Source organism: Diplotaxodon limnothrissa, linkage group LG17, assembly GCF_057381915.1.
Source record: "Diplotaxodon limnothrissa isolate DT_005_m linkage group LG17, D_limnothrissa_male_GT1.1, whole genome shotgun sequence".
In the NCBI taxonomy this organism is placed as follows: domain Eukaryota; kingdom Metazoa; phylum Chordata; class Actinopteri; order Cichliformes; family Cichlidae; genus Diplotaxodon; species Diplotaxodon limnothrissa.
Genome location: NC_140612.1, coordinates 2,813,757 through 2,885,845, shown reverse-complemented (window position 1 = coordinate 2,885,845; position 72,089 = coordinate 2,813,757).

Genomic DNA, 72,089 nt, shown 5'->3' with positions numbered 1-72,089 from the left:
ACCCTTTCACTGAGACCATTTGTGGTGAGGTTTTGGTGAACAGTACATGGATCTACTGAAGGTCCAGATGTATCTCTCAGGTCCTGTGTCAGGTCGTTGCTGGATTTTTTTTTTTTTTAAATTTTTTTTTTAAATTTTTTTTCCTGTTTCTTAAGTACATGGCTTTCAGAAACTGTTCATAGTTTGTTTTTTGTTTGTTTTAGCTCTGTCACTACTTTTGTCCTCCTCTTGTACAGTTGTCTCTAATTTATCAAGGACACGCTGCACACCACAGTGAGGTATGCCAGGTTTTTGCCTAATACATTTTGAGAATCACCTTGTTGGTGTCTGCCAAGTTGTGTTATCTTTGGCTAAAGACAGTGGAATAAATGTGTTTTTGCAACAGGCTGCTAGTAATAGAGTGCCTAAAGATACAATTTAAAATCTGGTATTTGCCAAGTTCTCTGTTATGTGTAGACACAACACTTGCAGATCCCTTATCATGCTTTAATGATACATAGGTCAGTATTTAGTGGTTAAACAAAAAACATTCCTTTCAAAAAGGTGTCTTGAGACTTTTGTACAACATCATCATGAGCCTTTATATTCTAAAACCCACCTGCTGAACTCTAATTGCCCAGTTGTCTATATAACAACAGCTAAGCTCAGGCTTCATTCTACTGTGTCCCATCGGTGTTTTCCCTCTCCCTCTATGTTACGGCTGCCTCTTTACCTCAGCTAAAGACACAATCCTTGCATTATGCATGTGGTCTTTATTAAGCAAGTCAGGACCGAGTTTATTTGGCCGAGGTGTAATTAATGTGCTGATATTCTTGCTCCACAGTGATATTGTGATTCCAGATTTGAGTTCCACCGCTCCTTTTCTTTGGAACGTGAAGACGCACAGCCTCAGTGCACACATCCACCGCCAACTGACTTTCAAATCCCTTTTGATGTGATATTCACATCCTTAAGAGCAATCCTCTGAACAGTATCTTTAGAATCTCTTCTCTACAGCCAAGCCTTAATCCAATCTGCTGTTCATAACAAAACCCTGTTGCTTTGGGCCTCCAATTAGGCAGCTTAGCTGGCTTGTGGCGAGCAAATTACGGTCTGAATGGATTTTATTTCTGACTGTGCTATGACGGAGGCACCTCACGGAGCCAGTTTAGCTGCATTATTGTGATAAATAATTAAGGTTGTTTACCAGTGGGTTTGTTTACTTTAACACCACACCAATGTACTGTTATGTGAGTGTGCGAGCAGTTGGCTTAGCTTAATGACTTTTATATTTTTCTATCAGCGACACCGGAGGTGCAATTCACCTGAGGTCAGCGTGACAAAAGTGGACTGAATGCTAACAACTAGCAAGGTCAGGCCTGATGTGACCTGCCACAGGTGTGTGGAGACAAACTGTTATTTCCGAGGTCAGAAAAGCAGGAACAGCATTCCATATTCCCCCGAAGTTAGCGAGAGACTTGTTTCCTTTAATTGGACCTGGAATCACTTCACCAGATGGCAGTTGTACAATGCTTCTCATTTGAGGTGCAGCTCTCCACTTGCCCCATCTGCCAATGTTGTTGATCGAGCTGAAAGTAAGAGTATCACTGTCCCCACAGCACGGTGGATATACAGGCTGCTCTTAGAGACGACAGCAGTGAGGGTCGTTTTTTATTGCTCTAATTAGAGGTGAAATGCTTTAATCATTCTTGGCAGTGTGAGGTTTGGTTATCAAATAGTTCACTGATATCATCTTTATTAGGTCAAACCTCAAATGGAGCGGGTGAAACAGAACAGAGGAAGTAAACTTTATAACTCAAAACAGCATTATGATCACCAACTACACATCCAAAACTATTATACGAAGCAAAACCTGCACAGTTACGACAGCAAATAAGTAATTACTGTGGAACCGGATACTCAATATGACATGAAAAGATTCAGAGGGGCTGCAGAGCCAAAAAAGCATTTTTACAAGTTCATGTAGTGAGTTCAGCTTGGTTTTCACATTTTATTTAAGCTGTAGCTTAAAAGCGTTGGCTCCAGTGTCTTTGTGTGCTCCATTCTGGGACAAAAATACCCATCAACACTGCACTCTTTAGTTCCTGCTGGCATTGTAACAATGATTTATTTTTGTAATTTTCCTTCATAAAGTGTGTGCGTAATGAAAATACAGATTGATTTAGCAGGGGGAAAAGGTGCCCTGCGGAGTTTTCATGCAAACAAAGTCATACTTACATTCAGCGTTTGCTCACCATGCACATACCTTCGAGGTCTAAGAAATATACAGTTTTCACCTCAATTTTAAAGCCAGTTTTGCAGGTCATTTGGAGCCGTTGTTTACACAATGCTTGCTGGTGTGCAATCTTCTCTTTGCTCTCGCTTCTTTTTCATTATTCTTTGTGCCTGTTGTTAAATAGCAGTTTCTGCCATTCATTAGCAGTCAAGAAGAGCATTACAACTTTCTGGTCTCTGGGAGAGTGAGCTGCAAGAGCACTCCATTCATCCCCAGATATAACATTTTTATTAAAAGATAAAATATATATATATAGATAGATATAGATATATCTATCGATCTATCTTCGGTCCACAACAACATTCAAACCTCCAAACTATATATCACAGCAGTTCTCAAAACCATCTTGTAAACCTTCCCTTTCACTCCTGTCACCCTCATACTCATCTCCACCTCGCCTGCGCTCTCATTTTCACCCCTTTTGTGCTCTGTCCAGTGCTTTGTATTTGTAATATAGTATTTAAACTCGTTCTTCTTCCCCACCTCTACTATCTACTAACAGATACACATCTTCCTCTCATTTACACGCAAGTATTTTGTTTTGCTTGACTGACTTTCATTCCTCTTCTCTCCAGAGCATACCTTCCCCTTTCCAGGCTCTCTGTCATGGGCTGTGTTTGAATTTGACTTTATTTATTTAAAAGGGACAGTGCAGTTTAACATAGTGCAAGTACAAAACATGAAACTGATGTAACACACATACGTTTATAGCTATTGCTAATTTTCAACAATTGTCCCTTGTTGGGCTTACAATCAAAATAGGTACATTTCACAATAAAACATACATTTTCATAAAACCAAATTACATCATGAATACAATTACAATTAATAGATAATAATTTCAAATAAAATTAAAATCATTAGTTAAAATGACTACATCTCTGATTTCCCTTTAACCAAACTTTAACCTTCAATGTAAAGGATCTGGTGTCTGTAATCAATCTGATTTCGGTTGGAAGTGTGTTCCACAGATGGCAGGCCTGTATGGAAAAAGCTGACTAACCGAATGTAGATCTGCGATATGATATCTTGCAGTTGCCGTTCACCTTGCTCCTAGTAATACGATTACTATCTTGTCTCTGGATGTATCTATTGAGACACTCTGGGGCCATCCTATTTATACATTTAAAAACTAATTTAAGAAAACACAAAATGATTAAAACTCTTAAAACTAAGTAGATTATATTTCTTTAAAATGTGACAGTGATGCCACCGAACAGATTTTTTTATCCAATATTTTTAAAGATTGGTTATATAAGGACACCACAGGCTGAATTGTAGATGGTGCTGCTTGGGTCCAAACTGTCAATATGAAAAATGAGAGAATATCATGGAATGCATAAATAACTGAGCCGCTGAAGTTAACTCACTCAGAGTTACCCAACCCTTTGCATTCCGCTGTATACACGGGGTCCGGCTATGCAATTAGACTTAACTTACATAGACCAGTATCATTATATACAGATATATACAGTAAACGGTCAGTATTGGAGAAAGGAAAGATTTGTATCTATGTCTCCAGTCAATCATTGGAGGTTCAAAGGTGGAAAGCACTGGCTATATCTAAGTTCACCTTGTAGCACGCAAAGACAACTCTATCTCCCTTGGGCGTTATAGCAACTCTGCCCTTTACGTCATTGATGTTTTCCAACTCAGCAGAGGGTTTTCTGCTGATACCTCCTTGTGTCACCATAGCCATGGGCTTTGACGTCATACTGATTGTGTGTGACCTCTGGGACACACGCTTATGGAAGCACTCTCCCTCAATGTGCTTTTGTTGCGAAATAGCCTGAAGGTGGCTATGATACAGTAGCTTTTTATCAAGGCCCTTTCTTTCCCGTGCCGTGACACAAACACAAGCCAGCTTTCAGGCCCAAATTTGATTTAGAGGGGCTGTTAACACAGCTGCAAGATGGCCTCGTGCCAAAGCGAGGAATAAATTTACTGTAATTATAGTGATATGAACATAAATCAAATGCTGACTATAGAAGCAACAGATCCCTCATCATCTCACTGTCTCTGCTACTTTTGTTCTTTCTTAAATATCAATCTAAGAACAAGTACATTGCAAGCATGCATGTGTTCAGATATGCAGAAATAATGACCTTTATGGATTATTTATTCGATTTTTTGACTCAGCGGACTTGGCAGAGTTTACCAAAGAAAATTTGGTGCTTGAACAACAACAGACTAGTAGAAATGGATACAAGAGGCCTTTAATCTTGGGGATAAACATGGATAGTTTCATTCTATGCTGTCAAAATATTGCCCTACCAGGTCAGTATGATAAAATAAACTACTGTGTACATTGTATTTAGAAAGTCAAAGTCAAATTTATTGATATAGCACATTTAAAACAACAACTGTTGATCAAGGTGCTGTACATTTAAGATAATCAAAAGAGATAAAAACATAGGAAGACATGATAAAAATTAAGAAAAACAAGCATAAAATGAGAAGATTTGAGGAAGAATTAAGACAAATACATTCTGATTTAAAAGTCAAGGAATAAAAGTGGGTTTTCAGGCGGGTTTTGAAAGTGTCCAATGTTGGGGAGGTCCTGTTGTGAAGGGGCAGTTCATTCCACAATTTAGGGGCAGTTTCCAGAAAAGGCCCGAAACTTTGCTCCTCTGTGCTTTAATCTGGACCTTGGGACAGCCAGGAGCATTTGATCTGCAGACCTCAGCGATCTTGCAGCAGTGTACCAATTTAAACGATCAGAAAGGTATGAGGGTGCTAACCCATGCAACACCTTTAAACCCAATAATAAAATCTTAAAATCAATTTGAAAACTAACTGGCAGTCAGTGTAAGGATGCTAGTACAGGCGATATGTGGTCTTGCTTGCGTGTGCCAGTTAGTAACCGTGCTGCAGCATTTTGGACCAGCTGCAGTCAGCTAACTGATGACACACTGACACCTGAGTAAAATTATAGAGATAAGAATAAAGTTGAAATTTTGAGATTGGAATTCAAATTCTACTTCAAGAAAAAAGGAAAAAAGTCACAATGGGGAGCTTACAGTTATTGTTTCAAGGCAAACTTTCACAGCTCCTATGCCTTCTACAAAATGTCTTGTGTAGATGAGTTAGTGAAACAACTTGACCAGCCAGGCTATCTTGTCTTCTGACACAACCATCGGTATCATTGTCAATTGTCAGCCATGTTATTTTGTACTAATCCGGACAACTCTTCCAAGTTTGTGTGTTTTTTTTCTTCTGACCAGCTGCAGCTTTCTGCACCATCTTTTAAACATTCTTATACTTATCACCACACTGTGTGAGAAATCATTTCCTTATAAATAACAGATTCTGATAGCTGCCATGGCTGCTATATAGAGGAGAAAGCAGCCATGGTAGTTTGTCTTGAAACAACAATTATACTCTTCACATTTCAACTTTTTTCTTGAAATAGACTTTGACTTTATTCTCAAATATTTTTGTTTTTAACGTGGCCCTAATACTCTGTTGTAGATGTCAGGTAGGGCTACACTGCTTTTATTCTGTGGCTAAAGCATTAATTGTATTGGAAACACGATGACCAGTGCTTTTTGCTGGTTATTGTTCTATAGGGCAAGTGGCGTGTTTTACTGCTGGCAGATTGTGACAGAACGATCCAGCCAGACTGGACCCAGCAGAATTTGTTTTTTGAAAATTTCCAGGAGTTTCTTAACCAGCCCCTCATTTGCCCTGGACGGTGGTTGTTTCCTTTTCGCCTGGAGGAAAAGGAGGAATTCAGGCAAAGGATCTGCAGTTCGGTTCATGCCTGGCCCCAGACCATAATCCATCTATCTCTACCTGAAGAATTCCTTAGAGTTCAGAAGCTTCAATTAGTGATCACATAAAACATCAGATTCACATCAGTGACCAGTGACGCTGGTCCAACCAGACTGGCCGGCCTGGTTGGACCAGTGTCATTGTACTGTTGATGATCATATGCATCCCCTTTTCTGCTCAGCCCAGCTCTGCTCCACAGTTCGCGCTCAGTCCGTACTGCTACCCCCCAGGCCCCAGCAGCAATGCAATAGGGGAAAGTGTGATTAGTATGATGAAAATCATACCCTTGGAGGCCACCTCCTGCATTGCGAACAACACAGGGTCAAACCAGCCATCCCATCCTTGGAACTTACGAATTATAGACTTTAGAGTCTCATTCAGGAGCTCACCAGCCTGTCAGTCTGAAGGTGATAGATGCTGGTCTGAATAGATTTAATGCCCAGTAATTTGCACAGCTCTTTTAGGGTGCGACACATGAATGATATGCCTTGGTCGGTCAGCATCTCTTTCAGGAGGGCGACTTGAGAGATGACCTGAAACAGCACCTGCGCCACAGTTTTTGCACAGGTGCTGTTTTTGCAAAGGCTGGGCGTAGGGTGTCATCACGAAACTGCTCTAGTGGGAAAAATCCCATGGAGTGAATTACCAGAGGCAACCGGAGTGACGCAATAGGATATTTGTAAATGTCCCCATGCACACACCTATTCTCAACCCACCCTTCCTCCAACAATACCCCTGGCTCAACCAGGGTTTGTTGGACCAGGGTCTGGGTGCAGCTTGAGTCCACGATAGCCTGGTGTAAACCCCCTTTGCACTGGAATGTGTCCCTCCTGGCTCGGGGGAGTTTGTTGGCACAGAACGCCTGGCTGACTTTCATGAGTGGGCACTCCAGGCAGAAGTGTCCCAAAACATTCCTGCCCTGGCATCAGCACAGCCCCTGGTGAGCTGGGTACAGCGCCCCGAAACGCCGGGACCTGGGTAGAGAGAGCCGAGAGGGGTTGTTGGATCATGGCTGACCATCCTTGGTGAAAGGAAGCGGCTGGCCTGTCCCCTCCCCTTGCCGCAACCAACTCCAGACGGTGACACTTGACCCATTCCTCTGTTCCCCCTGGGAGCCACTCCCGCTGTGCCCCGGAGCCACTGGGCGAAAGCAGAGGGCCGATCCTTTGACATGTTGTGCCAGTAAGTTGGGCGCCACTGTAACATGACAAACACACACATACACAGCTCTCAGTTGCACTTTTAGGTGATGTGTATTTATATACTGTCCAGAGGTGATTGCTCGGTTCCTCTCCAGATCTCCCTCCCACTCAGCCCAGCTCTGCTCCACAGTCCTCTCTCGCCCCATACTGCAACCCACCAGACCCAGTAGCTACTGCATCGGGGAAACAGTGATTAGTCTCCCCTGGTACTGTCCCCTAAATCCACCCCTCCCCATTAGACATTCTTTGACATACAACATCAACTGTGTTAAATCAAGAGATAGGTCATTGGTTTCCCCAATTTGTTAGAGCTGCAATAACAAACTCAGACTGTCAATTCCAAGTGCTGTGTTTCCTGCGCACAATGCTTTTGTGCATTATATTTAATTTGTTGCTGCTGGTCAAAAGTGTCCCCACTGTACCCATTCAATTCTGCTCAATTATAGTACTGTGTTCTCTTCCAAAAGACTGACAGCACTGACAGCTTGTTGGTTGATCCCTCCAGTACGTCTCTGACTTAATTATAACCTCTTTTGATCCACAAACTCTGGCAGAATCTGGCTCTCTGTGGAAGGAGAATCATCCATCTCCTCTGCCCACTCAGTTTGACACTCATAGCTATGCAGATTTCTGTTCTTGTCTTTCATACTTTTTTAAACCCATAAGGAGTACATGGGGTCTTGGGCAAGGTGGCTGTAGTAAGTTACTAAAGATACTGCTGCATAGATATAAAGAAAATGTACAAAATCACATGAAAAAGGTTTCATCAAAGTCTGATTAAAAAATAATCCGAAATGTACTCATATTTAGTTTAACCTAGTAGTGTGTCAACTCGGGAAGTCAGCATTTTCTCATAATACCCAGAATCATCTTTATTTGGCTAAGTTTGTGCACACAAACAAGGAATATGACTCGGTTTACTTTTGGTGCTTCATTCTCATAATTGTGTAGTGTTCATGCAACTGCTAGTTCTGCTGACTCCAAAGAAACTAAATGAATCCATGAAACAAAACAACATCGAAAACAAACAAACAACTTAATGTAAAACTTAGTGTGTCAGAGAAAACAATACGCTTGCTTGAGCTGTCCAAAAGGACTTAGCTAAAGTGCTTGTGGCACAATCCCCAATATCTGTTCATACAGTTTAACAAACATTCCATTCAGCTTCTGGCTGCAATTGTTTCCAAGTTTGATTGAAAGTTAACAAGTGTACAATCTTACTTAGCAACTACAGTCAGACTATGGAAAACAATGACTGTATTGGTGCATTCTATTTGTGTTGTAGGGCAATCAGTTTTGACAAATTAGTGAAACTCACAAACCTGCTGCTGTCTACATACACAGTAACATACAAAAATTCACATTAAACAAAAAATTACATTACATTCAAGTTCAGCCCAAACATCATAGATTTGAAACAAAAAATCAGAAATTCCTCCACAAATAGTTACATAATTGCTGCAGGAAAACAATTTAACTGCAAAATGTCGCAGACTCCAAGTTCTTAATATAGAAATATAACCAGAGTACAACCACTGGGCAACCAGTGGAGAAGAGTCCCCTAATGCAAAGAAATGCATGACAAATGAGTTGCAGTAGACTTGTGTATAAGTGAAGCTCAGATTGATGTCCAACTGTAATTTTTCACTGAAAGTACACAGGAACTAGGCCTGATCAAATGACTGGTTGTTCTACAAATATCGCCATGACCATCGATTATCATTTCAATGTGTATAACTTCCATAATGCACTGAAGACACAATTTTAACACTGACCATTCTATGGTGGGGTGTTTGTTTGTTTGTTTGTTTTTTAACTTGGAAAGCTATGACAATACAGCAGTGTGATTGGTCAGCTGCAGTGATGGTACTGGACAGGGTGGGCCATTTATATGGATACACCGTAATAAAATGGGAATGGTTGGTGATATTAAAGTCCTGTTTGAACACCTTTAGATTCCCCATTATACAAGCGCAAAGAGGAGATGTTAGTTCTTGATTCTGCCCAACTAAGGCTGCAAGAAGCAAGAGCTGAGTAATGTACTCCACTGATGCAGTGAAGGGGGAGAATTCACTTTCCTCTACCTCATTCATGTGTTTGTCGCAGAGAGAGTGGGGCCTCTTACCTTTTGTCCATGCCCTCCTGTCTTCCAGAGACATGTTCCCAGCACTGATGCATGAAATTGTAAAATTGCTAATGACGTTTTCCTTGCATATTGGTTTCCCTTAAAATGGTTCTTCCAGGACTTTGATTGAGGAGTACAGAGTGTGTGTATGTGCTAAGGGGGCATGCTCGAAGACACACATCCTCCATTTTTCAATTTCTACAACGCAGACTGCCAAAAGTGCTTAATGTGGGTTATAAATTTAATTGGATGGATAACTGTGCCCTTTGTTAATGCCACCTTTGCCATGTCCTTGACTTTTCCTTACACTCTTGTATTCCCTCTAACTATGATTATGCTAAGGGCTCGGACCGGCAACCTTCCGATTACAAGGCGAACTCCCAACTCTTGAGCCACGATCGCCTAAAGTATTTGCCCCCTTCCAGATTTCTTAATTTTTGCATATTTATCGCACTTACATCGCACTTCCTCCACAGGGATGTGAAAGCCTCACTGCCAGTTATCGCAAATGCTGGACTGCAGCTCTTACTGTCAAGGGTGGCACAACCAGTTACAGGTTCATGATGACTTTTTCACAAATGGCCTGGTAAATTTAGGTAGCTTCTTTGCCTTTAACCCTTTACAGCCGATCGGAGCGGGCACGCTCTGTTTTGCGTAACTATTTTTAAATCCCAGTAGCACTGCAACCACGTAAGCTAGCGCAAAAATTTTTTTTGCATATGAAACCGGAAGAGTTGTACTCACATCTTATGCCATCAGCTTGTCCTCGGTCACGGTTTCCTTCCACATAAAGCTTTGCAAAAACTGCATAAAAAGCGCTTGCAGGAACAAAAACATAATATTCCAGAAACACGCTGTGCCGGTCCGATCAGCTGTTCATAACACTTCCTACGTTGGAATAGACGTCAGCGCGAACTTTTGCATTTCCGCCATTACCTGCCCGAAACCGGAAGTGACGTCATTTTCGCGGAAATGTAGTCTTTTTTACTATCAGGTCCTCAGGGCCTATACTCGTCTTTTTAAAAGTTATCTTTGACTTTATGACTTTCTGTGTCGTTTCTGGGATGCTTAGGACTCATACTGCACTGCTGGAAATAGTTTATTTTGATGCATATGCTGCTTTTTTGCAAATTTGCAGTATAATATTTATTTTCGTTTTTCCTGCAGTGTATAAAAATTGGTGTATTTCAAAAATAAAACTATGAAGACACTCAAAATAAATTTCCTGTGGTGGGAAACTATTTTGTGCAACTTTTTTGTATTTACAGTTTTGAGGGACAAGCCTCTTAAATTTCTCTAACTAGAAATATATGTTAAAAAACAAAAACGATTTTCAATTTTTTTTGTAGTTTATTGCACTTTTTTGCAATTTATGTAATTACTATGCACTTAATGAATACATATTATTAAAATCTGGGCTATAATGGTTGTATTGATGTATAGCAACTTCAAATGCTCCCAAAAATGGCTCCACAGCAGGTAAAAATATAATATAAGCTCTGGCGGACTTGGTTCTATGGTAGGTCTTAAAGGGTTAAATGAAATCATTTAAAAACACACAGCGGCATGACGGCATGTTGGTTAGCAATGCTGCCTCAGAGCAAGAATGTGAACTTAATGGCAGTCCACTTAATTTCTTTATTTTAACTCTACCTCACTTTTGAGGTTCAGTTGAATTTTAGGGTTAGGGTGCATAAATTCAAGACCAAAATAATTTGACCCATGTCACCAATTTTCAGATTCCAGCTTCAGTCGCACACACTGTAGTCTAGAAGGCTTCATTCAGTATGGTGTTTGTCTAAAAAGAGCCCTGTATATCAGTGTATATAAATGACGGAGCTTACACAGTGTGTTCATTGTAGGCTAAACTGTGTTTTGCAAAGTGTGAGTGAACAAAGACACTGAAGATCAGCGCACTTCACACAGAATAAGGCTGAAGACTATAAAAGTTTCATTCACTGACATAAATAACTGCTGCTGTTTCAGTGCCAGCACGTGACTGTGTGTGTACTTTTCAGTGTGTGAGTCTGATTTCTCTTTTTCTAAATTTAGAGTGTTTGCCTTTTTTTGTAGATTCATGAAATGGTGTTGAGAAGTTGAAACAGGCATTTTAAGCTGTAGCATCCACCACAGATGCTTCGGCTTTTTAGATAAGTCTTAATCAAACAGGCCACTGAACGTGTGTGTATATTTCTGGCATGGAGAATGGCTCTGTTGTTTTGCTGTGTTTTCAGGGTCAGCCTTGGCCTCGCCTCAGGCCACGTCAGCCAGTTCTATCAGGCTCAAAGAGGAGCCTCTCTTCACACGAATAATAATTAGGAAACTCAGTGCCAGTTGACAAAGAACTGGACCATCTGGGTTCGATCCTTCTAGCCTTACACAGGCCCTGCTGTCCAGTGTGTGTCTGTCTGATGTGCTGCAGACTTCAACTGTGTGGCAAAATAAAGCTTTTTATAGACAGCAGAACTGCCACAGTGCATTAGAATCTGTGAAGGGCTGTAGATGTGCTGCACTTTTAAGAGGGCTGTTTGTCTCTGAGTGAGAAAAGGTTTCAGTCCATGTGCACAGAAAGAAGTGAAACTTTCAGTATTATATATAAATATTCTTTTTAGCTTTACGCTATCAGAAACATGCGTCTAGTTCCCGGACTACTTGGTCTGGATCGTGGTGCTAGGACTTCTCTCTGTAGCAACAAAATCCACAATCTCATTTAAGATTCTGAGGTCAGGCGAGATGGAATGTATAATCCCTGCAACATATTCAGAGCCTGCTCAGGGATCTCCTCTTAGTTAGACATGTATGGAAACCTCCACAGGGTTCCATCCAAGGGGCATGCTCATCAGCTGCATGTATATCTGGGATGGATCAACCAACAAACTGTCCTGTTGAGAAGGAGAAGTGGTTCTGCACTCACCATAAGTGCACTTTAAAACCTGTAAAGCATTTCATTTGAGACGGACCTATGGGGAAAAAGGCACATCGGTGGCTTTTAGTTATGTTTCAGTTTGCGCTCATATGGCCCGTTACAGACAACTAGAAGCTGTGAATATCAAGTCAGACGGACAGATAGGAAACCTGTTTTTGACATTCCACAGGGGCTTCATTTAGTTTCTTTGTGTTTCAAGTATTTAAATGATGCTACAGAACCAAGTCACTGATTCACTCACACACACACACACACACACACACACACACACACACACACACACTCTGCTGGGATTAACAACAGCTGCACAAGTCTTTAAAGTAGGGTGGGAGGCAGAGCTTTTAGCTTTCAGATCCCTCTTTCTGCATTGTCCTTTCTGTTTACTTGAAGTTTTGCATAATTATTTTGGTCAAATGCCATTATTTGCAAATAATTATTTATAATTATATCATTGGAGGTTACTTTGATTAGTGTTAATTTCACAACCAGTAAACCTGAAAATTCCAGCACATTTTATTTCCTAATTGCACAGAAAATATACAAAGATTTACTTTGTAGTAGATTGTGTATGCTCCCCCGTATATAAAAAAGCACTTAAAAATTACACAGTGGAAGACAAGAAAAAGTTTATATGCATTATGGATGTGCTGTATCATTGATAAACACCTTTATAACTTAGATTAGAAAGTTTAGAAGTATGCATATGTGTGTGTGCGTGCGTGTGTGTGTGTGTGTGTGTGTGTGTGTGTGTGTATGTTTGTGTGTGTGTGTGTGTGTGTCTGAGCGCAAGCTATGAGATGTGATGAGCAGGAATGCAAAATTGGTAACAAACCAACAACGAAGAAGAGAAAAGAAAAAGAGGAAGACGAGGAGAGGAAAAAAGGAAAACTAGTCAGTAATACCAACATGGTGCTAGAGATGGGTAAGAGGTGATGAATTTGCATAAGCATTGTTAGAAAAATAAAGTAACATGAACCAAAACATCAGCTGAGTTGATGATAATGAAAGGACAGCCATGGCAGCAGCAGCAGTAGCAAAATAATTGTTAAATATGCTAATTGTGCATTCTGTAACAGTGGCTTGATTTGAAAGGAAAGAAAAATAAAAGCCACTGAGCAGCAGCGTCACCATCACAGGGCAGAGAGGCAGCTGAAGGGGGTCAGGGGGGAACTACAACTTCCTGTATTCGTTAAGTTTTTGCAGTGGAAACATGACTTTTGGCTGATGTTTAAAAAATCCACTTCTTTTTTAAATGGACAGCATGAATTGGATGGAAGTTGAATTTAAATTGTTCCAACCTTTGAGAAGTTAATGCAACCTGATTTGATGAGCTGATTTAGATGAAAATCTACTTGTGTCACATTTTCTGACAAGTTCAGCTGCACACTAATTATATAGGTAATCCCTCTTGCAGAGACTCAGGTATTCACTCTTCACTTGCCATATAAATGTGATCCATGCCTAAAGTGTAAGACAAGAGTGTATGTCTTTTCCATAAATCAGTTAGCTTTCAAATCCTTCGGCAGAGAATATCTGAATCAGAAGGAGGTGTTAAGTTACTTATTAGAAAATGTGAGATATTCACAAAGGAGCTAATCTTCTTCAGTTGAATAAATTCTCTCTGCTTTCTCTCACCTTGTCAAGCTGCCTGCTTGCACAGGAGCCAGTAAATTAAGTCTAAGCCTGTCTTCTGTATTCCTGCCATGTGTCATCTCATTTAGCTCCTGTAAAGAATATTCCCTGTTGATGATCCCGACCCTGCTCAATACCAGAAATCGGTAAAAAAAATATAAAACTCCTTCTCAGCTATATTTACATTTATATGTGGACTTGGATTTTCTCAGCTATGACAGATATTTATTCATCTTCAGGCACACAATGTCTACATTCCATATACTGGATTTTAACTTTATTGAAGTTCAAAAGTTATTATTTTTACAGAGTTCTGACACTTACATATACATGACTATGTACTTTTTGGCCAGTCCTGCTCCTTTGTGGTTCTTGGGCCAAATCACTCGAAATGTAAAGCATGTAGGTAGTCCTAACACTGCACAGCAGTGTTACATTAAATTTTGCGTGTGCAAAATGCTTAATCACAAATGCATTTTTCACAAAAACACTACCCCCTTTTTAGGAATCTCCCACCTGTTCTTGGAAAAAACACCTTTTGTTGTGATTAGGCACTGTGCACAGACACCACACGGGCAGCCTCCATCTTTTATCGTTGGTATTTGTTTTGAAAAGTAATTCTCTGCGGGATCGGACCTTCTGGGTTTGGTTACTAATCCCAACTGTGCACTGTCAAGTTTTATCCTGAATATTATTCACAAAAACTTCAAAATCAGGAATAGTAGAAAACAATATTTATTTTGTAGTTTGCACTTTGTGGTAAGCCACATTTAATTTGATTTAATTCTAATATTTTATTAGTAGAGTACAAACTGGGTTTGTGGAGGAATGTATGGGTGTCAGAATGTTTAACTGTTCATGCAACCTGTAGAAAAGCTTACTTGCCAAAACTTGGAACTCCAGCCTCCAAACTTGGTTACTTCTGGCTCCAAGAAACTAACCTGGCAGAGGTTACTACTCAGGTTTAAAAAAGTTATTATTAAAGGGCAATGTTGGGTACTTCCATTTTTTATATACAGTAACAGCTTATGATCACTCATGCTAATGATAATTATACATTTGTTGTGTTAGGGAGGGTCATGCTTACAAGACATAAACACCAGTTTAACTCCAAATTTCAGTAAAACATATTTGCTTTTCAACATGTGTAATGTATTAGAAAAACAACCTTTTTGTATTCCTTCGTCTGGCTGTCTTAAGTGCACGGGGGTTGAGAAACAGCACTTTGAGTCAGCCATTACACAGCCAGACATGAGCGTGAATGATGAATCACTGATTTCCCACACTTTAACTGGACTACAGAAGTTTTATTTTCCTGAGAATAAACACTTGATTAGAATCAAATTGCTAGAATTAGATTTTCTGTTCACATCTCTAAACTGTGTACAACAGCGGTCCAGAAAGCTCAACATATTCCACTCATCCATCAGTCATCCTTGTTCCTGGCTGTCCACGGTAAACTCTGGACAGGTTGTTAGTCCATCACAGGGTTAAACATTCAGACACAACACTCTGACACAGTAATGAACAATTTAGAATCACTGTTTACTAAACTTCAGTGAATCGTATTTGTATGACTCCTGTACAGTGCTGTGAAAAAGTATTTTGCCCCTTCCTGATTTCTTAGTTTTTTGCAGTTTTATATTTCTCACACTTCAATTTTTCAGAGTATTAAACAAGTTTTAATATCAGAGAAAGATAACCTGGGTAAATACAAATTGTAATTTTTAAAACTATCCCAAAAGTTTGTGCTGTAAAACTGTTACAAATTATGCAATAAGATGAACTGCAAAAATAGCACCGTCTGCACATTTTAGCCGCAAAAATGACATTAACAATAAAACTAAAGAAGCAGGCTATAAAACATGTATTCTACTTTAAAACGGAAACAAACACCTTTTTCACAATCAATCAAAATCCAAAATTTCAAGCTGCCATAGTACAGTTACCCCAAATATACCAATCTGAGCTCAGGTGGATTTCTTAGGTGGTTTAAAGAGCAAAGTCTAAATGTGTCCAAGCAATAGCTTTAAGTCTGATATTTGGTATGATGAAAGGGTCTAGATGCACCCTTCTCTCTAATGTGTCATCTTTACTTTTTTATGTCAGTATGTTCACCAGGGAAGACACAAAGGACAACTGTCTGCCTTTCCTGGACTGCGCTGTGCACATCGAAGAGAACGGCAAAATCAACATCGAAGTTTACCGGAAGCCCACACACACGGACCAGTACCTCCTCTTTGACTCCCATCACCCTTTGGAACACAAACTTGGAGTAATCAGGACCCTACACCACCGGGCAGAACGTGTTCCCTCTAAGCCTGAAGGGAAAAAGAAGGAACACACACATGTAAAGGAAGCACTCAAAACGTGCGGCTATCCTAAATGGGCGTTCTTAAAGTCAGCAAAGAGGCACAGAAAAGAAGACCAGACACCAGCGAGGGAGGATAAGAAGGACAGACGCAACAACATTGTCATCCCCTATGTAGCCGGTGTATCAGAAAAACTCAGGAGAGTTTTCTCCAAGCATGACATCCCGGTGTATTTCAGACCCAGCAACACGCTCAGACAGAAACTGGTTCACCCGAAAGACAAAACGCCAAAACACAGACTTAACAATGTGGTGTATGCTGTACAGTGCAGCGAGGAATGCCCAGACCTCTACATTGGAGAGACCAAACAGCCACTTCACAAGCGCATGGCACAACACAGAAGAGCCACCTCCACAGGACAAGACTCAGCAGTCCATCTGCATCTTAAGGTCAAAGGTCACTCTTTCGAGGATGCCAATGTTCACATTTTGGACAGAGAGGACAGATGGTTTGAAAGAGGAGTGAAAGAAGCCATCTATGTCCACTGTGAGCGACCATCTTTGAACAGAGGCGGGGGTTTACGACACCAACTCTCTGCCATCTATAATCCAGTTTTGAGATCCCTTCCCAGACGCCTTAACGCCCACTCACATCCTGGGCCATCTGACCTCAGGAAATCACATGATAAGGTGGGTCCAGGTTTCACAATGAACACACCCGAAACTCTGGCTGATTGGGACCCACGCCCAGTTTCACACCTTGGCTCAGGCGATTAGAGGATCATCAGGGGGTCCTTTTGTCCCTCTGTGGGGGGATACTCCCACTAGGTTTATATCTGGGACTCTCCACCATTTGACCTTAGAACTGAAGAAGCTTCTCGGATGAGAGGTGAAACGTCTTCAAGTAACTTAAAGAAGTCCAGACGCTTTTCTTTGCAAGCTCCTTTGACTACGATGACCTGGATGACTGAGAACCTTCACAGACATATGTGGTCTGACAAAATCGCCTCTGCACCATGCGCCCCCTTGTGATTTTGGCAGTTGAAGTTACTCTGTAATGACACTAAAATTACATAACTTGTGTTTCGTAAAGACCCCGGAGAGTAGAGAAAAAAGTAATATTCTCTATCCAAAGAAAGAGCATGACAGAGTTCTGAATGAGACTGTTTAAATGATAGCTACTTTTCTGAATTACACAAATTTTTTACATCCCCTTGATGTGGCTCAATGAAGGATTTTCTCCAGGCTATGACCCCAAGTCAGGTTTTTATGTACTTACTGCCTTCTGACCTGACCTCAGGAGCCATTATTACCAGTCCTCTGAGGTCCTGGTGGTGAGCAGTGGGCATGATCATGCAGCAAAACTTTAAATGCTGCTTTAACATAAAAAATAGCAGTTAGAAGTCAGAAAAAGTAGGATAGATCCCATTAGTAGACATGAAAATGAGGGTCTGATTTGTGTTTGTGTGATGTTAAAAAGAGCATAAATTATCAGTTAACCTTCAACAGATAAATAAATAAAAGAAAAAGAGAATTCTCTGAACATCTGCTGCCAAAAGCTGCAGTCTGTTGGCTTGGCAAGTGGAGATGAAACCGTCTCAACGCATCTTTTCTGGGGCTGTGACAACCTCTCTGAAGTGCCTCATGTCTGAGTGATAGTGGCTGCTGGTGCCCAGACCAGTCAGCCAGTGGATAAAACTGGATCAATGTGACAGTGATGGTGTTTTATGGTGCCAATAAGATGCTCTCTGCTATAAACATCGAGATTCAGTAATGGACTGGGGTGGTACTTGTAAACCCAGAGTGTACTTGCTTTCATGAAATTGGATTCCAGTGTCTCTCTCTCTGGTTAGTGATGAGTGGAATTCAGCTGTTTTGCTGAGTCTACAGTACAAGAACGGATTCCACAGTGACCTAAAAATATGTCTCTTTTTCCTCCATGCTTCATCTCATAGACGCATTATAAAAATGGATCACATTTATATCCTCCTTGATTATATTTATCTCCCGAGAGCTTCAAGTGTGCTTACTGCTGTTTTCTGCCTGTGCCTGAATTTTTGTGTGCTCATATTTAGACTGTACTTCAAATCTTTGATGCACATACAGTAGACGTATAAGAAACCGTGGTCTTTAACTGCTCAGCCTATTTTAGTTCCATTTAATTTTCTTCAGTTTTATTTATGTCATAACAACAGTTGCCTCAAGGTGATTTATATTGTAAGGTAAACCTCCTACTATAATACAGAGAGAACCCTCAGATTGAAAACAATCAGATGACCCCCTTGTGAGCAAGCACTTGGCAACAGTGTGAAGGGAAAAACTATCTTTTAACTAGAAGAAATCTCCAGCAGAACCAGGCACAGGGAAGGGCGGCTATGTACAAATTCACACTTTCATGGGAATATTACGCTTCTCCTCATTCTGGTATTTTTCCTTTCAAGATGCTGGATCGAGAGGCGGGAATGCTGAGGTATACAGAGGTACATGACAGAACTAATTTAAGATGACCTGGAGGAGAAATCCATCAGGAGGATGGGAAAAAACTCTTGTGGTAAAGGTGAACTTTCTAATAGACCAAACAGGAACAGTGTTAAATAAGACTAAAGGATAAGCAGGATGTCTGCTGTGAAAGCATAGCAGCTTCAGTGGTCAGATTACCTACGTGTTTGAGAGCCTGGCTTTCATTTGGAGAACTTTCTGAAACTTGACTTCTATGGAAATGTCCAGGGCTGGATCACTTAGAAGCCAGGTGACTGGCTAGTTGGTTAAAGGTTAGCTGTTGTAAAGACTAGCAAACGAAGGATCATTATGGATGCATCTGGTGTCCAGTAAGGGAGCAGGGTGGTGGCTCACATGCTGGAGTCAGGCCCTTAACCACATTGTCTCAGGAGCATCTGAGAGAACAGAGTGGCCAGCAGACTCCATCTAGGGTGGAAGTTTCACTCTCAGGAAACTATTCTTCTGCTCAAGAACGTAAGAACTTGGCCAACTGGAGGAAGCTGATGTAACTCACTATGACTTACTCTGTGAGGAAGGTGTAAGAGAGTTCAAACAACAACCTGTCTGAAATAGCTGTTACACAACCAAATCCTTTTTAGAAGCTATAAAGTTCTGAAGAGGAACACTCAAAGCTCCATGTTGACATTGACAAAAAAAAACTAAGACATTGGGCCCTGTGCCAGAAGCAATCACCCTGGAGGACTGACTCTGGGCTTTGCCCATCACATTTTCAGCAAGTAGTGTAAAATGCGTCTGTGGTTGCTGGATTGTGCTGTCAGCGCTCAAAAAAGGGTGTTAACCAGTGAAAAGGGAATCTGTTTTTCTCAGATCAGTAGGACGTAGGGAGGAAAAAAGGTTCAGGCAGGATCAGTGTCAATAGTCTGAGGTCAACAAACTGCATCCAGGTCAATTTTTAGACACCAGTTTGTACATTGTCACTTTATGGTGGAAATCTCTTTAAGAGATGACAGGTATATAAACCTCACAGCTTTCATGCCAGTGAAAGAGTTTTTCATTCATTGTTTTCCCTAAAATGTTATCATCTTCACTGTCATCAAACTGACCATGATCATCCTCCCAGGTGGTCCTTCCTCTGGGACTTCAAATGGCCAAAAATGTCAATTATCAAACCTCAGGTTTTCCTGTCCTTCAGGTGTTGTTACAGGTGGTGGCAGTTAGACCCAGTAGGATATTTTTTGATGGTGTTTGTGTGCCAGACTCCTGCTTGACTCTGGCAGCCCGTCACAATTCTTGAGGGAGGGATTTGGAGGGATCCTATAAGTGAAGAGTTGATCTCTGTAGTAAAAACACATGGTGTATCAAAAAGAATTGTATTTTTTTAAAGCAATGGACATACAGTGGGGCAAAAAAGTATTTAGTCAGCCACCGATTGTGCAAGTTCCCCCACTTAAAATGATGACAGAGGTCAGTAATTTGCACCAGAGGTACACTTCAACTGTGAGAGACAGAATGTGAAAAAAAAATCCATGAATCCACATGGTAGGATTTGTAAAGAATTTATTCGTAAATCAGGGTGGAAAATAACTATTTGGTCACCTCAAACAAGGAAAATCTCTGGCTCTCACAGACCTGTAACGTCTTCTGTAAGAAGCTTTTCTGTCCCCCACTCGTTACCTGTATGAATGGCACCTGTTTGAACTCATCATCTGTATAAAAGACACCTGTCCACAGCCTCAAACAGTCAGACTCCAAACTCCGCCATGGCCAAGACCAAAGAGCTTTCGAAGGACACCAGGAAAAGTATTGTAGACCTGCACCAGACTGGGAAGAGTGAATCTACAATAGGCAAGCAGCTTGGTGTGAAAAAATCAACTGTGGGAGCAATCATCAGAAAATGGAAGACATACAACACCACTGATAATCTCCCTCGATCTGGGGCTCCACGTAAGATCTCATCCCGTGGGGTCAAAATGATCATGAGAACGGTGAGCAAAGATCCCAGAACCACACGGGGGGACCTGGTGAATGACCTGCAGAGAGCTGGGACCAAAGTAACAAAGGTCACCATCAGTAACACACTACAACGGCAGGGAATCAAATCCCGCAGTGCCAGACGTGTTCCTGCTGAAGCCAGTGCATGTCCAGGCCCGTCTGAAGTTTGCCAGAGAGCACATGGATGATACAGCAGAGGATTGGGAGAATGTCATGTGGTCAGATGAAACCAAAGTAGAACTTTTTGGTATAAACTCAACTCGTCGTGTTTGGAGGAAGAAGAATACTGAGTTGCATCCCAAGAACACCATACCTACTGTGAAGCATGGGGGTGGAAACATCATGCTATGGGGCTGTTTTTCTGCCAAGGGGACAGGACGACTGATCCGTGTTAAGGACAGAATGAATGGGGCCATGTATCGTGAGATTTTGAGCCAAAACCTCCTTCCATCAGTGAGAACTTTGAAGATGAAACGAGGCTGGGTCTTCCAACATGACAATGATCCAAAACACACCGCCCGGGCAACAAAGGAGTGGCTCCGTAAGAAGCATTTGAAAGTCCTGGAGTGGCCTAGCCAGTCTCCAGACCTCAACCCCATAGAAAATCTGTGGTGGGAGTTGAAAGTCCGTGTTGCTCGGCGACAGCCCCAAAACATCACTGCTCTCGAGAAGATCTGCATGGAGGAATGGGCCAAAATACCAGCTACTGTGTGTGCAAACCTGGTAAAGACCTATAGTAAACGTTTGACCTCTGTTATTGCCAACAAAGGTTATGTTACAAAGTAGAGGCCAAGTACAGGTTCACTAAGGAAGTGGACATTGCCAAACATCAGCACTCTGAGAAGATGCAGCAGCAGATCTCAGAGAATGACTCGGCCTCTGTGTGGAAAGGTTTTAGGAATATCACAAACTACAAGCCTAAAACCCCCCACTCCACTGATGACTTGCTCTTAGCCAACACCCTTAACGACTTCTACTGTCGTTTTGACGAGCCATCAGGCAGCCTTCACACCTCCAACGACCCCAACAATAGAGGCACTTTGGACACTCATTCCCCCACCTCTCCCCCCTCCATAGAGCCATCACCACCTTCAAACTGTTCACCTGCAACACCCGCCCCCTCACCCCACACAAAAGAGGATTTCACACCACCTCCTCCGACCACAACTCTTCATATTCATGAAGCAGATGTGAGGAAGCAGTTTAGGAGTCTGAATGCTCGGAAAGCTCCCGGCCCAGACGGTGTGTCTCCTGCCACCCTCAGACACTGTGCAAACGAGCTGGCCCCAGTGTTTTCTGGCATCTTCAACTCCTCACTGCAGGCATGTCATGTGCCTGCCTGCTTCAAGTCCTCTACCATAATCCCTGTCCCCAAGAAACCTAGGATCACTGGACTAAATGACTACAGACCCGTGGCTCTGACATCTGTGGTCATGAAGTCATTTGAGCGCCTAGTTCTCTCCCATCTCAAGACCCTCACGGCCCCCCTCCTGGACCCCCTGCAGTTTGCATATAGAGCCAACAGGTCTGTAGATGACACCATCAACATGGCCCTACACTTCATCCTGCAGCATCTGGACTCCCCAGGAACCTACGCCAGGATCCTGTTTGTGGACTTCAGCTCTGCCTTCAACACCATCCTTCCAGACCATCTCCGAGGCAAGCTTTCCCAGATGAATGTGCCTGATCCCATCTGCCGGTGGATCACTGACTTCCTGACGGACAGGAAGCAGCATGTGAGGCTGGGGAAGAATGTCTCGGACTCCCGGACCATCAGCACCGGCTCCCCTCAGGGCTGTGTTCTTTCTCCTCTGCTCTTCTCCCTGTACACCAACTGCTGCACCTCCACCCACCAGTCTGTCAAGCTAATCAAGTTCGCAGATGACACCACCGTCATTGGGCTCATCTCTGACGGGGATGAGTCTGCCTACAGGAGGGAGGTTGAACGTCTGGTGTCTTGGTGCAGCCACAACAACCTGGTGCTGAATGCCCAGAAGACAGTGGAGATTATTGTGGACTTCAGGAAGCACACAGCCCCACTCCCCCCCATCATCCTGACTGACACCCCCATCACCTCTGTGGACTCATTCCGCTTCCTGGGTACCACCATCACCCAGGACCTGAAGTGGGAGCCCACCATCACCTCCGTCATCAAGAAAGCCCAGCAGAGGATGTACTTCCTGAGGCAGCTGAAGAAATTCAACCTGCCAACACGGACGATGATGCAATTCTACACTGCAATCATCGAGTCCATCCTCACCTCCTCCATCACCGTGTGGTACGCTGGAGCCACTATCAGGGACAAACAGAGACTGCAGCGTGTTGTGCGCTCTGCTGAGAAGGTGATTGGCTGCAGACTCCCATCTCTGCAGGACCTGTACACCTCCAGGACACTGCGGCGTGCAGCCCGGATCTCAGCTGACCCTTCTCACCCTGGACACAGTCTGTTTGACCTGCTCCCCTCAGGCAGGAGGCTCCGGTCCATTCGCACCAGAACCTCTCGCCACAAGAACAGTTTCTTCCCCTCTGCTGTTGGACACATGAACAATAACCACATGACTGTCCCCGCCACTAACACATGACCCTACGCTGTGTCACTGCATCATTTCATGTCTGGCACTGATCACCACCTGCACTCATGTATATATCTTTCTACGTAGCACTCATAATTCTTATTCTCATGTATATATCTCATGTATATCTCATGCACATATCTTTCTTTCTACATAGCACTTTAATTCTTATTGTCTGCACTGAAGCACCGCAGCAATTTCCTAATGTTGTAAACCTCAACATCTGGCAATAAACCCATTCTGATTCTGATTCTGATTGAGTTGTATTTTTGTTATTGACCAAATAGTTATTTTCCACCCTGATTTACGAATAAATTCTTTACAAATCCTACCATGTGGATTCATGGATTTTTTTTTTCACATTCTGTCTCTCACAGTTGAAGTGTACCTCTGGTGCAAATTACTGACCTCTGTCATCATTTTAAGTGGGGGAACTTGCACAATCGGTGGCTGACTAAATACTTTTTTGCCCCACTGTAGAAGCTTGTGGTGAATGTTAAAATGCATGACTGAATATTTTACGTTTTACATACAAAACTTACATGGTTCACAAGTACTTTAATATTTGTCTCCTTGCAGACTTAGAGCATATGGCCATACAAAAATCCAACTCGTCTGGCAGGCAGCTGTTATGCTACCTGCCAGCAGCCACGTGAAACATGAATTCCTTCTTTCACAATGACAGTGCATTTTTCAGTCGTTACCATACTTAAACTCCGGTCTCCTGCTCAATACGATGCATGTGCCACTCGCTACTAGTACTTACTACTGCCTGACCCACCTTCTAACACTTCTTATGGATTTTGTCAAAATAGCACGAGTGAAAATGTTTCCTTTCAGAAGTGGTTCCATTGGTCTTTTTCAATGGTCAGAAAAACAATTGATGTCATCATTCTGTTGGTTAAGTTACAGAATCCTTCTGTTAGCAACCTTCATGATTTTATAAGTTCTTAACATTCACCAGGTCACTGGCAACTATGTAACAGGGGTAGGGATAGGTAGTTTCAGGAATTGGAGGATGCTACCGCTTAAATCAAAGGTCTAATTTACTAAAAATGGCAAAATAGCATGTGAGCCCAGTCCCCAAATAGCATCATAGGTGTGGTTAGTTTTACAGGGAATTTCACTCCACTGGGCCCACATCCTCATTTTAGGTTTGACAGCATTTTAGTAGATAAAGGTGAATGGCTTTAACATGACTTGAGCTCTGTTTGGGGAAGGCCTCGAAGGGGACTGGCGGCCTGTCAGATCCCCATGCACTAATCAGAAGTGAAGAAGTGAAAGAATTGAAAAGGTGAGGGAGGGTGGGGCACGAAAACAAGAACAAACAGCTGAAGGAGTGTGTTTGGAGGCGTGGCCCCGCTCCTGAAATTCAGATACTTTATCTCCAATTACAAAAGTTCTGCTTTCTAAACAGTTAGTTACAGGATGCATTCAGTTCACTTTGATATCAACACAAAAAATAAGACGTGTTTTTGGGAGGGCGATTAGCAGTAAATTGCGTGTTGCAGTCAATCATTTTGTGCAGTTGATTTAAATATTTCTCCTCCTTCCTACATTTTGTTCAAATGAACTCCCAACATATACAACATGTTCAGTCACAAGTTCCCACCCCTTATTGCAATCTGCGATATCTTTCTAAATACTGACAATACTTCTTTATTGCCAAGACCCAGTTTGTGCTGGCGCAACTCATTAGTGTTTTCACACCTGTGGTGAATTAAACTCTGTTTAAATCAAACTCGAGTTTGTTTTCACAGCTCATTTATGCACATGTGAACACAACAATTACAATTAGATGTGGACCAAAACAGCTGCCCTGAGATGCCTTGGAGGAGGTGCAATTCCAAATGAACTCGAGTAGTAGTTTATGCTGTGAACATGATCCAACCTTGTTTCAGCTAAAGAACTTCCTGTAGCCATGTATGCTTTGTATTCTGGGATGTGGCAAGGTGCTATAGATGTGCAAGGTTCTGTACAGGCTAGCAACTAGCTGTGAAATGAATGTAAACTCTCATTGTTCTCCAGAACACAACACCTTCATTCTGTGTTTACCCAGACACATCTGGCCAATAAGGGGACGGAATATTCTTGGTTTGTAGTGATGCATTATGGTTCTCTTGGAGTTTGATAGGATTATTGTTTGTGTCAAAAGAAACCAAACCATGGATCAGAGTAAACACACTGTAGGTGAGAAAACATCCTCATTCTCTTACACACATTTTAGTCTAGAATTCTACAGAAATAAAATTTTCATTTGGGTACATTTGCATTTACATTTGCAGATCAAATACGATGTATGGGAGGTAACTAGGCTATAATGCACATTAGCTACTAACGGATTTGATAGACAGTATTTGCAGGGTGATTATCCTCACCTCAACAGTATTTCTACAGGAAGCCTTCTCTAAACTTGCGTAGTTCAGTCAAAATCATTTTATGTGTCTGAAGTATAACTTTTTTTCTCCAATCCACCAGGACCCGAAAAGGGAAATCTTAGCCTAGCAAAACTGTGAGTTTGGTGTGGTTAAAAACTTTCAAATACTTTCCTCTTTGTAAAAAAAAAAAAAAAAGAAAAGAAAAGAAAAAAGCTTTTGTTACTCTGAGAGCAGCAGTAGGCTATTCCCTCACTACCACCTGACAGCATTTGGAAATCAAATATTCTTTCTTTCTAAAAGGAAAAAAAAGAAACCCCACTAAAAATGTTTGGAACTTTAGTATTGTGTGCCGCATTATAGCTTTCCAGGCTACTTTTCATGCAGAGGTGACTAAAGATTAAAAACAAGAGCCGCTGTATTTTGCCTCACTTAGTTTTCCTTCTTCTGCCCTCTTTCTGTACTACTTCTGTACATAAACACACACATCCATTATCTCTCTCTTGCAAGGTTATGGTCCAGTCCCTGAATCGGCAGATTGTGCCGAGTACGTATCAGGAGGTATTGTTCATGTCGACAGACCTTCATCCACTGAGCTTTTGTTTTCTGTAGAGAAAACATAGTGAGTGCCTCTGGAGAAATAACACACCCTCTACAAATCCCATGTAATGTCAGTGCATTCTACACCAGAGCTGGGAAGCAAGCACCTGTCAAAACATCTTGACAAGGTAATGGAAACAGCCACCATGTTAACACTCGCAGAAATAATTCGATACCAGACTGATGGAGGAAATAAGCAGGCTGTCATGTGACCATATTAGATGTCCACAGCCCAGGCAAACAGCTGATAAGAGATTTAAACAGCTAAACTGGTTCAACTGCAAAGATACTGCTGGTTGTATTGTGCATCTGGCATGTGTTGATTGCAATGTGCTATGCCCTTTAAGCAGATGTGGATGACAGATGTTGCTGTCATGCATCAATCTATTCGAAAATTTGTTGATATTAAAATCAGAGAGTGGTGCCTCCTAGTCTCTCAAAGTTATTTTTATAGACATCTGTAGTTTGTTTGTCTGGTGAATAAAGGGAAAATGAAAAATGGCAGACATGTATTTAGAAGTTGGTTGTGTATTGGTATACAGTGTTTGTTTAACTGAGTCACATTTTGTATATCTGCCTTTAAGGCTTTGCTACAAGGGTTTGTCTAAACTACTTTATAAAAGCAGATCTGTCATGGTCCTGGGCCATGTTGGCCCAGTGTTCTTAGTTTCCTTGTATGTTTGTATTTTGTTCCTTGCTTAGGCCATGTTTTCTGAGTTGCCCTGTTGTGTTGTTCCCTAAGTGTTCTCCCTTCATGGCTTTTACCCCCTGTGTGCCCCTCTGTGCCCTCGTCCCCTTTCGTGTTTATTCCGTGTCTCCCCTGCCTGTTACGTTGGTGTTCTACTCGTGCTCTCTCTCCTCCTGTCTGAACCTCTGTACTTCCTGTTTCACCTCTCCCGTCAGTGTTCAGTTCACCCCGCCCTGTCTCGTTATGATTATCAGTGTCACCTGTGTTCCCCGTGTGTTCCCACTTCCCTCGTTAACCCTCTGTGTATTTCTGTCTGCGTCTCCCTCTGTTCAGCGTGACGTCGTCCCTCATGCTGCGTGGATTTCCCTGTGTCTCTCTCTCTCTCCGAGTGTTAGTTTACTTTTCCCAGTTTAGTTTTGTATTTCCTATGTTCTGCCTCTTCAGCAATAAAGCTGCCTTTTTGAGTTCATTCCCTCGAGTCTGTGAGTCCTGCATTTTGGGTCCTCCTCCTGCCTGCCACACAGCCGAGCCTTGACAGTACGACGTCACCAGACATGGACCCAGCAGGCTCCTCCCGGGAAAGCGATTTGGCCCGCATCTTCGGCCTGTGGGAGCGAGTTTCCCACGCCTCGGACATTAAAGCCATGTCCATTGGGATAAACGCCATCGAGGCTATTCTCAAAGGGAATCCCCATCTCCACGAGCTCTCAGGATTTTCGGGCCTACTGTCCAATCTGCAGAAAGCCAAGGAGACAGTACAAATTCGCGAGCTCGTCATACCGCAACAGCGACCGCCACAATCGGGAAACGTTTCCACGCTGCTGCCACTGGACTCCTCTCCATCCACCCTCCACTCTGACTGTCACTCACCCGCTGCTTTTCTCGCAGCAATGTGGTCGGAGGATGAGGAGCCGGCCGCGATCTCTCCGTCGTTGCCGGTTTCCTCCATCACCGCACCTCCGGCTTCCCGAAGAAAACGGCATTCACGCCGCCGACGCGCCACCCCACAGCCGGACATTCGGCCTTCTAATTCACCTGCTGTGGTGAGTGAGAACTCTGTGTCTTTTCCAGACATTATGACTGTTCATTCAGGGGCTGTGTTTTGTGTGGCGGAAGTCAATGCGAGCTGCTTAGCTCCCTCGCCGCCACCCTCAGTTCAGTTAGCTCCCTCGCCGCCACCCTCAGTTCAGTTAGCTCCCTCGCCGCCACCCTCAGTTCAGTTAGCTCCCTCGCCGCCACCCTCAGTTCAGTTAGCTCCCTCGCCGCCACCCTCAGTTCAGTTAGCTCCCTCGCCGCCACCCTCAGTTCAGTCTCCTGTGTCCCCGCTAGCTCAGCCATTAACTCCACCACAAGCTCCATTTTCACCTCTACCATCGCTTCAGTCATCAGTTCGGTCTGCCACTCAGTCGCCCTTAGCTCCATCATCCACACTACCACCTGTTTCTCTTCCACCACAACCGTCACTACACCCAGCCACTCAGGCTGCTACTCAGTCAGTCATTCAACCCATAGCCCTGCCGTTACTATACCCTGTAGCTGAGCCACTAGCCGCCCGACCCACAGCCACTTCAGCCACTCCTTCACCCGTTACACCTCCACTACAACCATCACTGCAGTCTCCAGTGTCCCCAGTGCAGTCTCCAGTGTCCCCAGTGCAGTCTCCAGTGTCCCCAGTGCAGTCTCCAGTGTCCCCAGTGCAGCATCCCTTAGCACAGTCATCCACTCAATCACCAGCTCCACTTTCCCCTCAACTACCACTACCACCTCTAGCTCAGTCTCCTGTGCACTCACCTCTGGTTCATTCTCCTGTGAAGTCATCTACTCCACTGCCTACTCCACTCTCACCACCTCCGTTACAACAGACATCAGTTCAGTCCCCTGTGCCAGTGCAGACGCCCTCAGTTCAGTCTCCCGTGCAGTTATCTACTTCACCACCATCAGTAGCTCAGCTCCCACTCTCATCCGCCTCTCCAGTAGCTCAGCTCGCACCTGAACCATTGGCCCAGTCCCCGATAGCAATACGGTCTTCTGTTCGGCTTAACATTCAGCCAGGGGTCCCAAACCTCTCTGGCTCTACATCAGCTCCTGCTGGAAGCTCGGATGAGCTCATCCAGGACTCCGCGGCTCCCACGCCGCCATCTACCTCGTCCGCTGGGGGTTCCAGTGAGCCCGGCCAGCACCTCCTCGTCTCCGCTGGAGGGTCCGAGGGGCCCGTTCAGCCTCACGCCTCGTCAGCTGGAGGGTCCGAGGGGCCCGTTCAGCCTCCTGTCTCCGCTGGAGGGTCCGAGGGGCCCGTTCAGCCTCCTGTCTCCGCTGGAGGGTCCGAGGGGCCCGTTCAGCCTCACGCCGCATCAGCTGGAGGGCCCGAGGAGCCCGTTCAGCCTCACGCCGCATCAGCTGGAGGGCCCGAGGAGCCTGTCCAGCCGCCATCTGCGACCGCCTCGTCGTCGCCTGGTCCAGCTGCATCCGAGTCTTCGTCATCGCCTGGGCCAGTCTCAGCCTGTGCTTCTGGTCCAGCTTTGGCTTCTGCTTCTGCAGCCTCGTCTGGTCCTGCCTCCGAGTCTTCGTCCTCGTCTGGTCCTGCCTCCGAGTCTTCGTCCTCGTCTGGTCCTGCCTCGTCTGGTCCTGCCTCGTCTGGTCCTGCCTCGTCTGGTCCTGTGCCCACCAGGCCATGGCCAGCACGCCTGGGACTGGAGGGCCGCCGCCGCCTTCCGCGCGGTCGGCCCCCTGAACTGCTCCGTCGTCTCCGCCGCCGCCGCCGTTGCCTTGCGCACGGCCGGCCTCCTGAACTGTTTCCACGTCGCCGCCGTTGCCTTGCGCACGGCCGGCCTCCTGAACTGTTTCCACGTCGCCGCCGTTGCCTTGCGCACGGCCGGCCTCCTGAATTGTTTCCACGTCTCCGCCGTTGCCTTCCGCATGGTCGGCCCCCTGAACTGCTCTGTGTTTGAGTTATTTTCTTGGGCTCCGGTGTTTGCTGTGCTCTTCTTTTGTTTTCTGTTCCGAGCCCTCCGTCCTGGGCCCCCGCCGCCCGCCCTGGGTTGTTTTCTGTTTGGTTTTGTTTTTCTGTGTTTGGGCTGTCTGGAGCCAGCCCTTGAGGGGGGGGTACTGTCATGGTCCTGGGCCATGTTGGCCCAGTGTTCTTAGTTTCCTTGTATGTTTGTATTTTGTTCCTTGCTTAGGCCATGTTTTCTGAGTTGCCCTGTTGTGTTGTTCCCTAAGTGTTCTCCCTTCATGGCTTTTACCCCCTGTGTGCCCCTCTGTGTATTTATGAGCCCTCGTCCCCTTTCGTGTTTATTCCGTGTCTCCCCTGCCTGTTACGTTGGTGTTCTACTCGTGCTCTCTCTCCTCCTGTCTGAACCTCTGTACTTCCTGTTTCACCTCTCCCGTCAGTGTTCAGTTCACCCCGCCCTGTCTCGTTATGATTATCAGTGTCACCTGTGTTCCCCGTGTGTTCCCACTTCCCTCGTTAACCCTCTGTGTATTTCTGTCTGCGTCTCCCTCTGTTCAGCGTGACGTCGTCCCTCATGCTGCGTGGATTTCCCTGTGTCTCTCTCTCTCTCCGAGTGTTAGTTTACTTTTCCCAGTTTAGTTTTGTATTTCCTATGTTCTGCCTCTTCAGCAATAAAGCTGCCTTTTTGAGTTCATTCCCTCGAGTCTGTGAGTCCTGCATTTTGGGTCCTCCTCCTGCCTGCCACACAGCCGAGCCTTGACAAGATCTCCTTTTCAAATTACAGCTTCTGTAAACCAGCAAATTATGATATAATATAGATTATTGGTTATTGGGTTTGAAAGGCATTTATTTATTTATTTTTTTTTGGAGATAGTCGGGGTAGCTTGTGCAGCCTGACGGTGGATTATTCTCTTTATACTAATGAATGCGGGAATAAATTGTTTATTCATTATATCATTGAAAGATTTTTGAAAATGTTTCATGCTGTAAGCACTATTGCATGTGTTCTAATTGTCCTAAGATGTCATGAAAAAAAGTACACACACACACACACACACACACACACACACACACACACACACACACACACACACACACATATATAAAAAAAAAAAAAACACCCAGCACGCCCCTGCGGGCGGTTTATCCTTCAAGCTCGGGTCCTCTACCAGAGGCCTGGGAGCTTGAGGGTCCTGCGCAGTATCTTAGCTGTTCCCAGGACTGCGCTCTTCTGGACAGAGATCTCCGATGTTGTTCCCGGGATCTGCTGGAGCCACTCGCCTAGCTTGGGAGTCACCGCACCTAGTGCTCCGATTACCACGGGGACCACCGTTACCTTCACCCTCCACATCCTCTCGAGCTCTTCTCTGAGCCCTTGGTATTTCTCCAGCTTCTCGTGTTCCTTCTTCCTGATATTGCTGTCATTCGGAACCGCTACATCGATCACTACGGCCGTCTTCTTCTGTTTGTCTACCACCACTATGTCCGGTTGGTTAGCCACCACCATTTTGTCCGTCTGTATCTGGAAGTCCCACAGGATCTTAGCTCGGTCATTCTCCACCACCCTTGGGGGCATCTCCCATTTTGACCTCGGGACTTCTAGGTTATACTCGGCACAGATGTTCCTGTACACTATGCCGGCCACTTGGTTATGGCGTTCCATGTATGCCTTGCCTGCTAGCATCTTGCACCCTGCTGTTATGTGCTGGATTGTCTCTGGGGCATCTTTACACAGCCTGCACCTGGGGTCTTGCCTGGTGTGATAGACCCCAGCCTCTATGGATCTTGTACTCAGAGCTTGTTCTTGTGCTGCCATGATTAGTGCCTCTGTGCTGTCTTTCAGTCCAGCTTTGTCCAGCCACTGGTAGGATTTCTGGATATCAGCCACCTCCTCTATCTGCCGGTGGTACATACCGTGCAGGGGCCTGTCCTTCCATGATGGTTCCTCGTCTCCCTCCTCTTTCTTGGGTTTCTGCTGCCTGAGGTATTCACTGAGCACTCGGTCAGTTGGGGCCATCTTCCCAATGTATTCTTGGATGTTCCTTGTCTCATCCTGGACTGTGGTGCTGACACTCACCAGTCCCCGGCCCCCTTCCTTCCGCTTAGCGTACAGCCTCAGGGTGCTGGACTTGGGGTGAAACCCTCCATGCATGGTCAGGAGCTTTCTTGTCTTTATGTCAGTGGCTTCTATCTCCTCCTTTGGCCAGCCTATTACCCCAGCAGGGTACCTGATCACGGGCAGGGCGTATGTGTTGATGGCCCGGATCTTGTTCTTACCATTCAGCTGACTCCTCAGGACTTGCCTGACCCTCTGCAGGTACTTGGTGGTTGCAGCCTTTCTAGCGGCCTCTTCATGGTTCCCATTTGCCTGCGGGATCCCCAGGTACTTGTAACTGTCCTCTATGTCTGCAATGTTGCCTTCTGGTAGTTCAATCCCCTCAGTTCTGACTACCTTCCCTCTCTTTGTTACCATCCGACTACACTTCTCCAGTCCGAACGACATTCCAATGTCATTGCTGTATAGCCTGGTAGTGTGGATCAGTGAATCGATGTCTCGTTCACTCTTGGCATACAGCTTGATGTCATCCATGTACAGGAGGTGGCTGACAACTGCTCCGTTCCGTAGTCGGTATCCGTAGCCAGTCTTGTTAATGATCTCACTGAGGGGGTTCAGGCCTATGCAGAACAGCAGTGGGGACAGAGCATCTCCTTGGTAGATCCCGCACTTGATGGTAACTTGTGCTATGGGCTTGGAGTTGGCCTCTAGTGTTGTACGCCACATCCCCATTGAGTTCCTGATGAAGGCTCTTAGGGTCCCATTGATCTTGTACAATTCTAGGCATTCCAGTATCCAGCTGTGGGGCATTGAGTCATAGGCCTTCTTGTAATCAATCCAGGCAGTGCACAGGTTGGTCAGTCTGGTCTTGCAGTCTCGGCTGATTGTTCTGTCTACCAGTAGCTGGTGTTTTGCACCTCTGGTATTCTTGCCAATTCCTTTCTGTGTCCCGCTCATGTATTGACCCATGTGCCTGTTCATCTTAGCCGATATGATGCCTGACAGGAGCTTCCATGTAGTACTGAGGCAGGTTATTGGTCGGTAGTTGGAGGGGACCGGTCCCTTCTTGGGATCCTTGGGGATCAGGACCGTCCGGCCTTCAGTTAGCCATTCCGGGTGTCTCTCGTTAACTAGCAGCTGGTTCATTTGTGCTGCCAGACGCTCGTGGAGTGCAGTCAGCTTCTTCAGCCAGTAGGCGTGAACCATGTCGGGCCCTGGTGCTGTCCAACTCTTCATACTGGAGACCCTTTCTTGGATATCTGCCACTGTGATGGTTACTGGACCCTGTTCAGGGAGGTCGCTGTGGTCTGCCCTCAGATCCACTAGCCACTGAGCATTGCCGTTATGGGTTGCATCCTTCTCCCATATGCTCTTCCAGTATTGCTCCGTCTCCAGCCTTGGTGGTGCTGTTCTCTTATTGTTCCCTTGCCACTGAGAGTACACCTTTGCTGGTTCTGTGGAGAACAGCTGGTTTATTCTCCTGCCTTCTATCTCTCTGGTGTACCTCCTCAAGCGGCTGGCCAAGGCTGTGAGTCTTTGCTTGGCAGTTTCCAAGGCCTCAGGTATGGACAGCTTGCTGTATTTCTTAGGCACCTTATTTGTCACACCTTTCTGCAACTCTGTTAGTTGGCTAACCTCCCTCCGTGCTACTTTGATCTTGCCCTCTAGCCTCCTTCTCCATGGAGGGTACTGCCCCTTGTGGCTGTTCAACTTGTAACCAAGCATCTCACTGATCACTGCTGCCGTATTGTAGATCAGCTTGTTAGTGTCGGTAATTGTGGTTGTAGGTATTGCCCGTAGTGCTGCATTAACATCATCTAGCAGACCTTCTGAGGGTACTTCACGTAATCTTGGTAACCGGCTACGGGGGATCCAGGTTTCAAGCTTGGCCATGATCCTATTTTTCAGGTCAGTTCCTCTCGCACTCAACGATCCTTCTCCTATCGCACTTGGGGCTATGTACCCAATCTCGGGTGGGGGTGATGATATCTCCCCCCTGACCTGGCGTCCTGACTCCTCCTTGCCGTAGCATTTGTGTTGTACCTCGTCAATCTCTAGCTGTGAGAGCAGTCCCTTCTTTCGAATGTTGGAACACTGAGCTACTAGTTGTTTCGCCGTCATTGTGGATGTTGGGTATCGAAGAATCCATAGGTCCCTCATCCTATTCATGTAGCCCCTTCCGCCGGGGTTACTTGCGTAGTAGCATTCCAACAACGCCCTGTTTTCGTCCCTTGCCCACAAGCTATATATATATATATATATATATATATATATATATATATATATATATTATTCATTACTCCCCTTTGGAAAACATTAAGGTCAACACAGCAAGAGATGGTGGACGAATGCTGAAAGTAGCTTTGGTTGTTTCATGTATGCTGTGTTTGTATGTGACTGCATCAATGAACTCATGTTGAGCCAATTTTCCAAATTGCATCTTACCAGAACAAAAACTAAGATGTTCAAATAAAATTAATGCATAAAAAATTGAATGTTGTGTAAAATATAAATAAAAGCAATAATACAATGTTTTGCAAATTTAATAAAACCACATTTCTTTTACAATAGCGCACAGAAAATATATAAAATCTTTAAAATGACAAACACATTTTTTAAATTAAATTATTCCCCCATTTTGAATTTGATGGCTGCAACACATCGCAATAATGTTGGGACAGGTTGAAATGCACTGCAGTGATGTGAATCATATCTGTTTCATACAAGCCATACAAAGCTGTGTTTTTCACACAGTAAATTTAATTATGATGTTCCACAGGGTTCTGTGGTAGGACCATTTTGATTTACATTATACATGCTTCTCTAAGGCAGCATTTTCAGAAGATGTAGCATATATTTTCATTGCAAGGAAGATGATACCCAGCTCTATCTATGAGTGAGGCCCAATAACACACAGACACAAAGAAATCCATGCAGTTTAACTAAAGATATAAAGATCTGGATGACCTCTAATTTGGTGCTTCTAAATTCAGATAAAACTGATATTTTTGTACTTGGCCCTGTAAAACCTTTGAAACATGGTGTCTAACCAGATACTTACAGTGACACTGCAAGGACTCTTTGACCAGGATATGTCCTTCAATGTAGATATGAAACATAAATGCAGCACTGACTCCGCTCACTGTGCAATATTGCTAGAACTAGAAACATATTTTAGTTTGAGCATTTCTAATTCTAGGCTGGACTATTACTGTGCATAATTATTAGGCAACTTAACAAAAAACAAATATATACCCATTTCAATTATTTATTTTTACCAGTGACACCAATATAACATCTCCACATTCACAAATATACATTTCTGACATTCAAAAACAAAACAAAAACAAATCAGCGACCAATATAGCCACCTTTCTTTGCAAGGACACTCAAAAGCCTGCCATCCATGGATTCTGTCAGTGTTTTGATCTGTTCACCATCAACATTGCGTGCAGCAGCAACCACAGCCTCCCAGACACTGTTCAGAGAGGTGTACTGTTTTCCCTCCTTGTAAATCTCACATTTGATGATGGACCACAGGTTCTCAATGGGGTTCAGATCAGGTGAACAAGGTGGCCATGTCATTAGTTTTTCTTCTTTTATACCCTTTCTTGCAGCCACGCTGTGGAGTACTTGGACGCGTGTGATGGAGCATTGTCCTGCATGAAAATCATGTTTTTCTTGAAGGATGCAGACTTCTTCCTGTACCACTGCTTGAAGAAGGTGTCTTCCAGAAACTGGCAGTAGGACTGGGAGTTGAGCTTGACTCCATCCTCAACCCGAAAAGGCCCCACAAGCTCATCTTTGATGATACCAGCCCAAACCAGTACTCCACCTCCACCTTGCTGGCGTCTGAGTCGGACTGGAGCTGTCTGCCCTTTACCAATCCAGCCACGGGCCCATCCATCTGGCCCATCAAGACTCACTCTCATTTCATCAGTCCATAAAACCTTAGAAAAACCAGTCTTGAGATATTTCTTGGCCCAGTCTTGACGTTTCAGCTTGTGTGTCTTGTTCAGTGGTGGTCGTCTTTCAGCCTTTCTTACCTTGGCCATGTCTCTGAGTATTGCACACCTTGTGCTTTTGGGCACTCCAGTGATGTTGCAGCTCTGAAATATGGCCAAACTGGTGGCAAGTGGCATCTTGGCAGCTGCACGCTTGACTTTTCTCAGTTCATGGGCAGTTATTTTGCGCCTTGGTTTTTCCACACGCTTCTTGCGACCCTGTTGACTATTTTGAATGAAACGCTTGATTGTTCGATGATCACGCTTCAGAAGCTTTGCAATTTTGAGACTGCTGCATCCCTCTGCAAGATATCTCACTATTTTTGACTTTTCTGAGCCTGTCAAGTCCTTCTTTTGACCCATTTTGCCAAAGGAAAGGACGTTGCCTAATAATTATGCACACCTGATATAGGGTGTTGATGTCATTAGACCACACCCCTTCTCATTACAGAGATGCACATCACCTAATATGCTTAATTGGTAGTAGGCTTTCGAGCCTATACAGCTTGGAGTAAGACAACATGCATGAAGAGGATGATGTGGACAAAATACTCATTTGCCTAATAATTCTGCACTCCCTGTATTATGAGAGTTATCTTAATTAGATGCAATAGCCGTCAGAAGACAAACAGTATCATACGGTTTAGGGGAAATTAAAAGATGGTTATTTGGAGCTCAGTAAATTGCAAACATTGAATTCCTGCAAGATGCTGGGCTACAGTAGTCCCGCTGAATACGTGAGATCGCTAATGGGTTTGTAGATATAAAAAAAAAATTTTCTTTACAAATGTTCAATATTTCCTTCTATCAGCAGGTTCCCTGAATTAAGTTGAACAAGCTAGAGCTCTTGAACAGTTCAGCACATGAACCTATACTTCGCTATATTAGAGACAAAACTCTAAAGATACACTTGTTAGTTGGTCTGCTTCGGTCCAATGTTACGACCCTCTGCAGCCCCTAATCTCCTCAATGTTCAATCAGTTTTTTAGACCCTTCATTTCAGTCGAGTCTCAGAAACTTAGGTGTTATATTTGACAGTTCAATGTCTCTTGAGAAACACTCTAAACAACTTGTCCGGAACTGTTTTTATCATCTAAGAAACATTTCTAAACTCAGGCTACTGGTGTCAAAGGCAGAACTTGAGATGATTATTCATGCTTTTATCTCTTCTCGTTTGGATTATTGTAACGGTCTTTTTACGTGTCTTAACAAATCAGCTCTGGATCGCCTTCAGTCTGTACAGAATGCAGCGGCAAGACTTTTAACTGGTACAAACAAGAGGTCACACATTACTCCAGTTTTGGCTTCTCTTCATTGGTTGCCTGTAAATTTTAGGGTTCATTTTAAAATTTTAGTTGTAACTTTTAGAGCTCTGCACGGTGAAGCTCCCCAGTATATCTCTGACCTGTTGAAACCTCATGCTTCATCCCGAGCACTTAGGTCTTCAGGTCAGAGGCTACTGGTGGTCCCACGTACTAGATTTAAAACACGTGGGGATCGGGCTTTTCAGGCACTGGCACCTAGGCTGTGGAACTCTCTGCCGTTGTCTTTACGCTGTCTAGACTCTACTGACTCCTTTAAAAAGCAGCTGAAGACATTTTTATACAAACGGGCTTTTAACTAATTTAATTAATTTTAACTTGTATGTCTGATCTTACTGTAAAGCACTTTGTGATTTTTATCTGTGAAATGTGCTATATAAATAAATTTTACTTACTTACTTACTAATGTGTTCAGCTGGTGCAATGGAGTCAGGTGTGGATAAAAGCATACCGGAACTTATCGGCAGACATTACCAGTGCACTTATAACTATGCGACTGAAATATAAGGAGACTTTCGGACACAGCCGCCCCCAAATTTAAGTAGTAAATTTTCTCTTCAACTGAAAGTCGAAGCATCATTGGGTTTACAGTCCTCATCATCCTCCCAGGCTGAGAGTCTGACTAATCTGGCAACTGGTCGAAGATATGTCTGTCCCTTGATTGTCACCTCAGCCGCTCTCACCCGACCGTCTGGCCCTGGACAGGCCTTGACCACCTTTCCAACAGGCCACTGCGCTCGCGGTAGTTGTGAGTCAACCACTATAACCACTTGACCTGTGGTTAAGTTGTCAGTATCCCCTTGCCATCTTTGTCTCCTCTGAAGATCAGGCAGATGGTGACACAGGAAGTTGGACCAAAAATGGTCTGCCAGAATCTGACTATGGCGTTTTTTTATTTTTTATTTTTTTTACTTTGATTTTTATTAGGTTATTTTATCATTGTGGACATACAGTAAAGAAAATAACAAACAGACATACATATAAACAAACATAGAGTCTGGAGTTTACATATCTTTCTCCATTTATCACATTGCAGAAAAAAAAAGAAAACCTATTATGTTATTTCATTTGTGTCACTTCTGAATGTTTTCCACTTCCTGCATTGTCTATCGTATTTACATCCCATCAGTCTAATATTGAATGTTATTTTTTCCATCTCTGAGATACCCTCTACAATACTGATCCAATCTCGCTGAGTGGGAGGGTCTGCGTGTAACCACTTCTTTGTAATTGCTTTTTTGGTTACGGCTAGAATTATTTTAACTAGATATAAGTCCTCCTTTTGTATCTGTTCTCTTATGTTTCCTAGATACATCACTTGGCAGGTGTTTGGAAGTGCATAACCCAGAATATTATCCATGGTCATTTTAAGGTCTTCCCAATACTTTTTAATTTTTATGCACTTCCAGAATACATGTGAATGATCTGCTTCTGTTTCTCCACACAGTCTCCAACATTTCTGTGGACTTGAGGTCTGTTTGCTTTTTGTTTTGGGTGTAATGAAAAAACGTGTCAAATTTTTCCAGCAAAATTCCCTCCACAACGGCGAATTCGTTGTGCTGTGTTGTATTTCACACATACTGAGCCATTCCTTCTCTGTTATAGTTATGGCCAGTTCAGCTTCCCATTTTTTTTTAAGGTAAAAGGTTGTGTCCTGTCTATCTTCTTCTAATGATCTATAGAAAGTGGAAATGGCTTTAAATTGTTTATGTTCATAGCAATTTTTTACTATTCCAACAACACCCAATGATTTTTCAAGCCAGTCAGACTTTATTTGCTTTACGCAATAATCCCTAACTTGCAAATATCTAAAAAAAATCTCTATTTTCCAATTTGTATTTATTTTTTAATTGTTGGAAACTCATTAGTCTTCCATTTTTTCATTAGAGTACAAACTGCTGTAATCCCTTTTAACTCCCACTGTTTGAATGTTTGGTCCAATTGTCCCAGCTTAAATTTTTTATCATGTCTAAACCATCTCAGCAAAAATAATTGTTCTTTTAACTGATGTTTTTCTATTACTGTGTGCCATATGTCTAATGTAAATTTCACAATTTGATTCATTCTACTTTTATAAGAGGTCATTAATTGTTTGTCAGAGATACAAATTTGAATTTTGTTTCCCTCAATTTCTTTCTCAATTTCCTTCCACCGTGCCTCATATTCTGGTCTACACCAACCAACAAGAGGTCTAAGTTGGGCTGCGTAAAAGTATTCCCTTAGGTTAGGCAAAGCCATCCCTCCCTTACACTTCGGGAGTTGCAGTGTTGTTAGCCTTGTTCTGGGCTTCTTTCCATCCCATATAAACCTTGAGATCATCTTGTCCCATATTTTAAATTTTCTTTGAGGTATAGGAAGTGGGAGTGATTGAAACATGTATAGCAATCTTGGGAGAACGTTCATCTTTATTATTTGAATTCTAGAGTAAAAGTTTGTAGGTGTTGTTGACCACCGTTCTAGGTCTTTTTTTATGTTACCCTCCACCTGATTGTAGTTTGTGTCCAACATAGCAGATAATGATTTTGTCAAGGTTACGCCCAAATATTTCATGGTATTCAAGTGCCAATTTAATTTATATTCATCTCTAATCTTTTGAGAAGGTGTATAATTGAATGATAAAATTTGTGTTTTGGATACATTAATTTTGTAGCCCGACAGTGTTCGAAAGTATGGAATAGTTGCATCAAAGTTGGAAAGCACTTGTCAGGATCTCGTAAGAAAACAATGACATCGTCAGCAAATAATCCAATAAGATGTTTTTGTCCGGCAAGAGTTACCCCCTCCAGATTTGGATGCTGCCGCACTGCTTGCGCTAGTGGCTCGGCATATAAAGCAAAAAGAATTGGTGACAAGACACAGCCCTGTTTTGTACCTCTATGTAGCCGAATTCTGTCCGTCAGGCTACCATTCACCTTGATTCTGGCTGTAGGTTGATTATAAACTGTCTTTATACATTGTATTGAACTGTCCTTAAACCCAAATTTTTTCAATACTTCAAATAGGAAGAGCCAACTAACACTATCAAATGCCTTTTCTTGATCTAAACTTATTAACACAGTACTGATATTGGTCTTTTCTGCATTGTCAATAATGTGAAGGACTCTCCTTATATTATCCTGTGCCTGACGTCCCTTAATGAATCCGGTTTGGTCCACTTCTATCAAATCTGGTACAAAGTTTTGAAGTCTTTTGCTAATAATCGAGGCGTACTGTCACGGCGAGTGAGATGAGCCGTGTGGAAAATAAAGGAGGATCCAAACGCAGGCACTTGTATGGGTGTGAGGGTGGTTTATTAAACACAAAAAGGAAATGGACAAACGGCGAACGGAGCAATGACTAAACTAAACTGGGAACAAACTAACTATAGAACACGAACCTGGACATGAATGAGAGCGGGCGGAAACAGATGATGGTTGACTGCAGGGAAACACACAGATGAAGCAGGGTGGAAACACAGACGGACCAGCAACTACAATGACGGAGGACACGACTTAAATACACACAGAGAAACACGGGAATTACACACAGGTGGTGGACACAGCTGGGAATAATCCGTGAGACGAGACAGAGGTAAAACATCACACACTCACATAAGACGCAGACCTTCACAATAAAACATCACACGCAGGCTCGACATAGAGAGACAGACAGGAAATGACATATGAAACTAAACCCACATCTTAAACCCAGATAAACAGAAACATGGAACTCTAATAATAGACATCATAAACATTACCATAACACGACAAGAGAACAAGAACACAATCCCTGATGCAAACTTAAATCAAAACACAATAAACTCAAAATACTGGGTCCAGCGGACCTAGAACCGTGACACATACAGTTTGTAATCATTATTAAGAAGGGAAATGGGTCTATAGTTCTTGCAATACTCTTTGATCTTACCTTCTTTAGGTAAGATTGTGATGATGGCTTCTCCCCATGATGGTGGGGCTATTCCCTGTTTCAGAGTCCAGTTAAAGCAGGATAGAAGAAGTGGCTTGAGTTCTTCTTTGAACACTTTATAAAATTCAGACTGAAAGCCATCACTTCCTGGGGCTTTGTTTGTTTTCTGCTCGACAATAGCTGTATCTAATTCCTTATCAGTAATCTGTGAGATCAATAATTTGTTTTGGGTATCCCCTATGGAGGGCAAGTCGAGCGGGTCAAGAAAATTTTTAATTGTCTCAAGGTCTGCAGCTGCCGGTTGAGTGTACAGTCTCGTGTAGTATTTTTTAAACTAATTTTCTATCTCATTAGGCATATAATGTAGTTTGTTACTATCTAAGTTTCTTACTTTATTAATAATCATTGATGCCTGCTTTTTACGCAGTCTTCTTGCAAGTATTTTAGTTGCTTTGGGCCCTGATTCGTAATAAGTTTGATGCATGAACCTAGCCTTTTTTTCTAATTCTTCTTTTAGTAATTCATCAATTTGGTTTCTAATATCTGATGTTTCTTCTAGAATTAGTGAATTTTTAGATTGTTTGTGTTCCTTCTCAAGACGTTTAAGTTTTTCTGTTAAATTTTTATATAAAGCCAGTCGCACTTTTTTTTGTGCTGCTGTTAGAGCTATTAGTTTTCCCCATAAAACTGCCTTTAGTGCATCCCAAAGTATGATTGGGCTCACATCTCCAGTATCATTGTCTTCTATATACGTTTTAATGTCCTCTTTGATTTTCTTAACATATTCATCCCTATTTAGAATACCCAAATTAAGTCTCCATGCTGTATATATTTTCCTATTATTAAGGCTGAGTTCTAGACTAATCAAACTGTGATCTGAAACATCGGCCACACCTATTTTGCATTCTGTAACATTATGAATTTCTTCAATACTAATTAGAAAATAATCAATTCTCGAATATGTAGCGTGAGGGACAGAGTAATGGGTGTAGTCCCTAGTTTGAGGATTGCGTGTTCTCCATACATCAATCAATCCCACCTCCTGTAATATTGTGTTCATAAAATTTGTCAGGCGATGTTTACATGTTGCAACACTGGTTGTGTCGATGTTCCGATTTAACACAACATTGTAGTCCCCTGCGCATACCACCAGACCTTCAGATTCTTGTGTCACTAAATTGAATAAATCTTTGAAATCACTTTTCTTACTTCCTGGTGGGGCATAGATATTGACCAGGGTGACTAGTTTATTTTCCAATTTCCCTTTAATTAGTAAGTATCTACCTTCCTTATCAGACACCTCTTTGTGGCATTCAAATTGGACAGAATTTGCTATTAAAGTAGCTACTCCTCTTTTCTGACTTTGTCTATAGGAATTATAATAAGTGTTTTTATAGCCAAATCTTTTCAATTTTTCATGTTCCTGTGGAGGCAGGTGGGTCTCCTGCAAGAATATTACCTGTGCCTTTTCTATTTTGAGTTTTGTTACCACTTTACTTCTTTTGATTGGGTTATTCAATCCATTCACATTTAGTGACACCAGTTTAATATTATTAAAAGGCATATAATCTGCACAATTGTGGGTCGTAATTCTCCCGACAACAAAAAAATTGTGGCCTTAACATTTGGCCAACTACCATAAAACAATACAACGGTGAAGAAAAAAAAGAAAACAAACCCTACAACACCCGACTTCCACATTGGGGTGAATACTTCCCACCCCGAGTCCCCGTTGGCAGGCTGAGGAGAAAGTCTCTTCACAGAGGGCCCCTCCTTGGCGGTGATACGTAATGTTTCACACATCCAAAAGTCCAACAACCTCTGGCAGCAATACTTAAGGTCACAGCGAAGTCTATTTATTTGTATTAAACTATTCAGTGAGGCACTCTTTTTGATCATCGCTCTCACACATGAAAATAAATTGTCACTCTCAGGTTAAAAAAAAAAGAAAAAAAAAAAAAGGAATTGACAATATCAGGTATGAAAATAAAGAAACTTGGATGGTCAGTAGTTTAAAACTCGTAGCTCTAAACTTAAATAACTCGATGAAAATGTAATCGATACCTTAAGTGACGTAGATGATATCCTCATCCCCTATGGAAGCAGCATATACTGTCCTCTTATCGTGTCGATTCACTGCCATAGTGTAGCTCGTGACAGATGCTCCATCTCCGGTCCCAAATCCGTTGAATCCGCTCCTGGCAGCTGCACGGTGTATCCTCTCTTTCTCAACTCAAGCGCAGCTTCCCGTGCGCTGCCGTAGGTGCGTAGACCCGTATCCCAGTGGATACGAATTTTGTCGAGCGGTGTTTGGAATCTGACGCCTTTTTCTTTCAATGCCCTTTTGATGCTTCCGTATTCCCGACGCTTCTGGGCCACCTCTGTGGCATAGTCATGGTCAAACGATATATGCTGACCTTCGTACACAACTTTGCCAGCCCAGGCTCTTTTTAAGATGTCCTCCTTGTGTATATATTCCTGGAAGTTTATTATTATTGACCTGGGCAGCGCATTCTGACCCGGTTTTCCCGTCAAAGCTCTATGGGCTCGTTGTATCCGTAGGCTCATATCATGTGGCAATGAAAGGGCTTTTTTCAGTAAATCCTCCACAAACTGTGGCATCGAATCACCTTCTGCTCCTTCCGGGACTTCATAGAGTCGAATGTTATTCCTTCTGGATCGTCCTTCCAGATCTGTCGTCTTTCTTTGTATAGATTTGTAGTTTTCCATAACTTTGGTTAAAGCATCTTTCATGGCTGCGTTTAATATCTCCGCTTCCGCGATTCGTGTCTCTGCTTCCATTAGCTTGCGTTCAAGTGAGTTAGCTTTTTCGGTGTTTGCAGAAATACTTTGGTAGACTTCTGCTTTCAGTGATGCCAATTCAGCTCTCACGTCTTGTCTCAGCTCCTCTCTCATTTTTAGCATATCTTGCTTACTTTCAGTGCGAAATGTTTGCAGCTCCATCTTGATGTCTTTTAGCATTGCGCTAACGCTCTCGGAGTCCCGTCGTTGATCAGAGTTATCCATTTCCTTATTTTCTTGGTATGCTGCTCGTTTTGTGTGACTTCTAGTCTTCATACCCCCACTCATCCCAATCAGGATTCACGAATAAATGTTTATATTCTTGAATTTGGGGGGTTAATTGGAAAAGTTTGCTGCCAGGCACCCAACTACACGTCCATCTTGGTTGCTCGCTCGCCAGCTGCTCTTTAATGGGGGCTTCAAGAGCTGAGAAACTAGACCGCAGTTCAGTCTCTCCTCCCCTGAAGTTGGTGCCACAGTCAGATAGGATCTCATATGGCTTGCCCCAGCGTGCAATAAACCAACGCAGAGCCATGAGAAAGGCATCGGTATCTATGCTGTCCAACAGGTCAAGATGCACACAGCTTGTAGTCATGCATTTGAATATGATACCCCAACGCTTTTTGGTGCGCCGTCCTACTTTGATGTTGTAAGGGCCGAAGCAGTCGACTCCAGTGGACCAAAAGGGTGGTTTGTATAGGCGCAGCCTCGCGGGGGGTAGATCTGCCATCCGAGGAATATTAGGCTCGCCACCTTCGACGCTCACCACAGCTGTGCTGGTGCCGCTTGATTGCCTCCCTTCCTCCGAGAATCCAATATTTTCTCCTCATCTCCCCGAACACTCGTTCTGGCCCAGGGTGCAACAGCTGATCATCATATTCTCTGATCAGTAGTTTTGTCACCGGATGCTGCGGGTCAAGGACTATGGGGTGCATGGCATCCAAGTCTAAACCTTCTGCTCTTCGGAGTCTGCCCCCAACTCTTATCAGCCCAGCCTGGTAGCACACCCGGACAGTGTCTTTATTGCGGCTGGGGATTTTAACCACGCGGACCTGAAATCTGTACTTCACAATTTCCACCGTAATGTGAAGTGTGCTACCAGAGGAGATAGAACGTTGGACCAGGTGTACACCAACATGGCGAATGCGTACAGAGCCCAGGCTTATCCCCACCTGGGTCTGTCAGACCATCTCTCCCTTCTGCTACACCCAATATACACACAAAAGATCAAGAGCACTGGGATTACAACCAAAACCGTGAGAACATGGCCGCAGGACGCTATTCCGATGCTTCAGGACTGTTTCCACTGCACAGACTGGGATGTATTCAAGGTGCAGGACACTGACAATCGTGTCGCATTGGACAGTTACACCTCCACTGTCTTGGACTACATCTGTTTCTGTGTGGACAATGTAACAACTTGGAAACGATTCCGTGTGTTCCCTAATAATCCACCCTGGATGACACACGGAGTTCAACAACTTATTCGAACAAGGAACAACGCTTTCAAATCCGGGGACCAGGAGGCATACAGTGCTGCCAGGGCCAACCTGAGAAGAGGCATCAAGACTGCCAAGCAGCAGCACAGGAGGCGTATTGAGGCCAGGTTTGAGAACAACACAAACCCAAGGCAGGTCTGGGAGGGCATCAGGGCTATCACGGACTACAAAAGAAGAACACCATCACCCTCAGCCGACAGTTCTACTCTGGCTGAGGATCTAAATCTCTTTTATGCCCGTTTTGACAGGGAGAACACCGACCCTGTCCTGTCCCCTCTCCCCTCAACCGACCCTGCTCCGGTCCTGAGCACTCATGAGCTGAGGCGTGTGTTCCGGAGCATTAACACCAGGAAGGCGGCCGGGCCGGATGGAGTGCTGGGCCGGGTGCTAAAAGACTGTGCTGCGGACCTGGCGGACGTCTTCACCTCTATATATAACACCTCGTTGTCCTGTTCACTGGTACCATCCTGTTTCAAAGCAGCAACCATCGTTCCCATCCCAAAACAGTCAAATGTCACATGTCTGAACGATTTCAGACCTGTGGCACTCACCCCCATTCCCGCCAAATGCCTGGAGAGACTGGTCATTAAACACATCAGAGCTGCTTTTCCACCATCCCTGGACTCGCACCAGTTTGCATACAGGGAGAACTGGTCAACCGAGGATGCGATCGCCACAGTGCTGCACACATTACTGAAGCACTTGGAACACAGGAACACCTATGCACGGCTCCTCTTTGTAGACTACAGCTCGGCTTTTAATACCATCCGGCCATACAAACTCCGTCCCAAACTCAAGCAGTGAAGGTCCCAGAATTGGACCTGGAAGCAACTGGCTGTTGAGGCTTAGCCCGTTGTATTGATATGAGCAGTTGAATACAAGTCTAGCCTTGTTGTTGTGGTGAACTACATGGTGGGGTAGATACCATGACTCGCTCGAACAATCCACCTTCTCAGGTGATAGTTTCTCAACATAGCCTACCACCTCCAGTTTATGTACTTCCTGACAATAGGTTTCAGCCTGCCCTGGGTCTCTCGCTATCCGACGTTCAGTACTCCGTAACTGTGGTAGCAAGGGAAGCCTGGGTGCCCAGAGGCGAGGACTGTCTTTGCGACGGAGGAGGGGCGTTGCATATCTTGTCACTCCCTCCACCTGCACTGTGGTAGTGCGCTGCTCAAGAGCTTCAAGTGCTTTCTGATCTTCCTTAGAACGTGTCGCGGTCTTCACATTTGTGTATGGGAGTACATCCGCCTTCCACAATTGTTCTACATGTTGAAGGAGATCATTGCTTGGGGACCCAGTAAAGAGACACTGTTGCTCTTCCACAGCGAACTGGGCTAAGTTAGCTGGACCCTGCAGAGCCTATCCAAGGCGGCTACAGACTGCCAATGGACCCCCAGGAGGGCCAGATCGTACAGGTTTCATTGGGACAAGCAGAAGTCTGAGTCAATAAGGACTAAAGGCTGCACCCTGTCGGTAGTGGAAAGTGGGAGTCCCTGCAGGTGCGCACATTTTTGCATGAGTGCCTTAACTGGATAACTGTGCTCAGAGAGGCCCAGTTTGTCAGCAGTGAAGGCATGATGGATGTGGTATCTCACTTTAGGATCATGGGCAGGGGAAATCTCAAAGGAGACCGAGGCCCCTTGCAGGTGAATCACATCCTGACGAACAGTTCTTAATGGAAGTGTCTCGGCTTCCTTCCCTAGATTGAGGTGCTGCACAGCTGGTGGTAGGATGATGGATCGTTCAGAACCGTCATCTAGAACAGCAAAGGTCTCCAATGAATACCCAGCATTGTACAGATACACCTTCACAACCTTTAGCAGGACCTTATGAGGATGGTTTGGGTGATCAATGTAGATGGTGGACGTATCTGGGGCAGTGCCAACCATCAGGACTTTCCTGGGCTCCTGTTGGCAAACCTCATGCAGCACCTGTAAGATGTTGCTGTTTGCACACTTTACAGGGTGCCTTCAGGGTGCATACATCAGGTGCGTGATTCCGTCCACAACGCCAACAACCTTTATCTTTGATCCACTCTGCAATTTGGGTGGTGAACAGTGTCTTAAATTTGGGGCAACAATTAAGATGTACAATGTCACAGTTAATGTTAAGATGTCACAGTATGGACAGTAAGGTTTTGGCTTAATCTTCCCTTTAATGGGAGGTGTCCGATGACCTGGTTCCAGATGAGCTCCATCCCCCTTCCTGTTGTCTGTGTTGTAATACACAGTGGAAGGATATCTTTGGCTTTTCCTGCCTTTCTGACCTTGTTTGGTCTGGTCCTGAAACATGTCGGCTGCCCTACTGGATATGCGCTTGGCCTGCGATTTCACTTGGAGCCAGGCCGAAAAATCTCGCAGGGTATATGTCTTGTCAGTTCCAGTTCTCAGTATCCCATGACTGAGGCTGTACTCAACAAACACATCTCTGTAGCTTGCTGGGAGCTTGCTCAGTAACTTATCAACATGAGAGCCACATCGCAGTTCGTAGCCGTTTTCACCTTCCAGTGATCGAAGCATACCTACCAAAGCCTGCACATCCAGAGCAAAATTGTCAAAGGCTTCTGGGTCCCCCACCCGGATTTGGGGAGAGTTCAGGATAGATCCAAGCTCACTCTGTACGAGCTGGCGAGGTTGACCATATTTGTCTTGGAGAGCCTGGAGTGCTGTAGTATATGGCAGGGGATCATGCATATATGCTTGTGCTAGTTTGTAAGCACTTGGTAGTTTTAACTGTTCCAGAAGGATTTGATATTTGAACAGCTCTGTGAGATGAGTACGGCTGCCAAGCAGACTGTCTAGAGCCATTTTAAGAAGCGCAAAATCACTTTCCTTACCACTGGCGAAAGAAGGCAGTGCTGGCTTGGGGATCCCATACGAGCTGGCAATTAGCAGTTCCATCAAGTTGTTTCCCTTGCTGTCAGTAGGTGGCAACGGTATCTCGGACTGTAAAGATGAGGCCATAGGCCCACAGCCAGTTGGTCCGACTTTATCCCGCAGGCGGGACTGTAAATCAGGAAGCGGTAGAAACTGACTGGGTATTGAGTATGGCACTGGAGAAAGTGATCTCTGATGTTTCACCTTTCCTGGAGCCTGTGATTGTCTGCTAGGGATATTAGAGCTGTCCTCTGCTGCAGGTTGGAGAGTCTGAGTTAAGTAGATGGTAGGGGGGTGATTTACACCTAGCTGCAGACCATACTGACGACCAGCTGAGGGGGTATCCATAGCAGGACTGATATGCTGCATTGGACACCCATGGAGAGGTTCAGATACTGGCTCCAGGTCAGCCGAGGAGCTGGTGGGATGTAAGGGCTGCGTATTTGGTACTGAGGCATCCACTGGCAAGATCGAAGGTGGGAAAGCATTTGCATAGCTGGTCATATTACGTCGCTGTCCGTTATGTGCTGGCTGCTCCGACAGATTCACTTGCGAGTTTACACCACTGCTGCATGCCTGAAGCCCCGAGTCATACTCACAGTTATTTAAAGGTCTAGGTGGTGGCAGCCCATCTTCTTGATCACGAAGGAAAGCAGCAATGAGGGAAGCTTTCTTCAGCTACATCTCCTTCTCTTTGAGTCGACGCTGCATTGATAGACGTCCGGTAATAGATTCTCTGGTGTTGTGAGCAGTACGTGCCTCTTCGTCTAATTGACGTCTTTGCCTTTCTTGCTGCATGTATAGTTCTTCCTTCTTACTGAGGGCTTCCCGGGCCTGAGCATCCAAGATTAAACACTGTTCCTCAGCTAGACTCTCTTCCATCATCTGCCACTGCAATTCTGCTAGCTCCATGCCCTTCATCTTCTCTTCCAACATCGCTGTCTGCAAATCGGTTAGCCCTGCGATGATAGAGCCTCCCGAAGGTGAGTGTCCACTAGCCTGGGATCTAGGTTTGCTGCATTTAGAACCTGAGGCATGTGATCGTGAAGAGGTCGAGCGCTGCTTGGCAGCGCGCTGATCTATAGTCATCCCTGCCTCTGCACCTGCTGTTGGTTTATCAGTGGATGTACCTGCTTTGGGTTGATATTCAACTTCATAATCATCAAAGTAAGCCGGGAGATGTCTCTCTCGCTGAGTTTTCCGTCGCACAGATATGTCAGGGATATCTTGGTGCTTAAACTCCATGTCGTCCTCAGTGTAGCTATCTGTCCGGCTCGAAGGACCACTTGTTAGAGAGTTATCTCTGGGATGCTGGGATGATAGCTCCCTCAGGACTTAAACTCCGGTCAGAGAGTGGGGCACAGAGAGTGATGTCCGGATATACTTTAATGGAAGTTAACAGCAGCTCAACAGTACAGCAGTAGGCATACTTAACAAGTGTGGGAGGGGTGGACAGACGTGTGGTTCTGAATAACAAGAAACAAGGAGAAACAATTACCACATGTAAATATAACAATCGTCACTTCCCAACATCATGCCAATATAATGAACTGTAACACAAATAATCAGCTGAATGCTCTGACATAAGAAAGTCCCACAATCCCATTTGAACAGGCAGGAAACAAGAATATCTGCATATCTCAGGCAACAGAAAAGACCTAATGCCCCCAAATTAGGAAAGGTCAGCAATTACATGGTCTTCAGTGCCCTCTAGTAGCTAAATAACCCAACTGCGGTGCACAGATCCAACCCTCAACAAATGCTACGGTGGAAAGTCACATGCCTCTACCAATCTCGATAAATCTCCTAGCATAAACCCCCTGTAATTAACGTCAAAGTACACCCCGTGCTATAAGTGGGAATGGACTCGTAGAACTGGAGGGATTTTGACTCACATTTGCACAGGAACGCACACGGCTGGAGATCGCTATTCCCCCGCACTCATGGAGAAAAACATGCCTAGTGCTCCTCGGACTCGTGATACGGCAGGGCCGTCGTAAAAGCATGTGACGTCATCACCGCAGCAAACAGTAAGGACAAAGTGGAACTTATCGGCAGACATTACCAGTGCACTTATAACTATGCGACTGAAATATAAGGAGGCTTTCGGACACAGCCGGCTTCCTATGAGCTCAGTAGTCTTTACCTTGGTGGCACCAGCCATTTTAGCCAGCCTGCTATGCCATTTTAAGATAAAACCTCTTCTCACTAACACTCTGGTATTCGTCTCCTTTTTTTATGTTGTGGCTTTTGAGCCGGGTCGTAACACCAAACTAAAACACTGATGTTCCCTTAACAATGAACTAAAATCACTTTCCATAAATTACCCAAAGGTCAGTTTCAATTTGACCAGAGTTGCAGTTGCACCACATGGTCAGTATCATGTTTCTGTTTGGAGTCAGAATGTATTAATTAAGAAATGCTGCCAAGTGTGTCACTTGAAGCCTGTACTATAAACAGGATTTGTTGCCTAGCAAGATAACTTCCATTTAACCCTGAGTTGTATGTGTTATGAATGTGGTTCACTTCAATGTCAAATTTCTTAGAAGGTTCCTCGTACCTTGGTACACAGATAGTAAAACAGTCTATAGTTTTTAAAATTTTAAAGCCCAAATGCTGTCTTTTTCACTGACAAGCAAAAATGAAAAATGCAGAGTCTCATTGGAGGGATCATTATTTCCTCTTTAATTTTGTCCTGCCGACTGGAGGCAATTTTAATAGCATTATATTATCTTGAGACAGCCTACTAATTACTTTGAACTGTTCTTTTTGGTTAGATTTGGCTACCTGTTTTTGGACAGTTCAGTGGTAGTTTTGCACAGATGTAAGAATACCGTAAGAATATTAATTCAAAAATTTAATTAAAAAAATGCAGTTACCATGAGATTTAGGCCCTTAATTATGGGGCTGTGAGATTTACAAGTAAAATGGCCTGTATTTGTATAGCGCTTTACTTAGTCCCTAAGGACCCCAAAGCGCTTTACACTACATTCAGTCATTCACACACTGGTGATGGCAGCTACATTGTAGCCACAGCCACCCTGGGGCGCACTGACAGAGGCGAGGCTGCCGGACACTGGCGCCACCGGGCCCTCTGACCACCACCAGTAGGCAACGGGTGAAGTGTCTTGCCCAAGGACACAACGACCAAGACTGTCGGAGCTCGAACCGGCAACCTTCCGATTACAAGACAAACTGCCAACTCTTGAGCCAAGATGTGTATTCACTTACACAGTCTCCATTTTCTATAGCTTTGTTTACTGCCATTAAAGTGTTATTTGTATATCTGACATTCAGTGGGTTTCATATTGCAAAGAACTACATTCACACATTAATTCCATTACAGCACTCTTGCTTTTGGCATTGCTGCTTTTGGCTTTAGCAATATTACTGGTTTGACCTCTGACTGTTTTTCTAATCTTATAGTTTTCTATACTGAAAACTAGACATTCCACAAGTGGCTATATGTTGTGTGCACAACCACCTTTGTGTGACTGCTTAGCTTGTAAGGACTAAGCCATGGAGACCAGTTGGTGACCCCCCGCCCCCCGGTGACCTCTAGCTGCCAGGGAAAAATGTGCATTCTCCAACCAGATGAGTCGTTTCTGGCAGTTACTGGGTGAAATTATGTCTGTGTTACTTAGGCTTGGTATGCTCAACTTCCCTGTTAATAAAGGCTCCGGCTATAACAGGCAAAAATATGCTCATTGGAAAATGTAACATTTAAGACAATAATGACTCAGTTGACATTTGTGTTTCAAATGACAAGTTAATCATTTCCTGTCTTCTTTATATCAAACTGCACCAGACTTTTTTCTCTTAATGTTACTTGTATTCACTTGCGTTCAGCTACATAGTGTATACCTAGATCTAAAATGTTCTCCTTAATGCAAATATATTTATTGAAAAAATTAAACCAACTCTTCACCTTTTCATCCTTTAATTGCCTTTACAGTTTAAGATCTCTTTCAAGGCAAGTATTTCTTTATGCTGAACCCTCAGATTTTATGCATTATTCAGTCACTGGGTAGCTGCTCAGAAATGTCTGAAGTACTGCAGGGAAAAACATTGCTTCCTGGTTTCTACAGGAGAAAACCGCCAGCTATCTATGCTAGATACAGACTAAACCCAAAGACCAAATAGATAAAAATGTAGTCACACATTTTTACAAAGGAACTTAAATTAGACTTTTAAAAAAATTGCATATCTAGTGCTGTCTGTTTATTCAATTGAACTGATATCGGGGGAGGCTCGGGGTGGGACTACCTTACCAGCTATTCCCAGCATTTGGCTACACTACACACTACTACTTCAGAGGGGTCCATAGACTTTTTTTTATAAACTCCTAACCATGTCAGATTATTCCTTATTATTTCCTCAAAGAGAATACAAAATTAGTTATGTGCGTTATGTAAAGATTAAAGTTATCTTGGTTAGCGGAAGCACTCACTGCTCAGTCTAATTCAAGTGCGACAGGTTCTCTCTTAATTGTGTCCTTGGGCTCTAACTCTGCCCCAGTGGGTAATGGGAAGTAGTATTAGTAGGTCTGATGATTTTATTTCATGACACAGATTTATGGTCTGCAGATATTGCTTTAATGGTAATTAAAATGTAGCATCAGTGCTTTTGTGTTATTTCTTTTGCCTTGATCAAACCTGAGTACTTCAGAAAACTGTGATGACATAAAATATTGCTTTTTAATGTATATTTTTTTGTGAAACCACACTTTGTATGTGATCAACAGTGAGACATATTTCAACATCCGCAAAAACTGGGGATATCTGCATCGGGGGAGGGAGACATTTTTTTTCCTGTAACAATACATCGGGTTAGTTTAAAAACTTGATAGGTTAATAGTAGTTAAAAAAGTGACCTATTACCAGTATCACTCCCACATAAACAAAATCCACTGCCTACATGAAGAATATATCTGTAATGGAAAACTGTGATTTTAAAATAAACATATTATGCCCTCTGGGCAAATGACAGATTACTAGTGACCACAGGTGAGGTTTAGAAAGTGGACAGAAATCAAATGTTTTTCTAGTTTTTCGACTTTTGTGAAAATCATTACTGTAAATTTCTACTTCTAGTAATGTTTATTGTTCAATAATAATATATGTGACTACTTTCAACACGATAGCTTTAACTGAAACCGTCGTTGAGTCTTTCTGATTGAATAGACTCAGTCAGAAAGATGTGCCCTTCTATTTCAAACGTCCATCTGAATCTTATTTGATCTGAAGTCAAAGTGAATCCTCAGAGACAGACAGGTGTAATCAGTTTACAGTGCAGAGATCTCTACCCCTGAACCCTCCCTCACGCTTCACGCTGGATTTAATCGATTTAGAAACCAATTTTTATTCCCTAAACATCGATTTCATCCTGCTGCATTGGAAATACTTTCATGTTTGCTTGAATACAGCAACTTACCAATCCATAGTAATTGAATTTAGCTGTACAGCAGCTTTTCATCATATTGAATTGCCATGTTTTTATCTGACAGACTTTTTGGACTTGCATAAATATGGTTATGATGCCGTTAGTAAACTCACTCATGTACGAGACATTTGCTTTGGGAAATTACTTGTGAGCCTCTAAACTGTTGGCAGCACATCTGTTATACATACAGAACATTTATATATGCTACCATTTATTAGAACTGAACTTAAGCTAAGAGAAGGTATATATATGTATACTTGCTTATATGTTACAACTATATACTGGGCATGACGATTACCAGAGAAAATAACTGAAGGATGCTAAAACATTGAAATCCTGGTAATGTTTAAAAGATTATGAAATTAGTTTGATTTTCAGGGCTGTAAGAAGATAAAATAATTAAAGAATGGAACGTTAAAGCATTCTCTGGTTTGCTCCGATGCCCTAACATGTCTTTAAAACTCATCGAATCTGTCTTTGAAATGCGAAGCATGTGTTTTTTACACACTTGCTCCACACAGCTACGCTTCACTATGACCCTCCGTGAGATCTGGGTTGCATTCACAAACCTTATAGTGATGGTGCATGTGGTTGCCATGGAAATTGCAACACTCAAAGGTTGCAGAGAAGCTTTTGTTTTATTAAATGGCCGCAAGGAATGACAAAACACATGTGGGCATCTGGCACGAAGGATGTTCGATCAGAATTTGATTTATTCAGTCTCCTTTTGATGTTTTTAAAAAAGAAAACAAATTACTAATAAACTGGGATTTATGCTTTCTTTCCCAAGAGTATGTCCTTTTTATGTACACGGCCAGGCTTTCATTACCTGTGAATGCTGCAGCATTAGATAAATTCATGAAAAAGCAGATGGCTGCCAGAGGCTTGCTGCCTGCAGTATGCTTCATCTTTAGTTGAAAACTAGACTCCTGCATACAAGTAATATGAAAGCTCTTTTTCTTTTTCTTTTTTGCCTGTCAATAACTCTTTTGTCTTCTTTGTGGGGTAAAGAGAGAGCAACTGCTTTTGTTCAGGAGCAACGCATTTGTTTTCTCATTATCTGCACTGTGACAAAGAGAGACTATAAGAATACTTTCCCGGCAAGAAAACTAGAGGACAGTTTCCAAGGCCTTTGTTAGTTTGCAATTTATGGTTAAAATGTCTTCTCCATTGTAGAACAGGGTTGTCAGAAATTGCTTAAAAAAATAAAAATCAAGTTTCAATAATTAAAAAACGTAAAATATGGTAAGACTTCACACTATCTGCCTCATGCAAACCAATACAACTACTACTAAATGTACAGTTTTAAACAGAGGTTTTTAGATTGCTGTGAATGACAAACCTCATTCTGCCAAATAGTCAGTTGGCACTCATTTGATGATGTGCTTCTGTGCTTCATCAGAGCGCGACCATAAGCATACACTTGAGCAGTTTACAGCCAAGTGTGAAATTTCTGGGACGAGAGTCAGCACCTTCATTTCTGAGGCCATGATTTGCTGCCAGAAAATAGGGGTTTGCTTGTTCTGGGTTGCCCCAAGTAAGGATGTACACACGAGTAAACACATAGTATACACAAGCGATTGGAAGGTGGAGCATGAGTTGGATTGGTACATGGGTGTGATGTCAGCAGTTATTTGGGCATTCTATTGGACTGTTGTAGTGAAGACAGATCTGAACCAAAAGGCGAAGTGTTTGATTTCTATCCACGTTCTAAACCTCATCTATATTCAGGGCGGAGGGACTAGTAATCTGTCGTACTGGGCATTTGCGACCCAATGGATCAGTATAATTTATTTTCTTTGGAGATGTAATTATAGAATTAAGTTCAATTCAATTTTATTTGTCAAACCAGCAACATTTATTCACAACAACAGTCGCCTCAAGGCACTTTATATTGTAAGGTAGACCCTACAATAATACAAACAGAGAAAAACCCAACAATCATATGACCCCCTATGAACAAGCACTTTGGCGACAGTGGGAAGGAAAAACTCCCTTTTAACAGGAAGAAACCTCCAGCAGAACCAGGCTCAGGGAGGGGCGGCGCCATCTGCTGTGATTGGTTGAGGTGAGAGAAGGAAGACAGGATAAAGACATGCTGTGGAAGAACAGCATGTCAGCATAGAAGCTACAAACCTGCTTGTATGCCACTGCCCATTGGCCCTACAAACACTGACAATGGCCCATTTGTTTATTTTCAGATTTTAATCAAATCTCTTAACACAACCTGCCCCTCCCTTACCTTCCCTGTCCACTCATGTAGACAGAATTTAGTGTGGAAGTGGTTGATGTAATGATGGCCATATTCGGTGGCTGGAGTAGGACATGGAGTAAACATACAATCTTTTCTCATGCTTATGTCATGACATTCTTATTTAGAGCATATGCTTCACATTCAGCAGGTTTCCTGGTTGAAGTTTCCACAGAATGATAAAAAAGAGTGGTGGCTGTAGCTTTGGTTCTGGCTCAGGAGGAAGAGAAGGTTATCTACTAATTGGAAGGTTTATGGATTCAATCCCTGGCTACTCCAGTTCTCCATGCCAAAGTATCCTTGGGCAAGGTGTTAAAGGATGAGTTGAACATTTGCGTGTGAATGTTAGAAAGCACTTAGACCTAGAATATATGGATGAAAGAGACATGTTGTATAAAGCACTTTATAAGAACCAGTCCATGTACTCGTGTTTTCTGACCAAGCATCTGAATGTACTGAATGTGTTGGAAGACGTAATCCTGACTGTACTTTCCCCACAATTTGCATACATTTTTTTGGAGATTGGTGAACCTCTGCCCATCTTTGCTTCTGAAAAATTCAGACTTTGAGATATTCTTTTTTTTTTTTTTTTAAATATCCAGTCATGTTACCCACTTGTTCCCAGTTAACCCAGTTGGTTGCACAATATTCCTCCAGCTGTTTCTTTTTAGAATCACACGTTTTTTCAGCTTTATGTTGCCCTTTTGTGACATGTTGTTCCCATCAAATTCAAAACGTTTTCCTTAAAATGGTACTCTCATTGGTATTCTTAGTTTAAACATTTGGAAGATTTCTGTGTTCCATTACAAACAAAATATGGCTTTATTAGACTTGCAATCATTGTGTTCTCTTTTTGTTTACACCCCAACTTTTTCAGAATTGGCTTTTCGCAGATAAAGTGCTTAAAGTCTGTGCAATAAAACCCTGTAAGAATTTATGCTTAAATGAGGCTCTGAGTCAGTAAGACTAGAAGAGTGCTATGTAATCCCAGTCTGCATGGAACTCAAAATATTATTATGTACAGTCTGACTAATGTTAAAGTCCGTGTTTATGACACAAAACCTAGAATATTTATCACATTCAAATCTAGCACTCACTTACAATGCACACTTTAAGGTTTTTAAGATTCCTACAACTGGTAGAGCTTCATCAATGGATAACTACTAGAAAAGGTCCAGTTTTCAGGTTAAACATGAGAATGCCAACATTTTACATTTTATTTAAAAATAGTGTCTTGGAGTTCTTTGATGATTTTGCTGTTGTGTATCTCATCCAGACAGGTTGATGGCGCAATAGTGCTCCAAGCTAAATAAGAGTTCCTGTGTCCACCTGCCATATTAATGTAATAATAAAGTAATATTAATACAGGAGAATGCAAGTTTTATTTCAACTGCTAATTAGGATGAATACAAGCAGAGAAAAACAAAAGGAATTAAGTAGACATGTACATAAGTACTGTTTTCTGTTGCCTACATTTTAGATGGGAGACTTTGCTTCCATATTTAAACAGGAGAATGAATATAGCGAGGGTAATTTAAGATTGATAATTGTCGGGGTGCAGCATAAAGAAAAGAGTCACTTAGAAACATGTTACAATAATTTCTATTGTGAGCTCCAGGAGACTTTGTATGCAAGCTCTGATCAGTTGTTCTCCTGCTTTTTGTGTTTTACACAGCTGAATTTAACAAGATAAAAGCTGATGTTAAATGAGTGGTCATGGATAATTTCCAGGAGTATCCTACTTAAATGAGCTGTGGGCAATGAGCAACTGGTTGCACCATTGTCTCATTGGATGGCCACTTTTAGTGCCCAAGTAATCAAAACCCCCCAGAAAGAAACCCCATCAAGTGCCACAAAGTTTGCAGTGAACCTTTGCCCTGTAACTGTTCATAGCTGTTACTTGATGACGCATTAATTCACACTGTTGAACAAGCTCTTTTTTTCAGGACAAAGGATATCAGCAACTGCCAACATGCAATCCTTCAGAAACTGCCTTTCCCACTTTGCCAATTTATTCACATAACTTGCTTCAACTGCAGCATCAGTGTCCTTGCCAACATTGTGTAAAAGTTCTTACTGGGATAGTAGTCGTCCTTGTAGCTGCTCATTACCTTTTTCCTCTCATTTCCCTTGTTCTTCTCATAAGGCTCTCCATGTTTAGTTACATAATGATGCTTGAGATTATATTCCTTCAAAATGATCATTTTGTGCTCAGAGGCAGATAGGCAGAGTGCATTTCAACAAAACTCAACAAAAAAATACTGAAGAATCCATATTCCTTAAAATTGTGTCTTCCTTTCTTTTAAATCTGGAAAACAACATCTTCTGCTTCGTCTTGTTCTGCTAATACTACTTCACCACAGTTAGTTTTATTTTCCATCCCATTCAGCAGTCTTTACCTTACCTCTCTCTCTCTCTGTCACTCACTCACTCACTCACTCACTCACTCACTCACATCTTTATCTATCTGTTAATGAAGTTTTCTCACATTTTTTCTTCTTCTTGGGAACTACAGCAGCTGTACCTTTTGTATACCTCCTTTTACACGTACCTTGCTAGCTAGATGCTGTTGCACCTGCACCAAAAACTCCATTGCAGTTCATGCTGGCCCACTTTAACCCCTAAGTAGAGTGCTGTAATATATGTAACTTATATATGTATAAATGATATGGTTATACCCTCATATAAAGTCTTTGAACTGTATTTGAGAAAACCTTGCAAAACTATTTTTGTTATCAGTATCCTTTGTTTTATATTTTGTTACAAATGTTTATTTGCATTTGTTAACTAACCTGGAGGCACAATACATTTTAGATAAATAATACAGTCAGATTTAAACAGGGGAACATCATACACCACTGCAGTGGATTAGAAAACGCATTAACCAACAGCCGGTTGTTATTTTATTTTTCTTCTTTCCTTAAAAGCAAAGATATATTGGACGTGGATGAAACAGCCACCTTGTCATTTTTTATATGTTTTCTCACATAAATCAGTTTTTACAGTAGAGAACTGGAAGAAGTTTCTATGTGCTGTAGGAAGAGAAGTTGCGCTCATTTGTCAAAATTACTCTGAATACTTTTTCTTTGAGATGTGTGAGATATGAGATATGTGGAAAATGAACCAAGAAAGGCTTCACACATGCAAGCAGAGCTCCAGGATCAAAGTGCAGCTGTGTCTCCCATACCTACACTGCTTCCTGAATGAAAGTGGGCTCCATAGAAGAAAACTCAACAGAAGCCCATAAAAGCGAGATGCCAATTGGAAGTCACCGTGCTTCTGGGAGAATGATCTCTGGACACATGGAGAAATAAAGGCAAGTAAGTTACATCTACTTTATGTTCATAGAAGCAACAGCTTAAAAAATAGCAACAGCTTAAAAAAAAGGACACCATGACTACGATGAAACATCCCATGTAGCAAGCAGGTCTGGCCTGGATCTGGTATCAAGCCGGCACTGCTGGCTGAATTCTGGCACGATAAGATGTATGTCATCCAGATATGGGCCAGGCCTGGCGTAGATGGGACTGTTTATGTGATGGTGTGCCACATCTGGCTGGATTGTGGTTTGGTTTATGTGGCCCAGGCCCATAGAAAACAGGTCTTCCCTGGCTCCGGCATCAAGCTGGCACTTCTGACTGACTGGTGTCATGGCAGGGTGTATGTCAACCAGATGTGGGCCAGGTCTGGCAATGATGGCAGTATTTATGTTCCTATTTTCCTATTTTAGTTAGAAGACCCAAATGCCATGTTTCAATACTATACAGCTATGGTAGCCAACGTTTCAAATGCAGGTTTGCAGGTTTGTGAGTGTACACTTTATCCAAAACCTAGTGACGGGTTACTCACTGGGTGGCTGTAGCTCAGGAGGTAGAGCAGGTCACTTTTCAGTTCTCAAAAACTTAAGCGAGTATGCTCATTTTAAATGCTTTGGTGCACCAATACAGCACAAGCCACAGTCGGATAAGCTAGACTCGAGACTTGACTTGGACTCGCAAAAAATGACTTGTAAACATCTCTGAAATACTCAGATGATGGTGATGACACATCTTGTAGCATAAAAAACATCAATATGTTTAACAAAAGGAGGCTTTAATACTCATCAGGCACAGCAGTAAAAATAATAACATTATTTGAAATTGGCTCCACATCGAAAGGAGTCAGCTGAGGTGGTTCGGGCATCTGACAAGGATGCCTCCTGGGCGCCTCCTGGGTGAGGTGTTCCAGGCATGTCCCACTGGGAGGAGGCCCCGGGGCAGACCCAGGACACGCTGGAGAGATTATAACTCTCGGCTGGCCTGGGAACGGGAGAGGGAGGTCTGGGCCTCTCTGCTTAGGCTGCTGCCCCCGCGACCCAGCCTCGGATAAAGTGGATGAAGATGGATGGATGGATATTTGAAATTAATAACACCACTGATCATGGCATTTATGTAGATGTTACAATAAACTGATATTTTTTAAGTTACTGTTTATGTGAAGTGGTGTATAAATGGAACCTCTCAGTCACAGACCATAAGTTAGCTTTGCATATCGCATATCCAGTCTTGATACATTACTTCCCAGCAAAGAATACTTAAAGGGTGAGCCTCTTTTGTCCTATAGTTGTCACGGTTTGAGAGGCAAACCATGTGGAGATGAGAGAGCGTAGACCCAAGTGCAGACAAACGGAGGTGTAGGCGGAGATTAAACGAGTGTTTATTTATTAGGCAGAACAAAAACACTACAAAGCAACAACAACGGGGGAACTGAAAACACTAACAAAACCTAGACTAGGAGAAACTAAACTAAAGAACACGAGGAGCGTAGAAAACATTACAAAAACCTGAAACAGGGAATGAGGAACCTGAGACGTAGAAACATCGACAGAGGAAACGTGAAGACATGCAGAGTTACACAGATGAAACACCGGGGATGACAAACAGACAACGAGGGACAGAGGGAAACACACACACACACACACACACACACACACACACACACACACACACACACACACACACACACACACACACACACACAGGGTAATGAGGACATTTTTGACAGGGAGTGGCCTTTTTGTGATTTCTCATTGAATGCCTTTCATTTGCATAAAGTAACTGCGTTTCATGGGTGACTAGAAAACCAATAAATGGGAAGCATGGAAATTTTTTTATATGACCATTGTGTGTTGCATGATGAGCTTATTTGCACGAGATGCTGGACAGTCAAAAAGCATGTGATATTGCACGTGCTAGGGCGGCATGGTGATGGGGTGATTAGTTCTGCTTCACCAGAAAAAGGTTCTGACTTTGAATTTGCTGGTCATCTGAAGAGTTCATAGAGGTGCTGAGGAAGAAACGCATTCTGACTGAAATCATGATACTTGGACCCACTGCCATGTGTGGCTGGCAGTTAAAGGACCCAAACAGAGACTCAGAGACAGATTCTAAACTCACAAAGCTTTATTGCTGGAGCTCAGAAACCTAAACACAAAACAACAGAACATGCTGTCTAAACCTAGAATTTAAAATTTACTAGTTACATGACTGAGCACACACATGAGGAGGGAATGCTTAAATACACAGGATAACAAGAGGATGGGAAGCAGGTGGAAACAGCACAGAAACGAGCTTTCGACGAGCTGGTTTTGTGATCCCGCAAATGTAGTACGCATGATGTAAACGCCTGTCGAATGCTGACTGGTTGACAAGTGTGTGTGTATGTATAGAATATACCAAAAATATAGCAGGGGTCGATAGCAGAGCTCACCGGTAATGGAAGAACAGTGAAAGAATGCTCAAAGATAAAAAACAAAACAAAAAACCAAACATATACTTTCACTGTTTCTTTAAATCAGCTCTTAGGTGTATCATATACCTTCAGTCCTCTCTCTGGCTGGTTACCTGATCAACAACAGCACAAACAAGAAAAGCCCACAGACTGGATGTACCAAAATGTTTGCTGCCACACTAAAGAAACTGTTCATTTATAGGTTGAGAAACACAAAAAAACAGGACCAGATCCAATCCATGGAGCCCCTCTCTGCAACCCAACATCCTGGTTCCAGTCATCACATCACTAAGTTCAATGTCATTCCCCCATCAGAGCTTTAGCTTACCTGTACGTATAACAGTGGAGGCCTCTTTTGAAAGTTTCAGCTGCTTTAGAGAAAAGCTGTTAGAAAAAAAATCCCAGGCAGAGACACAACAATAAGAAAGTGTGCCAAGTGCTGGTATAGTAATTTATTAATATATTCATTAAAAGATTTATCCTTCCGAGGACTGAACCACTTTTGACTTGCAGAAAGGCAAACAGAAAGACGTGAACCTTTTAGTACTCTAGCTCTGTGATGTGATGTCTGAACTTGACTGAGTTAGAACTGCACATGGAAATTTAATTTAACTGTCATAAAGGAGGCTAAAGGTTATTAATGTGACTAAACTCATATTCCAAACAGATATCTCTAAATGTTGCCGAGCACATTTGTCACCCACTTTTATGTGTAATGCATGAAGGATGAGTCCTTGCTTTCCACACTTGATACTGTCTGTGTTGTGACAGCAGCCTTGTATTTACTGAAGCACGACACACGCCTGATTGCTCAAGCAGACAGAAGAACAGCTCAATACTGAAAGTTGGAGGGAGCTTTTTTTCTGACCTTTCCTAACAGCTATCGCCTGTTAAACTCAACTACACATAGCTAAAGAACATCCCAAAGGATAACACGCTTCAGATAATCATTAATCATTCTCACTTTGTTCCACACACTGTGCATGCTGTACATAAAATGAGAAAATAAAGGTCTGTTCAAATGATCAGGGAAACCTAATGTGGGGGGATTTATTGAGGATTTTTTCATCTATTGTTTTTTATATTTTTTTCTTACATATAGTCATAATAAAGCTGTCTATTTTTCCATGTTGATGGACAAATTGTTATGATCACCAAAGAATCATTGTATCATTGTAAGGATGTATTTCAATATCGACTTTATTTCCTGTCAGAAGCACACATTTAGAGAAAACTGGGAGGTATCACCGTGGAAACCATGAAAAGAACGTTTTAAAAGATATGGCTGTTATGTCCAGCCGGCTCGGAGGCACGTGGACTCCAGCGCTAAACCCAAGCCAGAGCATCAGGAGTGTGGAATAGTCTTAAACTGTCTTTATTTGAGTATTGTGGCAAATAAAGGATTGTGGCAGCGAGGGGACATCTGGGGACAGTACAGGTCTAAGGAGGACATGCTCTGAGGAGGGAGAGAGAAAGGTTAGTCCGGCCAGAGTTTTCCAGAAGTTTTCACAAAGAATTTTTCCATAAGTGATCGGTGAACAGAGGTAGGATGCCTACTCGTGAACTCTGTGTTATCCCGTCACTGAGCATGGTTGGTCACCACTGGTCTGTGTTCACGGGAGACAAGGAGCCATTGGAGGATGAGCAGTGAACAGTATTGCAATCTTTGCACTCATGTAAATAACCAAAACAGACAATAACGTCTGCATTTTACTTGCTGTCATAACAATGAAGGAAATGTTTGTATGGATTCCTGTTTTTTTATAGCTTTTTTAAACTGTTATTTTTAAAGTTCCTTTTATTGCTCCTGTGCTTTTGTCTTTATTTTAAATCTATTTCTATCACTTATCATTGGTTGAAAGAAAGTGCATCCATCCATCCATCTTCTTCCACTTATCCGGGGCGAGGTCGTGGGGGCAGCAGCCTAAGCAGAGAAGCCCAGACCTTCCTCTCCCCAGCCACCTCCTCCAGCTTGTCCAGGGGAACTCCAAGGTGTTCCCAGGCCAGCCGAGAGATATAATCTTTCCAATGTGTCCTGGATCTGCCCAGGGGCCTTCCCCAAGAGAGTCACCAAACACAATTTTGTGGTCTGTTTCTACAAGGACAAATAAAGAATCTTAATCCTAATCTAATGTGGATTTTGTTCTGAGATGTGAATCATGCATTGATAGAGCATGCCATTTTCAAGCCTGAAGGTATTGTTTTAGGCTATGAGCATCCTGCATGTTTTAATTCATAGTACATAGCATCCATAGTACATTTATAGTAAATGCTATTATGTGCCTGCTCAGCACATTAAATCTACGGGCCACACAAACCTATGAGCAGGTGTGAGCTCTGCCTACCCAAACATGTATGTTGCCCATCAAATCAAAAGTTTAAAAACTTCTGAATATCGTCTGTAGCTTCTGTTTAAGGTGGCAGTCTCTTTACCACTATTCATGCCCTCCTCTTGCTGTATCACGAAATTCACAGCTGCATGTGACACTATCCACTCTGCCATAGCTCGGCTACAGACTCAGCACCCGAGTGCCTTTATTGTGATCTCGGGTGACTTCAACCATGTATCACTGGACAATACACTACCAACATTCAAACAATATGTGGACTGTCCCACCAGGGGAGAGAAAACTTTAGACTTACTGTATGCTAACGTCAAGGATGCATACAGCTCCTCCTCCCTCCCCCCACTTGGTAGGTCAGATCATAACCTGATTCACCTCAATTCAATTCAATTCAATTCAATTTTATTTATATAGCGCCAAATCACAACAAAAGTCGCCTCAAGGCGCTTCATAGATACAGAGAAACACCCAACAATCATATGACCCCCTATGAGCAAGCACTTTGGCGACAGTGGGAAGGAAAAACTCCCTTTTAACAGGAAGAAACCTCCGGCAGAACCAGGCTCAGGGAGGGGCGGCCATCTGCTGCGACCGGTTGGGGTGAGAGAAGGAAGACAGGATAAAGACATGCTGTGGAAGAGAGACAGAGGTTAATAACAGATATGATTCAATGCAGAGAGGTCTGTTAATACATAGTGAGTGAGAAAGGTGACTGGAAAGGAAAAACTCAATGCATCATGGGAATCCCCCGGCAGCCTACATCTATTGCAGCATAACAAAGGGAGGATTCAGGGTCACCTGGTCCAGCCCTAACTATATGCTTTAGAAAAAAGGAAAGTTTTAAGCCTAATCTTAAAAGTAGAGATAGTGTCTGTCTCCCGAATCCAAACTGGAAGCTGGTTCCACAGAAGAGGGGCCTGAAAACTGAAGGCTCTCCCTCCCATTCTACTTTTAAATACTCTAGGAACAACAAGTAGGCCTGCAGAGCGAGAGCGGAGCGCTCTAATAGGGTGATATGGTACTACAAGGTCATTAAGATAAGATGGGGCCTGATTATTTAAGACCTTGTATGTGAGGAGCAGGATTTTGAATTCAATTCTGGATTTAACAGGAAGCCAATGAAGGGAAGCCAAAACAGGAGAAATATGCTCTCTCTTTCTAGTCCCTGTCAGGACTCTTGCTGCAGCATTTTGGATTAGCTGAAGGCTTTTCAGTGAGTTTTTTGGACATCCTGATAATAATGAATTACAGTAGTCCAGCCTGGAAGTAATAAATGCATGAACTAGTTTTTCAGCGTCACTCTGAGACAGGATATTTCTAATTTTAGAGATGTTGCGCAAATGGAAGAAAGCAGTCTTACATATTTGTTTAATATGTGCGTTGAAGGACATGTCCTGGTCAAAAATGACTCCAAGGTTCCTCACCGCGTTACTGGAGGCCAAGGTAATGCCATCCAGAGTAAGAATCTGATTAGATACCATATTTCTAAGATTTTCAGGGCCGAGTACAATAACCTCAGTTTTATCTGAATTAAGAAGCAGAAAGTTAGCGGCCATCCAGGTCTTTATGTCTTTAAGACATTCCTGCAGTTTAACTAATTGGTGTGTGTTATCTGGCTTCATGGACAGATAGAGCTGGGTGTCATCTGCATAGCAGTGAAAATGTATGCTATGTCTTCTAATGATACTGCCTAAGGGAAGCATGTATAATGTAAACAGAATTGGTCCTAGCACTGAACCCTGTGGAACTCCATAATTAACCTCAGTGTGTGAAGAGGACTCTCCATTTACATGCACGAATTGGAGTCTATTAGATAGATATGATACAAACCACTGCAGCGCAGTACTTGTAATACCTACAGCATGTTCTAATCGCTCTAATAGGATATTATGGTCAACAGTATCGAACGCTGCACTGAGGTCTAGCAGGACAAGCACAGAGATGAGTCCACTGTCAGAGGCCATAAGAAGATCATTTGTAACCTTCACTAAAGCTGTTTCTGTGCTGTGCTGAGCTCTGAAACCTGACTGAAACTCTTCAAATAAACCATTCCTCTGCAGATGATCTGTTAGCTGTTTGACAACTACTCTTTCAAGGATTTTTGATATGAAAGGAAGGTTGGAGATTGGCCTATAATTAGCTAAGACTGCTGGGTCTAGAGATGGCTTTTTGAGTAAAGGTTTAACTACAGCCAGCTTGAAGGCCTGTGGTACATAGCTGATCATTAGAGATAGGTTGATCATATTTAAGATCGAAGAATTAATTAATGGCAGGACTTCTTTGAGCAGTTTTGTAGGAATGGGGTCTAAAAGACACGTTGATGGTTTGGAGGAAGTAATTATTGAAGTTAACTCAGAAAGATCAATTGGAGAAAAAGAGTCTAACTTAATATCAATGGTACTAAGAGTAGCTGTAGATAATATTACATCTGTGGGATGATTATTGGTAATTTTTTCTCTAATGATAAAAATTTTATTTGTGAAGAAGTTCATGAAGTCATTACTAGTTAACGTTAAAGGGATGGTTGGCTCAAAAGAGCTCTGACTTTTTGTCAGCCTGGCTACAGTGCTGAAGAGAAACCTGGGGTTGTTCTTATTTTCTTCAATCAGTGATGAATAGTAAGATGTTCTGGCTTTGCGGAGGGCTTTCTTATAAAGCAGCAAACTATTTCTCCAGGCTAAATGATGATCCTCTAGATTTGTGACACGCCATTTCCTCTCCAGATTACGAGTCATCTGCTTTAGGCTACGTGTTTCAGAATTATACCACGGAGTCAGGTACTTCTGATTTGAGGCCTTAGTTTTCACAGGAGCTACAGTATCCAGAGTCGTACGTAGTGAGGAGGTGAAATTATTAACAAGATAATCGACCTCTGTTGGGGTAGCGTTCAGATAGCTGCTTTGCTCTGTGTTGGTACAGGGCATTGGAGATGATAACAGTGGGTGGATTATATTCTTAAACTTAGTTACAGTGCTTTCAGAAAGACATCTACTTTGATAAAGTCTACTCTTCACCGCTGTGTAATCAATTATTGTAAAAGTAAATGTTATCAGGAAATGATCAGACAGGAGAGGGTTTTCAGGAAACACTGTTAAATGTTCAGGTTCGATGCCATATGTTAAAACAAGATCTAGAGTGTGATTAAAGTGGTGGGTGGGTTCTTTTACATTTTGAGAGAAACCAATTGAGTCTAATAACAGATTAAATGCCATGTTGAGGCTGTCATTTTTAGCATCTACATGGATGTTAAAATCACCCACAATAATTATTTTATCTGAGCTTAGAACTAAATTAGATATAAAGTCTGAGAAATCAGACAGAAACTCTGTGTAAGGCCCAGGTGGACGATAGATGATAACAAGTAAGACTGGTTTCTGAGTTTCACAGCTGGGGTGGACAATGTTAAGCATCAGGCTTTCAAATGAATTAAAAGTCTGTCTTGGTCTTTCATTAATTAATAGGCTGGTGTGAAAAATTGCTGCCACACCGCCTCCTATGTGCCAATTGTGAGGAGGGAACCTGTGACCACCAGGACTGTCAGGAGGTGGTCAGAGGAGGCAATAGCGGAACTACAGGGCTGTTTCGAGGTGACCGACTGGGAAACACTCTGTGAGCCTCACGCCGAGGACATCAATGGGCTTACTGAGTGTATCACAGACTACATAACTTTCTGCACCGACTCCATTGTTCCAGCTCAGACTGTTCATTGTTACCCAAATAACAAGCCGTGGGTGACTAAGGACATCAAAGCCCTCCTCAACAACAAGAAGAGGGCTTTCAGAGGGGGCAACAAAGAGGAGGTGAGGAAGATCCAGGTGTTACTAAAGGACAAGATCAGAGAGGCTAAGGACAATTACAGGAGGAAGCTGGAGTGGAAACTCCAGCAGAACAGCATGAGAGAGGTGTGGAGGGGCATGAAGACCATCACTGGATTCAGGCCAACCAACAGCAGGGGAGCTGAGGGAGGTGAGAATAGAGCCGACGAGTTGAATCTGTTTTTCAATAGATTCGACACCACAGTGTCTGCTCCCACCCCCACAACCTCACCTGCAGTCAGCCTGGAATCCAGAGCCACACCACTGTGCCAGCCTCTCTCTTCACATGTTGCCTCCTGTGAGATTCCTGACACCCCTCCCCCACCCATCACCTTCACTCAATACCAGGTTGAGATGCAAATGAGGAGACTTCACTCAGGCAAGTCTGCTGGACCAGACGGAGTGAGTCCCCTTGTCCTCAAGGCCTGTGCCCCCCAGCTGTGTGGAGTCTTTCATAAACTGTTTATGCTGAGTCTGAGTCTGCAGAGGGTCCCGGTGATGTGGAAGACATCATGCCTCGTCCCTGTACCAAAGACGCCTCGTCCCAGTGGCCCCCAGGATTACAGGCCCGTGGCACTGACCTCCCACATCATGAAGACCCTGGAAAGGCTCATCCTGGACCAGCTGCGACCCATAGTAAGACCACATCTGGATCCCCTTCAGTTCGCTTATCAGCCTCGTCTCGGAACAGAGGACGCCATCATCTACCTGCTCAATCGTGTCTACACCCATCTGGACCAGCCGGCGAGCACTGTGAGGGTCATGTTTTTTGACTTTTCCAGTGCTTTCAACACCATCAGGCCGACCCTCCTGGGTGATAAGTTAGCAGCGATGCAGGTGGATGCTTCTCTGGTGTCCTGGATTGTTGATTACCTGACAGGAAGACCACAATATGTACGTCTCCCACAGTGTGTGTCTGACAAGGTGATTAGCAACACAGGGGCACCACAGGGGACTGTCCTCTCCCCCTTCCTCTTCACCCTCTACACCACAGACTTCAGCCACTGCACAGAGACCTGCCATCTTCAGAAGTTTTCTGATGACTCTGCGGTGGTTGGATGCATCAGCAGGGATGATGAGACAGAGTACCGGGCTGTGGTCGACTCCTTTGTCACGTGGTGTGAGCAGAATCATCTGCAGCTCAACGTGGCAAAGACCAAGGAACTGATCGTGGACTTCAGGAAGACCAGGAAACACTTGACCCTTGTTTCAATCCAGGGGGTCAGTGTTGACATTGTGGAGGACTATAAATACCTTGGAGTACACATTGACAATAAACTGGACTGGGCTAAAAACACCACAGCACTTTACAGGAAGGGCCAGAGTCGTCTCTATTTTTTGAGGCGACTGAGGTCCTTCAACATCTGCCAGAAAATGCTGAGGATTTTCTATGAGTCTGTGGTGGCCAGTGCGATCCTCTATGCTGTTGCATGCTGGGGGAGCAGGCTGAGGGTCGCAGATGCCAACAGACTTAATAAACTGATCCGTAAGGCCAGCAATGTTGTGGGGATGGAGCTGGACTCCCTCAAGGTGGTGTCGGAGAGGCGGATGCTGTCCAAGATAAAGACAATGTTGGATAACACCTCCCACCCACTCCATGACATGCTGGTCAGTCACAGCAGCTCGTTCAGTGAGAGACTGAGATTACCGAAAAGCACCACTGAACGACACAGGAAATCATTCCTGCCTGTGGCCATCTCCCTGTACAACGCATCCACTTAACACACTGTTTGCTGCTACAACTACACATGTTTCTTTTCCAAATATTTATTTATAAGTGACTTATGTATGTATGTATGTATGTATATATATGTATATATTGTACTATTCTTAGTTAGCGTATTGTCTGTCTTGTCTTAATGTTGGTTTAAAATGGAGCACTGTAACAAAAAATAATTTCCCCCAGGGATCAATAAAGTATTCTGATTCTGATTCTGATTCTGATTCTGATAAGCAGCTCTAAAATGGGCAGAACTAATGAAACCTGACAGCTCACACTGAGCACACACTCCTGCTGCACATTAAAAATCACACTCAAATGAGTAACCTGTTCCAACTTCTATAAGAAATGGGACAAATCAGGCTTCTAATTATTTTTTGATTTAATCTTATGCATATTTCTGGATTTATTGGACAAACTGAAACCAGTGACATTCAAACTACAACTTCGCTGTCCAGACCTCTCATCTGCAATTACACCTACCCCTCAGTTTTCTCACCTATTTTTTGTACAAGTGCAGGCTATTACAGCTGGCTAAAATTGGCCCTGAAATGATTTCCATGCAAGATTCTGCTGGGTTGCTATGGGAATGAGAGGTGAAAAATTCATGGTGCGGCCACCATCATCCCCTGACCTCAACAATGCGAGAGCCAGTGGAGGCTCATTATAAGGAATATCAATGAAGGTGGGCGGCAGCGTTTTTCTCAAATTGTCATTAACCTTCAGCTAATTGTTTGTGAAAAAGGAAACAATAATGGCATCTGATAGGATAACAGTTTAGTATACAGCACACAGAGCTTGTTGGTTATGAGGAAGCAAATACAGAATATAGTCTTGGCCTTTATCATCTCAGAAGTGCATCTGTGTTTAAAGAGACCTGATGCTTTATGACCGATAAAAGGATTTGTGCTTTTTGTAGTTTAGACATAAGCAGAAGAGGATAAATGGTAAACAGACTGGTTCTTGTACAGCGCTTCTCTACCTGAGCACTTAAAGCGCTCTATACAACATGCCTCATTCATCTAAACACTGTCTTCTGTATACAAATACTTTTATCTAACATCAATGTTCTCATGATTGCATCAGGGTTCAGTATCAATTCAATGCACCTTTATATAATAAATAAGCAAACAAAGATTCTAAGCTGTGATTTTTTGGTGGGGTTTTTGCTCTTAATGAGAGGTTTTGTGATTGGTTTCTGGGTCAGGGTAACTTGCCCTTTGCATGCTAAACATACACAGCTGCTATGTCTGCAAGGACACACTAAATGACTGGCCACTGCAAACACCCATATGTGACCACTGTATTTATATAGATGAAAGCACAGGCAAGCTGGTATCCATGGGTTAGAGGTGAAAATATCATGCAAAAAAGTAAATACCCCTTTGGGCTTCAGAGAAGGCCAGTGTGGAAGGCGATCCATTGCTATGCACAAAGCGCCTCTTGGTTTTTAATTAACTGAAACTGCACTGGAACGCGCTGTGCATTAAAACCCTGGCCTAACCTCCCCCCTCGCCTCCCCCACCATCATCAGGGAAGAATGATGCAATTCCTGCAATTTTATGATCCACTGAATGCAATTACTGAACCTGTCAGTGTTTTGGGAGGGGTTTTTCCTGTGATGTATGCACCACGCAGACTCAGCCTCTGATAGGCTGTCTCTCTGCCACAGATTGCCACCCTGCCTATGGTAAATGTCAGCAAAATGTGGAAATGCATAATGAGCACTATGTGTGCTTATGTGTGAATCAATACACCTTTTTGTACGGTAGCTCCAGATTGTATTTCTGTGCTAGTGATGTTAGCAGGAAACACTGATGTGAAAAAATCCTTTTTTGTAGTGACTCTCAATTCTCTTGAGACATAATTCACCCGGGAGGGTGTGATGGACTAGCTGACTCGTATGGTATCGGTACTGGACTGGATTGTTTTGATTAATCAAACCAACCTCCAGTTCAACCATTGTCTAAGGTTATGAGCTTTTGGTAAAGCCTGGAAGAATGAAGCAGCTGAAATAAATACGTTTTCTCTGTAGGGTGGCAGAGATCAGCGATAGGGTGAAGAGGATTTTTTAAACCATTTTACAAGACTGCTACTGTACATTCAGTGGTGTGAAAAGGTGTTTGGTCTTTTCCTGGTTTCCTATTTTTGTATGTTTTTCATACTTAAATGTTTCAGATCATTAAACAAATGTGAATATTAGGCAAAGATAACCATCAGCCCTTCCTTGTTTGTCAGTGTTAGCGAGTGATAACTTGAATCAAATGATTTAGGTACAACATCGGTCACCAATCACAAAACTGCCTTTTCAAAATCAGGACAGGCACCAAACCATGAGATGTAAACAAAGGGCTGTTATTCAAGTGCCCAGAAATTTTTATTGAGCTCACTCAAAT